This window comes from Bactrocera oleae, chromosome 2 (genome assembly GCF_042242935.1).
Source record: "Bactrocera oleae isolate idBacOlea1 chromosome 2, idBacOlea1, whole genome shotgun sequence".
Lineage (NCBI taxonomy): Eukaryota > Metazoa > Arthropoda > Insecta > Diptera > Tephritidae > Bactrocera > Bactrocera oleae.
This window is the reverse complement of record NC_091536.1, coordinates 47,545,003-47,617,091: the sequence shown is the minus strand read 5'-3', so window position 1 is coordinate 47,617,091 and position 72,089 is coordinate 47,545,003. Positions and strand designations below refer to the sequence as shown.

At 34.9% G+C, this 72,089-nt stretch overlaps 2 long non-coding RNA genes and 1 pseudogene across 2 annotated transcripts; 2 read left to right on the top strand and 1 right to left on the bottom strand.

Moving 5' to 3' along the window:
- The first annotated feature begins 55,295 nt into the window (after positions 1–55,295).
- On the top strand, positions 55,296–56,416 carry LOC138858992 (uncharacterized; annotated as a pseudogene).
- Positions 56,417–57,466: 1,050 nt separating this feature from the next.
- Positions 57,467–59,696, bottom strand: LOC118681268 (uncharacterized). The gene is made up of 2 exons (XR_004976933.2): positions 58,691–59,696; positions 57,467–58,628 (listed from the first exon to the last, which is right to left on the bottom strand). It is a non-coding gene; the product is annotated as an uncharacterized lncRNA (long non-coding RNA).
- Positions 59,697–69,244: 9,548 nt separating this feature from the next.
- LOC118681267 (uncharacterized) lies at positions 69,245–71,506 on the top strand. Its single transcript, XR_004976932.2, has 2 exons — positions 69,245–69,589; positions 69,653–71,506. It is a non-coding gene; the product is annotated as an uncharacterized lncRNA (long non-coding RNA).
- Positions 71,507–72,089: the final 583 nt, after the last annotated feature.

The window sequence follows — 72,089 nt, the reverse complement described above, 5'->3', positions numbered from 1 at the left end:
AGATCTGAACATATTCTTCAGAGAATATATTGTTGCCTTAAGCAATAAATTGTTCCTAATTTTGTGAAAATACCTCGTCAAATGAAAGAGTTTTCCATAGAATCGCTTGATTACGATCGTTCAGTTTGTATGGCAGCTATATGATATAGTAATCAGATCTGAACAATATCTTAGTAGAAGACATTGTTGCCTTAAGCAATTAATCATATCTAATTTCGTAGAGATATCTCTTGAAATGACAGAGTTTTCCACACAAGCACTTGCTTGCGATCGTTCAGTTTGTATGGTGGCTATATGCTATAGTGATCTGATCTGAACATATTCTTAGGAGAATACATTGGTGCCTTAAGCAATTAATCATATCTAATTTCGTAGAGATATCTCTTGAAATGACAGAGTTTTCCACACAAGCACTTGTTTTCGATCGTTCAGTTGGTATGGCAGCTATATGATGTAGTTAACTGATCTGAAACATTTCATAGGAGAATACATTGTTGCCTTAAGCAATAAATCGCGCCTAATTAAAATATCTCCTCAAATATAAGAGTTTTTCATACAAGCACTTGTTTCCGATCGTTCAGTTTGTATGACAGCTATATGATATAGTAATCTGATCTGAACAATTTCTTAGGAGAATACATTGTTGCCGTACGCAATAAATCGCGCCTAATTAAAATATCTCCTCAAATGAAAGAGTTTTATATAGAAACACTTGCTTCCGATCGTTCAGTTTGTATGGCAGCTATATGATATAGTAATCTGATCTGAACATATTCTTCAGAGAATATATTGTTGCCTTAAGCAATAAATTGTTCCTAACTTTGTGAAGATACCTCGTCAAATGAAAGAGTTTTCCATACAATCGCTCGAATACGATCGTTCAGATTGTATGGCAGCTATATGATATAGTAATCTGATCTGAACAATTTCTTAGGAGAAGACATTGTTGTATTAAGCAATTAATCATATCTTATTTCGTAGAGATATCTCTTTAAATGAAAGAGTTTTCCACACAAGCACTTGACTGCGATCGTTCAGTTTGTATGATGGCTATATGATATAGTGATCTGATCTGAACATATTCTTAGGAGAATACATTTTTGCCTTAAGCAATAAATCGCGCCTAATTAAAATATCTCCTCAAATGAAAGAGTTTTTCATAGAAGCACTTGCTTCCGATCCGATATATGATATAGTAATCTGATCTGAACAATTTCTTAGGAGAAGACATTGTAGCCTTAAGCAATTAATCATATCTAATTTCGTCGAGATATTTCTTTAAATGAAAGAGTTTTCCACACAAGCACTTGATTGCGATCGTTCAGTTTGTTTGGTGGCTATATGATATAGTGATCAGATCTGCACATATTCTTATTAGAATATATTGTTGCCTCAAGCAATAAATCGCTCCTAATTAAAATATCTCCTCAAATGAAAGAGTTTTTTGTACAAGCACTTGTTTTCGATCGTTCAGTTGGTATGGCAGCTATATGATATAATAATCTGATCTGAAACATTTCATAGGAGAATACATTGTTGCCTTAAGCAATAAATCGCTCTTAATTAAAATATCTCCTCAAATGAAAGAGTTTTTCATACAAGCACTTGTTTCCGATCGTTCAATTTGTATGGCAGCTATATGATATAGTAATCTGATCTAAACAATTTCTCAGGAGAATACATTGTTGCCTTAAGCAATAAACCGCGCCTATTTAAAATATCTCCTCAAATTAAGGAGTTTTTTATAGAAGCACTTGCTTCCGATCGTTCAATTTGTATGGCAGCTATATGATATAGTAATCTGATCTGAACAATTTCTTAGGAGAATACATTGTTGCCGTACGCAATTAATCGCGCCTAATTAAAATATCTCCTCAAATGAAAGAGTTTTATATAGAAACACTTGCTTCCGATCGTTCAGTTTGTATGGCAGCTATATGATATAGTAATCTGATCTGAACTTATTCTTCAGAGAATATATTGTTGCCTTAAGCAATAAATTGTTCCTAACTTTGTGAAGATACCTCGTCAAATGAAAGAGTTTTCCATACAATCGCTCGACTACGATCGTTAAGATTGTATGGCAGCTATATGATATAGTAATCTGATCTGAACAATTTCTTAGGAGAAGACATTGTTGCCTTAAGCAATTAATCATATCTTATTTCGTAGAGATATCTCTTTAAATAAAAGAGTTTTCCACACAAGCACTTGACTGCGATCGTTCAGTTTGTATGATGGCTATATGATATAGTGATCTGATCTGAACATAATCTTAGGAGAATACATTTTTGCCTTAAGCAATAAATCGCGCCTAATTAAAATATCTCCTCAAATTAAAGAGTTTTTCATAGAAACACTTGCTTCCGATCCGATATATGATATAGTAATCTGATCTGAACAATTTCTTAGGAGAAGACATTGTAGCCTTAAGCAATTATTCATATCTAATTTTGTCGAGATATTTCTTTAAATGAAAGAGTTTTCCACACAAGCACTTGATTGCGATCGTTCAGTTTGTTTAGTGGCTATATGATATAGTGATCAGATCTGAACATATTCTTCAGAGAATATATTGTTGCCTTAAGCAATAAATTGTTCCTAATTTTGTGAAAATACCTCGTCAAATGAAAGAGTTTTCCATAGAATCGCTTGATTACGATCGTTCAGTTTGTATGGCAGCTATATGATATAGTAATCAGATCTGAACAATATCTTAGTAGAAGACATTGTTGCCTTAAGCAATTAATCATATCTAATTTCGTAGAGATATCTCTTGAAATGACAGAGTTTTCCACACAAGCACTTGCTTGCGATCGTTCAGTTTGTATGGTGGCTATATGCTATAGTGATCTGATCTGAACATATTCTTAGGAGAATACATTGGTGCCTTAAGCAATTAATCATATCTAATTTCGTAGAGATATCTCTTGAAATGACAGAGTTTTCCACACAAGCACTTGTTTTCGATCGTTCAGTTGGTATGGCAGCTATATGATATAGTTAACTGATCTGAAACATTTCATAGGAGAATACATTGTTGCCTTAAGCAATAAATCGCGCCTAATTAAAATATCTCCTCAAATATAAGAGTTTTTCATACAAGCACTTGTTTCCGATCGTTCAGTTTGTATGACAGCTATATGATATAGTAATCTGATCTGAACATATTCTTCAGAGAGTATATTGTTGCCTTAAGCAATAAATCGTGCCTAATCAAATATCTCGTCAATTGAAAGAGTTTTTTATAGAAACACTTGCTTCCGATCGTTCAGTTTGTATGGCAGCTATATGATATAGTAAACTGATCTGAACATATTCTTTAGAGAATATATTGTTGCCTTAAGCAAGAAATTCTTCCTAAATTTGTGAAGATACCTCGTCAAATGAGAGAGTTTTCCATACAATCGCCTGATTACGATCGTTCAGTTTGTATGGCAGCTATATGATATAGTAATCAGATCTGAACAATATCTTAGGAGAAGACATTGTTGCCTTAAGCAATTAATCATATCTAATTTCGTAGAGATATCTCTTGAAATGACAGAGTTTTCCACACAAGCACTTGCTTGCGATCGTTCAGTTTGTATGGTGGCTATATGATATAGTGATCTGATCTGAACATATTCTTAGGAGAATACATTGTTGCCTTAAGCAATAAATCGCGCCTATTTAAAATATCTCCTCAAATTAAAGAGTTTTTTATAGAAGCACTTGCTTCCGATCGTTCAGTTTGTATGGCAGCTATATGATATAGTAATCTGATCTGAACATATTCTTCAGAGAATATATTGTTGCCTTAAGCAATAAATTGTTCCTAACTTTGTGAAGATACCTCGTCAAATGAAAGAGTTTTCCATACAATCGCTCGACTACGATCGTTAAGATTGTATGGCAGCTATATGATATAGTAATCTGATCTGAACAATTTCTTAGGAGAATACATTGTTGCCGTACGCAATTAATCGCGCCTAATTAAAATATCTCCTCAAATGAAAGAGTTTTATATAGAAACACTTGCTTCCGATCGTTCAGTTTGTATGGCAGCTATATGATATAGTAATCTGATCTGAACATATTCTTCAGAGAATATATTGTTGCCTTAAGCAATAAATTGTTCCTAACTTTGTGAAGATACCTCGTCAAATGAAAGAGTTTTCCATACAATCGCTCGACTACGATCGTTAAGATTGTATGGCAGCTATATGATATAGTAATCTGATCTGAACAATTTCTTAGGAGAAGACATTGTTGCCTTAAGCAATTAATCATATCTTATTTCGTAGAGATATCTCTTTAAATGAAAGAGTTTTCCACACCAGCACTTGACTGCGATCGTTCAGTTTGTAGGATGGCTATATGATATAGTGATCTGATCTGAACATATTCTTAGGAGAATACATTTTTGCCTTAAGCAATAAATCGCGCCTAATTAAAATATCTCCTCAAATGAAAGAGTTTTTTATACAAGCACTTGTTTCCGATCGTTCAGTTTGTATGGCAGCTATATGATATAGTAATCTGATCTGAACATATTCTTAGGAGAATACATTTTTGCCTTAAGCAATAAATCGCGCCTAATTAAAATATCACCTCAAATGAAAGAGTTTTATATAGAAACACTTGCTTCCGATCATTCAGTTTGTATGGCAGCTATATGATATAGTAATCTGATCTGAACATATTCTTAGGAGAATACATTTTTGCCTTAAGCAATAAATCGCGCCTAATTAAAATATCTCCTCAAATTAAAGAGTTTTTCATAGAAGCACTTGCTTCCGATCCGATATATGATATAGTAATCTGATCTGAACAATTTCTTAGGAGAAGACATTGTAGCCTTAAGCAATTATTCATATCTAATTTTGTCGAGATATTTCTTTAAATGAAAGAGTTTTCCACACAAGCACTTGATTGCGATCGTTCAGTTTGTTTGGTGGCTATATGATATAGTGATCAGATCTGCACATATTCTTATTAGAATATATTGTTGCCTCAAGCAATAAATCGCTCCTAATTAAAATATCTCCTCAAATGAAAGAGTTTTTCATACAAGCACTTGTTTTCGATCGTTCAGTTGGTATGGCAGCTATATGATATAATAATCTGATCTGAAACATTTCATAGGAGAATAAATTGTTGCCTTAAGCAATAAATCGCTCCTAATTAAAATATCTCCTCAAATGAAAGAGTTTTTCATACAAGCACTTGTTTCCGATCGTTCAATTTGTATGGCAGCTATATGATATAGTAATCTGATCTGAACAATTTCTCAGGAGAATACATTGTTGCCTTAAGCAATAAATCGCGCCTAATTAAAATATCTTCTCAAATTAAAGAGTTTTTTAAAGAAGCACTTGCTTCCGATCGTTCTGTTTGTATGGAAGCTATATTATATAGTAATTTGATCTGATCAATTTCTCAGGGGAATACATTGTTGCCTTAAGCAATAAATCGCTCCTAATTAAAATATCTCCTCAAATGAAAGAGTTTTTTATACAAGCACTTGTTTCCGATCGTTCAGTTTGTATGGCAGCTATATGATATAGTAATCTGATTTGAACAATTTCTTAGGAGAATACATTGTTGCCTTAAGCAATAAATCGCGCCTAATTAAAATATCTCCTCAAATGAAAGAGTTTTTTATACAAGCACTTGTTTCCGATCGTTTAGTTTGTATGACAGCTATATGATATAGTAATCTGATCTGAACAATTTCTTAGGAGAATACATTGTTGCCTTAAGCAATAAATCGCGCCTAATTAAAATAACTCCTCTAATGAAAGAGTTTTTCATACAAGCACTTGTTTCCGATCGTTCAGTTTGTATGACAGCTATATGATATAGTAATCTGATCTGAGCATATTCTTCAGAGAATATGTTGTTACCCTAAGCAATAAATCGTGCCTTATCAAATATCTCGTCAAATGAAAGAGTTTTCCACACAAGCACTTGATTGCGATCGTTCAGTTTGTATGGCAGCTATATGATATAGTAATCTGATCTGAATATATTCTTCAGAGAATATATTGTTGCCTTAAGCAATCAATTGTTCCTAATTTTGTGAAAATACCTCGTCAAATGAAAGAGTTTTCCATAGAATCGCTTGATTACGATCGTTCAGTTTGTATGGCAGCTATATGATATAGTAATCAGATCTGAACAATATCTTAGTAGAAGACATTGTTGCCTTAAGCAATTAATCATATCTAATTTCGTAGAGATATCTCTTGAAATGACAGAGTTTTCCACACAAGCACTTGCTTGCGATCATTCAGTTTGTATTGTGGCTATATGATATAGTGATCTGATCTGAACATATTCTTAGGAGAATACATTGTTGCCTTAAGCAATAAATCGCGCCTAATTAAAATATCTCCTCAAATGAAAGAGTTTTATATAGAAACACTTGCTTCCGATCATTCAGTTTGTATGGCAGCTATATGATATAGTAATCTGATCTGAACATATTCTTAGGAGAATACATTTTTGCCTTAAGCAATAAATCGCGCCTAATTAAAATATCTCCTCAAATATAAGAGTTTTTCATACAAGCACTTGTTTCCGATCGTTCAGTTTGTATGACAGCTATATGATATAGTAATCTGATCTGAACATATTCTTCAGAGAGTATATTGTTGCCTTAAGCAATAAATCGTGCCTAATCAAATATCTCGTCAATTGAAAGAGTTTTTTATAGAAACACTTGCTTCCGATCGTTCAGTTTGTATGGCAGCTATATGATATAGTTAACTGATCTGAACATATTCCTTAGAGAATATATTGTTGCCTTAAGCAATAAATCGCGCCTAATTAAAATATCTCCTCAAATGAAAGAGTTTTTCATACAAGCACTTGTTTCCGATCGTTCAGTTTGTATGACAGCTATATGATATAGTAATCTGATCTGAACATATTCTTAGGAGAATACATTTTTGCCTTAAGCAATAAATCGCGCCTAATTAAAATATCTCCTCAAATGAAAAGTTTTTTATAGAAACACTTGCTTCCGATCGTTCAGTTTGTATGGCAGCTATATGATATAGTAATCTGATCTGAACATATTCTTAGGAGAATACATTTTTGCCTTAAGCAATAAATCGCGCCTAATTAAAATATCTCCTCAAATATAAGAGTTTTTCATACAAGCACTTGTTTCCGATCGTTCAGTTTGTATGACAGCTATATGATATAGTAATCTGATCTGAACATATTCTTCAGAGAGTATATTGTTGCCTTAAGCAATAAGTCGTGCCTAATCAAATATCTCGTCAATTGAAAGAGTTTCTTATAGAAACACTTGCTTCCGATCGTTCAGTTTGTATTGTGGCTATATGATATAGTGATCTGATCTGAACATATTCTTAGGAGAATACATTGTTGCCTTAAGCAATAAATCGCGCCTAATTAAAATATCTCCTCAAATGAAAGAGTTTTATATAGAAACACTTGCTTCCGATCATTCAGTTTGTATGGCAGCTATATGATATAGTAATCAGATCTGAACAATATCTTAGGAGAAGACATTGTTGCCTTAAGCAATTAATCATATCTTATTTCGTAGAGATATCTCTTTAAATGAAAGAGTTTTCCACACCAGCACTTGACTGCGATCGTTCAGTTTGTATGATGGCTATATGATATAGTGATCTGATCTGAACATATTCTTAGGAGAATACATTTTTGCCTTAAGCAATAAATCGCGCCTAATTAAAATATCTCCTCAAATGAAAGAGTTTTTTATACAAGCACTTGTTTCCGATCGTTCAGTTTGTATGGCAGCTATATGATATAGTAATCTGATTTGAACAATTTCTTAGGAGAATACATTTTTGCCTTAAGCAATAAATCGCGCCTAATTAAAATATCACCTCAAATGAAAGAGTTTTATATAGAAACACTTGCTTCCGATCATTCAGTTTGTATGTCAGCTATATGATATAGTAATCTGATCTGAACATATTCTTAGGAGAATACATTTTTGCCTTAAGTAATAAATCGCGCCTAATTAAAATATCTCCTCAAATTAAAGAGTTTTTCATAGAAGCACTTGCTTCCGATCCGATATATGATATAGTAATCTGATCTGAACAATTTCTTAGGAGAAGACATTGTAGCCTTAAGCAATTATTCATATCTAATTTCGTAGAGATATCTCTTGAAATGACAGAGTTTTCCACACAAGCACTTGCTTGCGATCATTCAGTTTGTATTGTGGCTATATGATATAGTGATCTGATCTGAACATATTCTTAGGAGAATACATTGTTGCCTTAAGCAATAAATCGCTCCTAATTAAAATATCTCCTCAAATGAAAGAGTTTTTCATACAAGCACTCTTTTTCGATCGTTCAGTTGGTATGGCAGCTATATGATATAGTAATCTGATCTGAAACATTTCATAGGAGAATACATTGTTGCCTTAAGCAATTAAGCGCGCCTAATTAAAATATCACCTCAAATGAAAGAGTTTTATATAGAAACACTTGCTTCCGATCATTCAGTTTGTATGTCAGCTATATGATATAGTAATCTGATCTGAACATATTCTTAGGAGAATACATTTTTGCCTTAAGCAATAAATCGCGCCTAATTAAAATATCACCTCAAATGAAAGAGTTTTATATAGAAACACTTGCTTCCGATCATTCAGTTTGTATGTCAGCTATATGATATAGTAATCTGATCTGAACATATTCTTAGGAGAATACATTTTTGCCTTAAGCAATAAATCGCGCCTAATTAAAATATCTCCTCAAATGAAAGAGTTTTTTATACAAGCACTTGTTTCCGATCGTTCAGTTTGTATGGCAGCTATATGATATAGTAATCTGATTTGAACAATTTCTTAGGAGAATACATTTTTGCCTTAAGCAATAAATCGCGCCTAATTAAAATATCACCTCAAATGAAAGAGTTTTATATAGAAACACTTGCTTCCGATCATTCAGTTTGTATGTCAGCTATATGATATAGTAATCTGATCTGAATATATTCTTCAGAGAATATATTGTTGCCTTAAGCAATCAATTGTTCCTAATTTTGTGAAAATACCTCGTCAAATGAAAGAGTTTTCCATAGAATCGCTCGATTACGATCGTTCAGTTTGTATGGCAGCTATATGATATAGTAATCAGATCTGAACAATATCTTAGTAGAAGACATTGTTGCCTTAAGCAATTAATCATATCTAATTTCGTAGAGATATCTCTTGAAATGACAGAGTTTTCCACACAAGCACTTGCTTGCGATCATTCAGTTTGTATTGTGGCTACATGATATAGTGATCTGATCTGAACATATTCTTAGGAGAATACATTGTTGCCTTAAGCAATAAATCGCTCCTAATTAAAATATCTCCTCAAATGAAAGAGTTTTTCATACAAGCACTTGTTTTCGATAGTTCAGTTGGTATGGCAGCTATATGATATAGTAATCTGATCTGAAACATTTCATAGGAGAATACATTGTTGCCTTAAGCAATTAAGCGCGCCTAATTAAAATATCTCCTCAAATGAAAGAGTTTTTCATACAAGCACTTGTTTCCGATCGTTCAATTTGTATGGCAGCTATATGATATAATAATCTGATCTGAAACATTTCATAGGAGAATAAATTGTTGCCTTAAGCAATAAATCGCTCCTAATTAAAATATCTCCTCAAATGAAAGAGTTTTTCATACAAGCACTTGTTTCCGATCGTTCAATTTGTATGGCAGCTATATGATATAGTAATCTGATCTGAACAATTTCTCAGGAGAATACATTGTTGCCTTAAGCAATAAATCGTGCCTTATCAAATATCTCGTCAAATGAAAGAGTTTTCCACACAAGCACTTGCTTCCGATCGTTCTGTTTGTATGGAAGCTATATTATATAGTAATTTGATCTGATCAATTTCTCAGGGGAATACATTGTTGCCTTAAGCAATAAATCGCTCCTAATTAAAATATCTCCTCAAATGAAAGAGTTTTTTATACAAGCACTTGTTTCCGATCGTTCAGTTTGTATGGCAGCTATATGATATAGTAATCTGATTTGAACAATTTCTTAGGAGAATACATTGTTGCCTTAAGCAATAAATCGCGCCTAATTAAAATATCTCCTCAAATGAAAGAGTTTTTTATACAAGCACTTGTTTCCGATCGTTTAGTTTGTATGACAGCTATATGATATAGTAATCTGATCTGAACAATTTCTTAGGAGAATACATTGTTGCCTTAAGCAATAAATCGTGCCTTATCAAATATCTCGTCAAATGAAAGAGTTTTCCACACAAGCACTTGATTGCGATCGTTCAGTTTGTATGGCAGCTATATGATATAGTAATCTGATCTGAATATATTCTTCAGAGAATATATTGTTGCCTTAAGCAATCAATTGTTCCTAATTTTGTGAAAATACCTCGTCAAATGAAAGAGTTTTCCATAGAATCGCTCGATTACGATCGTTCAGTTTGTATGGCAGCTATATGATATAGTAATCAGATCTGAACAATATCTTAGTAGAAGACATTGTTGCCTTAAGCAATTAATCATATCTAATTTCGTAGAGATATCTCTTGAAATGACAGAGTTTTCCACACAAGCACTTGCTTGCGATCATTCAGTTTGTATTGTGGCTATATGATATAGTGATCTGATCTGAACATATTCTTAGGAGAATACATTGTTGCCTTAAGCAATAAATCGCTCCTAATTAAAATATCTCCTCAAATGAAAGAGTTTTTCATACAAGCACTTGTTTTCGATCGTTCAGTTGGTATGGCAGCTATATGATATAGTAATCTGATCTGAAACATTTCATAGGAGAATACATTGTTGCCTTAAGAAATAAATCGCGCCTAATTAAAATATCTCCTCAAATATAAGAGTTTTTCATACAAGCACTTGTTTCCGATCGTTCAGTTTGTATGACAGCTATATGATATAGTAATCTGATCTGAACATATTCTTCAGAGAGTACATTGTTGCCTTAAGCAATAAATCGTGCCTAATCAAATATCTCGTCAATTGCAAGAGTTTTTTATAGAAACACTTGCTTCCGATCGTTCAGTTTGTATGGCAGCTATATGATATAGTTAACTGATCTGAACATATTCCTTAGAGAATATATTGTTGCCTTAAGCAAGAAATTGTTCCTAAATTTGTGAAGATACCTCGTCAAATGAGAGAGTTTTCCATACAATCGCCTGATTACGACCGTTCAGTTTGTATGGCAGCTATATGATATAGTAATCAGATCTGAACAATATCTTAGGAGAAGACATTGTTGCCTTAAGCAATTAATCATATCTAATTTCGTAGCGATATCTCTTGAAATGACAGAGTTTTCCACACAAGCACTTGCTTGCGATCGTTCAGTTTGTATGGTGGCTATATGATATAGTGATCTGATCTGAACATATTCTTAGGAGAATACATTGTTGCCTTAAGCAATAAATCGCGCCTAATTAAAATATCTCCTCAAATGAAAGAGTTTTTTATACAAGCACTTGCTTCCGATCGTTCAATTTGTATGGCAGCTATATGATATAGTAATCTGATCTGAACAATTTCTTAGAAGAATACATTGTTGCCGTACGCAATTAATCGCGCCTATTTAAAATATCTCCTCAAATGAAAGAGTTTTTTATAGAAGCACTTGCTTCCGATCGTTCAATTTGTATGGCAGCTATATGATATAGTAATCTGATCTGAACAATTTCTTAGGAGAATACATTGTTGCCGTACGCAATTAATCGCGCCTAATTAAAATATCTCCTCAAATGAAAGAGTTTTTTATAGAAGCACTTGCTTCCGATCGTTCAATTTGTATGGCAGCTATATGATATAGTAATCTGATCTGAACAATTTCTTAGGAGAATACATTGTTGCCGTACGCAATAAATCGCTCCTAATTAAAATATCTCCTCAAATGAAAGAGTTTTTAATACAAGCACTTGTTTCCGATCGTTCAATTTGTATGGCAGCTATATGCTATAGTAATCTGATCTGAACATATTCTTCAGAGAGTATATTGTTGCCTTAAGCAATAAATCGTGCCTAATCAAATATCTCGTCAATTGAAAGAGTTTTTTATAGAAACACTTGCTTCCGATCGTTTAGTTTGTATGGCAGCTATATGATATAGTTAACTGATCTGAACATATTCCTTAGAGAATATATTGTTGCCTTAGGCAAGAAATTGTTCCTAAATTTGTGAAGATAACTCGTCAAATGAGAGAGTTTTCCATACAATCGCCTGATTACGACCGTTCAGTTTGTATGGCAGCTATATGATATAGTAATCAGATCTGAACAATATCTTAGGAGAAGACATTGTTGCCTTAAGCAATTAATCATATCTAATTTCGTAGAGATATCTCTTGAAATGACAGAGTTTTCCACACAAGCACTTGCTTGCGATCGTTCAGTTTGTATGGTGGCTATATGATATAGTGATCTGATCTGAACATATTCTTAGGAGAATACATTGTTGCCGTACGCAATTAATCGCGCCTAATTAAAATATCTCCTCAAATGAAAGAGTTTTATATAGAAACACTCGCTTCCGATCGTTCAGTTTGTATGGCAGCTATATGATATAGTAATCTGATTTGAACAATTTCTTAGGAGAATACATTGTTGCCTTAAGCAATAAATCGCGCCTAATTAAAATATCTCCTCAAATGAAAGAGTTTTTTATACAAGCACTTGCTTCCGATCGTTCAATTTGTATGGCAGCTATATGATATAGTAATCTGATCTGAACAATTTCTTAGGAGAATACATTGTTGCCGTACGCAATTAATCGCGCCTAATTAAAATATCTCCTCAAATGAAAGAGTTTTTTATAGAAGCACTTGCTTCCGATCGTTCAATTTGTATGGCAGCTATATGATATAGTAATCTGATCTGAACAATTTCTTAGGAGAATACATTGTTGCCGTACGCAATAAATCGCTCCTAATTAAAATATCTCCTCAAATGAAAGAGTTTTTAATACAAGAACTTGTTTCCGATCGTTCAATTTGTATGGCAGCTATATGATATAGTAATCTGATCTGAACAATTTCTTAGGAGAATACATTGTTGCCGTACGCAATAAATCGCTCCTAATTAAAATATCTCCTCAAATGAAAGAGTTTTTAATACAAGCACTTGTTTCCGATCGTTCAGTTTGTATGGCAGCTATATGATATAGTAATCTGAACTAAACAATTTCTTAGGAGAATACATTGTTGCCGTACGCAATTAATCGCGCCTAATTAAAATATCTCCTCAAATGAAAGAGTTTTTTATAGAAGCACTTGCTTCCGATCGTTCAATTTGTATGGCAGCTATATGATATAGTAATCTGATCTGAACAATTTCTTAGGAGAATACATTGTTGCCGTACGCAATAAATCGCTCCTAATTAAAATATCTCCTCAAATGAAAGAGTTTTTAATACAAGCACTTGTTTCCGATCGTTCAGTTTGTATGGCAGCTATATGATATAGTAATCTGATTTGAACAATTTCTTAGGAGAATACATTGTTGCCTTAAGCAATAAATCGCGCCTAATTAAAATATCTCCTCAAATGAAAGAGTTTTTTATACAAGCACTTGTTTCCGATCGTTTAGTTTGTATGACAGCTATATGATATAGTAATCTGATCTGAACAATTTCTTAGGAGAATACATTGTTGCCTTAAGCAATAAATCGCGCCTAATTAAAATATCTCCTCTAGTGAAAGAGTTTTTCATACAAGCACTTGTTTCCGATCGTTCAGTTTGTATGACAGCTATATGATATAGTAATCTGATCTGAACATATTCTTCAGAGAATATGTTGTTACCTTAAGCAATAACTCGTGCCTTATCAAATATCTCGTCAAATGAAAGAGTTTTCCATAGAATCGCTTGATTACGATCGTTCAATTTGTATGGCAGCTATATGATATAGTAATCAGATCTGAACAATATCTTAGTAGAAGACATTGTTGCCTTAAGCAATTAATCATATCTAATTTCGTAGAGATATCTCTTGAAATGACAGAGTTTTCCACACAAGCACTTGCTTGCGATCGTTCAGTTTGTATGGTGGCTATATGATATAGTGATCTGATCTGAACATATTCTTAGGAGAATACATTGTTGCCTTAAGCAATAAATCGCTCCTAATTAAAATATCTCCTCAAATAAAAGAGTTTTTCATACAAGCAATTGTTTTCGATCGTTCAGTTGGTATGGCAGCTATATGATATAGTAATCTGATCTGAAACATTTCATAGGAGAATACATTGTTGCCTTAAGCAATAAATCGCGCCTAATTAAAATATCTCCTCAAATATAAGATTTTTCATACAAGCACTTGTTTCCGATCGTTTAGTTTGTATGACAGCTATATGATATAGTAATCTGATCTGAACATATGCTTCAGAGAGTATATTGTTGCCTTAAGCAATAAATCGTGCCTAATCAAATATCTCGTCAATTGAAAGAGTTTTTTATAGAAACACTTGCTTCCGATCGTTCAGTTTGTATGGCAGCTATATGATATAGTTAACTGATCTGAACATATGCTTCAGAGAGTATATTGTTGCCTTAAGCAATAAATCGTGCCTAATCAAATATCTCGTCAATTGAAAGAGTTTTTTATAGAAACACTTGTTTCCGATCGTTCAGTTTGTATGACAGCTATATGATATAGTAATCTGATCTGAACATATGCTTCAGAGAGTATATTGTTGCCTTAAGCAATAAATCGTGCCTAATCAAATATCTCGTCAATTGAAAGAGTTTTTTATAGAAACACTTGCTTCCGATCGTTCAGTTTGTATGGCAGCTATATGATATAGTTAACTGATCTGAACATATGCTTCAGAGAGTATATTGTTGCCTTAAGCAATAAATCGTGCCTAATCAAATATCTCGTCAATTGAAAGAGTTTTTTATAGAAACACTTGCTTCCGATCGTTCAGTTTGTATGGCAGCTATATGATATAGTTAACTGATCTGAACATATGCTTCAGAGAGTATATTGTTGCCTTAAGCAATAAATCGCTCCTAATTAAAATATCTCCTCAAATGAAAGAGTTTTTCATACAAGCATTTGTTTTCGATCGTTCAGTTGGTATGGCAGCTATATGATATAGTAATCTGATCTGAAACATTTCATAGGAGAATACATTGTTGCCTTAAGCAATAAATCGCGCCTAATTAAAATATCTCCTCAAATATAAGAGTTTTTCATACAAGCACTTGTTTCCGATCGTTCAGTTTGTATGACAGCTATATGATATAGTAATCTGATCTGAACATATGCTTCAGAGAGTATATTGTTGCCTTAAGCAATAAATCGCGCCTAATTAAAATATCTCCTCAAATGAAAGAGTTTTTCATAGAAGCACTTGCTTCCGATCCGATATATGATATAGTAATCTGATCTGAACAATTTCTTAGGAGAAGACATTGTAGCCTTAAGAAATTAATCATATCTAATTTCGTCGAGGTATTTCTTTAAATGAAAGAGTTTTCCACACAAGCACTTGATTGCGATCGTTCAGTTTGTTTGGTGGCTATATGATATAGTGATCTGATCTGAACATATTCTTAGGAAAATACATTGTTGCCTTAAGCAATAAATCGCTCCTAATTAAAATATCTCCTCAAATGAAAGAGTTTTTCATACAAGCACTTGTTTCCGATCGTTCAATTTGTATGGCAGCTATATGATATAGTAATCTGATCTGAACAATTTTTCAGGAGAATACATTGTTGCCTTAAGCAATAAATCGCGCCTAATTAAAATATCTTCTCAAATTAAAGAGTTTTTATAGAAGCACTTGCTTCCGATCGTTCTGTTTGTATGGAAGCTATATTATATAGTAATTTGATCTGATCAATTTCTCAGGAGAATACATTGTTGCCTTAAGCAATAAATCGCTCCTAATTAAAATATCTCCTCAAATGAAAGAGTTTTTAATACAAGCACTTGTTTCCGATCGTTCAGTTTGTATGGCAGCTATATGATATACTAATCTGATTTGAACAATTTCTTAGGAGAATACATTGTTGCCTTAAGCAATAAATCGCGCCTAATTAAAATATCTCCTCAAATGAAAGAGTTTTTTATACAAGCACTTGTTTCCGATCGTTTAGTTTGTATGACAGCTATATGATATAGTAATCTGATCTGAACAATTTCTTAGGAGAATACATTGTTGCCTTAAGCAATAAATCGCGCCTAATTAAAATATCTCCTCTAGTGAAAGAGTTTTTCATACAAGCACTTGTTTCCGATCGTTCAGTTTGTATGACAGCTATATGATATAGTAATCTGATCTGAACATATTCTTCAGAGAATATGTTGTTACCTTAAGCAATAACTCGTGCCTTATCAAATATCTCGTCAAATGAAAGAGTTTTCCACACAAGCACTTGATTGCGATCGTTCAGTTTGTATGGCAGCTATATGATATAGTAATCTGATCTGAACATATTCTTCAGAGAATATATTGTTGTCTTAAGCAATAAATTGTTCCTAATTTTGTGAAAATACCTCGTCAAATGAAAGAGTTTTCCATAGAATCGCTTGATTACGATCGTTCAGTTTGTATGGCAGCTATATGATATAGTAATCAGATCTGAACAAGATCTTAGTAGAAGACATTGTTGCCTTAAGCAATTAATCATATCTAATTTTGTAGAGATATCTCTTGAAATGACAGAGTTTTCCACACAAGCACTTGCTTGCGATCGTTCAGTTTGTATGGTGGCTATATGATATAGTGATCTGATCTGAACATATTCTTAGGAGAATACATTGTTGCCTTAAGCAATAAATCGCTCCTAATTAAAATATCTCCTAAAATGAAAGAGTTTTTCATACAAGCACTTGTTTTCGATCGTTCAGTTGGTATGGCAGCTATATGATATAGTAATCTGATCTGAAATATTTCATAGGAGAATACATTGTTGCCTTAATCAATAAATCGCGCCTAATTAAAATATCTCCTCAAATATAAGAGTTTTTCATACAAGCACTTGTTTCCGATCGTTCAGTTTGTATGACAGCTATATGATATAGTAATCTGATCTGAACATATTCTTCAGAGAGTATATTGTTGCCTTAAGCAATAAATCGTGCCTAATCAAATATCTCGTCAATTGAAAGAGTTTTTTATAGAAACACTTGCTTCCGATCGTTCAGTTTGTATGGCAGCTATATGATATAGTAAACTGATCTGAACATATTCTTTAGAGAATATATTGTTGCCTTAAGCAAGAAATTGTTCCTAAATTTGTGAAGATACCTCGTCAAATAAGAGAGTTTTCCATACAATCGCCTGATTACGATCGTTCAGTTTGTATGGCAGCTATATGATATAGTAATCAGATCTGAACATATTCTTAGGAGAATACATTGTTGCCTTAAGCAATAAATCGCGCCTATTTAAAATATCTCCTCAAATTAAAGAGTTTTTTATAGAAGCACTTGCTTCCGATCGTTCAATTTGTATGGCAGCTATATGATATAGTAATCTGATCTGAACAATTTCTTGGGAGAATACATTGTTGCCGTACGCAATTAATCGCGCCTAATTAAAATATCTCCTCAAATGAAAGAGTTTTATATAGAAACACTTGCTTCCGATCGTTCAGTTTGTATGGCAGCTATATGATATAGTAATCTGATCTAAACATATTCTTCAGAGAATATATTGTTGCCTTAAGCAATAAATTGTTCCTAACTTTGTAAAGATACCTCGTCAAATGAAAGAGTTTTCCATACAATCGCTCGGCTACGATCGTTAAGATTGTATGGCAGCTATATGATATAGTAATCTGATCTGAACAATTTCTTAGGAGAAGACATTGTTGCCTTAAGCAATTAATCATATCTTATTTCGTAGAGATATCTCTTTAAATGAAAGAGTTTTCCACACAAGCACTTGACTGCGATCGTTCAGTTTGTATGATGGCTATATGATATAGTGATCTGATCTGAACATATTCTTAGGAGAATACATTTTTGCTTTAAGCAATAAATCGCGCCTAATTAAAATATCTCCTCAAATGAAAGAGTTTTTCATAGAAGCACTTGCTTCCGATCCGATATATGATATAGTAATCTGATCTGAACAATTTCTTAGGAGAAGACATTGTAGCCTTAAGCAATTAATCATATCTAATTTCGTCGAGGTATTTCTTTAAATGAAAGAGTTTTCCACACAAGCACTTGATTGCGATCGTTCAGTTTGTTTGGTGGCTATATGATATAGTGATCAGATCTGCACATATTCTTATTAGAATATATTGTTGCCTCAAGCAATAAATCGCTCCTAATTAAAATATCTCCTCAACTGAAAGAATTTTTCATACAAGCACTTGTTTTCGATCGTTCAGTTGGTATGGCAGCTATATGATATAGTAATCTGATCTGAAACATTTCATAGGAGAATACGTTGTTGCCTTAAGCAATAAATCGCTCCTAATTAAAATATCTCCTCAAATGAAAGAGTTTTTCATACAAGCACTTGTTTCCGATCGTTCAATTTGTATGGCAGCTATATGATATAGTAATCTGATCTGAACATATTCTTAGGAGAATACATTGTTGCCTTAAGCAATAAATCGCTCCTAATTAAAATATCTCCTCAAATGAAAGAGTTTTTCATACAAGCACTTGTTTTCGATCGTTCAGTTGGTATGGCAGCTATATGATATAGTAATCTGATCTGAAACATTTCATAGGAGAATACATTGTTGCCTTAAGCAATAAATCGCGCCTAATTAAAATATCTCCTCAAATATAAGAGTTTTTCATACAAGCACTTGTTTCCGATCGTTCAGTTTGTATGGCAGCTATATGATATAGTAATCTGATCTGAACATATTCTTCAGAGAGTATATTGTTGCCTTAAGCAATAAACCGTGCCTAATCAAATATCTCGTCAATTGAAAGAGTTTTTTATAGAAGCACTTGCTTCCGATCGTTCAGTTTGTATGGCAGCTATATGATATACTAATCTGATTTGAACAATTTCTTAGGAGAATACATTGTTGCCTTAAGCAATAAATCGCGCCTAATTAAAATATCTTCTCAAATTAAAGAGTTTTTATAGAAGCACTTGCTTCCGATCGTTCTGTTTGTATGGAAGCTATATTATATAGTAATTTGATCTGATCAATTTCTCAGGAGAATACATTGTTGCCTTAAGCAATAAATCGCTCCTAATTAAAATATCTCCTCAAATGAAAGAGTTTTTAATACAAGCACTTGTTTCCGATCGTTCAGTTTGTATGGCAGCTATATGATATACTAATCTGATTTGAACAATTTCTTAGGAGAATACATTGTTGCCTTAAGCAATAAATCGCGCCTAATTAAAATATCTCCTCAAATGAAAGAGTTTTTTATACAAGCACTTGTTTCCGATCGTTTAGTTTGTATGACAGCTATATGATATAGTAATCTGATCTGAACAATTTCTTAGGAGAATACATTGTTGCCTTAAGCAATAAATCGCGCCTAATTAAAATATCTCCTCTAGTGAAAGAGTTTTTCATACAAGCACTTGTTTCCGATCGTTCAGTTTGTATGACAGCTATATGATATAGTAATCTGATCTGAACATATTCTTCAGAGAATATGTTGTTACCTTAAGCAATAACTCGTGCCTTATCAAATATCTCGTCAAATGAAAGAGTTTTCCACACAAGCACTTGATTGCGATCGTTCAGTTTGTATGGCAGCTATATGATATAGTAATCTGATCTGAACATATTCTTCAGAGAATATATTGTTGTCTTAAGCAATAAATTGTTCCTAATTTTGTGAAAATACCTCGTCAAATGAAAGAGTTTTCCATAGAATCGCTTGATTACGATCGTTCAGTTTGTATGGCAGCTATATGATATAGTAATCAGATCTGAACAAGATCTTAGTAGAAGACATTGTTGCCTTAAGCAATTAATCATATCTAATTTTGTAGAGATATCTCTTGAAATGACAGAGTTTTCCACACAAGCACTTGCTTGCGATCGTTCAGTTTGTATGGTGGCTATATGATATAGTGATCTGATCTGAACATATTCTTAGGAGAATACATTGTTGCCTTAAGCAATAAATCGCTCCTAATTAAAATATCTCCTAAAATGAAAGAGTTTTTCATACAAGCACTTGTTTTCGATCGTTCAGTTGGTATGGCAGCTATATGATATAGTAATCTGATCTGAAATATTTCATAGGAGAATACATTGTTGCCTTAATCAATAAATCGCGCCTAATTAAAATATCTCCTCAAATATAAGAGTTTTTCATACAAGCACTTGTTTCCGATCGTTCAGTTTGTATGACAGCTATATGATATAGTAATCTGATCTGAACATATTCTTCAGAGAGTATATTGTTGCCTTAAGCAATAAATCGTGCCTAATCAAATATCTCGTCAATTGAAAGAGTTTTTTATAGAAACACTTGCTTCCGATCGTTCAGTTTGTATGGCAGCTATATGATATAGTAAACTGATCTGAACATATTCTTTAGAGAATATATTGTTGCCTTAAGCAAGAAATTGTTCCTAAATTTGTGAAGATACCTCGTCAAATAAGAGAGTTTTCCATACAATCGCCTGATTACGATCGTTCAGTTTGTATGGCAGCTATATGATATAGTAATCAGATCTGAACATATTCTTAGGAGAATACATTGTTGCCTTAAGCAATAAATCGCGCCTATTTAAAATATCTCCTCAAATTAAAGAGTTTTTTATAGAAGCACTTGCTTCCGATCGTTCAATTTGTATGGCAGCTATATGATATAGTAATCTGATCTGAACAATTTCTTGGGAGAATACATTGTTGCCGTACGCAATTAATCGCGCCTAATTAAAATATCTCCTCAAATGAAAGAGTTTTATATAGAAACACTTGCTTCCGATCGTTCAGTTTGTATGGCAGCTATATGATATAGTAATCTGATCTAAACATATTCTTCAGAGAATATATTGTTGCCTTAAGCAATAAATTGTTCCTAACTTTGTAAAGATACCTCGTCAAATGAAAGAGTTTTCCATACAATCGCTCGGCTACGATCGTTAAGATTGTATGGCAGCTATATGATATAGTAATCTGATCTGAACAATTTCTTAGGAGAAGACATTGTTGCCTTAAGCAATTAATCATATCTTATTTCGTAGAGATATCTCTTTAAATGAAAGAGTTTTCCACACAAGCACTTGACTGCGATCGTTCAGTTTGTATGATGGCTATATGATATAGTGATCTGATCTGAACATATTCTTAGGAGAATACATTTTTGCTTTAAGCAATAAATCGCGCCTAATTAAAATATCTCCTCAAATGAAAGAGTTTTTCATAGAAGCACTTGCTTCCGATCCGATATATGATATAGTAATCTGATCTGAACAATTTCTTAGGAGAAGACATTGTAGCCTTAAGCAATTAATCATATCTAATTTCGTCGAGGTATTTCTTTAAATGAAAGAGTTTTCCACACAAGCACTTGATTGCGATCGTTCAGTTTGTTTGGTGGCTATATGATATAGTGATCAGATCTGCACATATTCTTATTAGAATATATTGTTGCCTCAAGCAATAAATCGCTCCTAATTAAAATATCTCCTCAACTGAAAGAATTTTTCATACAAGCACTTGTTTTCGATCGTTCAGTTGGTATGGCAGCTATATGATATAGTAATCTGATCTGAAACATTTCATAGGAGAATACGTTGTTGCCTTAAGCAATAAATCGCTCCTAATTAAAATATCTCCTCAAATGAAAGAGTTTTTCATACAAGCACTTGTTTCCGATCGTTCAATTTGTATGGCAGCTATATGATATAGTAATCTGATCTGAACATATTCTTAGGAGAATACATTGTTGCCTTAAGCAATAAATCGCTCCTAATTAAAATATCTCCTCAAATGAAAGAGTTTTTCATACAAGCACTTGTTTTCGATCGTTCAGTTGGTATGGCAGCTATATGATATAGTAATCTGATCTGAAACATTTCATAGGAGAATACATTGTTGCCTTAAGCAATAAATCGCGCCTAATTAAAATATCTCCTCAAATATAAGAGTTTTTCATACAAGCACTTGTTTCCGATCGTTCAGTTTGTATGGCAGCTATATGATATAGTAATCTGATCTGAACATATTCTTCAGAGAGTATATTGTTGCCTTAAGCAATAAACCGTGCCTAATCAAATATCTCGTCAATTGAAAGAGTTTTTTATAGAAGCACTTGCTTCCGATCGTTCAGTTTGTATGGCAGCTATATGATATAGTAAACTGATCTGAACATATTCTTTAGAGAATATATTGTTGCCTTAAGCAAGAAATTGTTCCTAAATTTGTGAAGATACCTCGTAAAATGAGAGAGTTTTCCATACAATCGCCTGATTACGATCGTTCAGTTTGTATGGCAGCTATGTGATATAGTAATCAGATCTGAACAATATCTTAGGAGAAGAAATTGTTGCCTTAAGCAATTAATCATATCTAATTTCGTAGAGATATCTCTTAAAATGACAGAGTTTTCCACACAAGCACTTGCTTGCGATCGTTCAGTTTGTATGGTGGCAGCTATGTGATATAGTAATCAAATCTGAACAATATCTTAGGAGAAGACATTGTTGCCTTAAGCAATTAATCATATCTAATTTCGTAGAGATATCTCTTAAAATGACAGAGTTTTCCACACAAGCACTTGCTTGCGATCGTTCAGTTTGTATGGTGGCTATATGATATAGTGATCTGATCTGAACATATTCTTAGGAGAATACATTGTTGCCTTAAGCAATAAATCGCTCCTTATTAAAATATCTCCTCAAATGAAAGAGATTTTCATACAAGCACTTGTTTTCGATCGTTCAGTTGGTATGGCAGCTATATGATATAGTAATCTGATCTGAAACATTTCTTAGGAGAATACATTGTTGCCTTAAGCAATAAGTCGCTCCTAATTAAAATATCTCCTCAAATGAAAGAGTTTTTCATACAAGCACTTGTTTTCGATCGTTCAGTTGGTATGGCAGCTATATGATATAGTAATCTGATCTGAAACATTTCATAGGAGAATACATTGTTGCCTTAAGCAATAAATCGCTCCTTATTAAAATATCTCCTAAAATGAAAGAGTTTTTCATGCAAGCACTTGTTTCCGATCGTTCAATTTGTATGGCAGCTATATGATATAGTAATCTGATCTGAACAATTTCTCAGGAGAAGACATTGTCGTTTTAAGCAATTAATCATATCTTATTTCGTAGAGATATCTCTTTAAATGAAAGAGTTTTCCATACAAGCACTTGATATCGATCGTTCAGTTTGTTTGGTGGCTATATGATATAGTGATCTGATCTGAACATATTCTTATTAGAATATATTGTTGCCTCAAGCAATAAATCGCTCCTAATTAAAATATCTCCTCAAATGAAAGAGTTTTTCATACAAGCACTTGTTTTCGATCGTTCAGTTGGTATGGCAGCTATATGATATAGTAATCTGATCTGAAACATTTCATAGGAGAATACATTGTTGCCTTAAGCAATAAATCGCGCCTAATTAAAATATCTCCTCATATATAAGAGTTTTTCATACAAGCACTTGTCTCCGATCGTTCAGTTTGTATGACAGCTATATGATATAGTAATCTGATCTGAACATATTCTTTAGAGTACATATTGTTGCCTTAAGCAATAAATCGTGCTTAATCAAATATCTCGTCAAATGAAAGAGTTTTTTATAGAAGCACTTGCTTCCGATCGTTCAGTTTGTATGGCAGCTATATGATATAGTAATCTGACCTGAACATATTCTTCAGAGAATATATTGTTGCCTTAAGCAAGAAATTGTTCCTACATTTGTGAAGATACCTCGTCAAATGAGAGAGTTTTCCATACAATCGCCTGATTACCATCGTTCAGTTTATATGGCAGCTTTATGATATAGTAATCTCATCTGAACAATTTCTTTGGAGAATACATTGTTGCCTTAAGCAATTAATCATATCTAATTTCGTAGAGATATCTCTTTAAATGAAAGAGTTTTCCACACAAGCACTTGATTGCGATCGTTCAGTTTTTATGGCAGCTATATGATATAGTAATCTGATCTGAACAATTTCTTAGGAGAATACATTGTTGCCTTAAGCAACAAATCGCTCCTAATTAAAATATCTCCTCAAATGAAAGAGTTTTTTATAGAAGCACTTGTTTCCGATCGTTCAGTTTGTATGGCAGCTATATGATATAGTAATCTGGTCTGAACATATTCTTCAGAGAATATATTGTTGCCTTAAGCAATAAATTGTTCCTAATTTTGTGAAGATATCTCCTCAAATGAAAGACTTCCATACAAACTCTTGATTCCGATCGTTCTATTTGTATGACAGCTATATTATATAGTAATCTGATCTGAACAATTTCTTAGGAGAATACATTGTTGCCTTAAGCAATTAATCGCGCCTAATTAAAATATCTCCTCAAATGAAAGAGTTTTTCATACAAGCACTTGTTTCCGATCGTTCAGCTTGTATGACAGCTATATGATAGAGTAATCTGATCTGAACAATTTCTTAGGAGAATACATTGTTGCCTTAAGCAGTAAATCGCGCCCAATTAAAATATCTCCTCAAATGAAAGAGTTTTTTATATAAACACTTGCTTCCGATCGTTCAGTTTGTATGGCAGCTATATGATATAGTAATCTGATCTGAACAATTTCTTAGGAGAATATATTGTTGCCTTAAGCAATAAATTGTTCCTAATTTTTTGAAGATATCTCCTCAAATGAAAGACTTCCATACAAACTCTTGATTCCGATCGTTCGATTTGTATGACAGCTATATGATATAGTAATCTGATCTGAACAATTTCTTAGGAGAAGACATGGTTGCCTTAAGCAATTAATCATATCTAATTTCGTAGAGATATCACTTTAAATGAAAAAGTTTTCCACACAAGCACTTGATTGCGATCGTTCAGTTTTTATGGCAGCTATATGATATAGTAATCTGATCTGAACAATTTCTTAGGAGAATACATTGTTGCCTTAAGTAACAAATCGCTCCTAATTAAAATATCTCCTCAAATGAAAGAGTTTTTCATACAAGCACTTGTTTCCGATCGTTTAGTTTGTATGACAGCTATATGATATAGTAATCTGATCTGAACAATTTCTTAGGAGAATACATTGTTGCCTTAAGCAATTAATCGCGCCTAATTAAAATATCTCCTCAAATGAAAGAGTTTTTCATACAAGCACTTGTTTCCGATCGTTCAGTTTGTATGACAGCTATATGATATAGTAATCTGATCTGAACAATTTCTTCAGAGAATATATTGTTGCCTTAAGCAATAAATTGTTCCTAATTTTGTGAAGATATCTCCTCAAATGACAGACTTCCATACAAACTCTTGATTCCGATCGTTCGATTTGTATGACAGCTATATTATATAGTAATCTGATCTGAACAATTTCTTAGGAGAATACATTGTTGCCTTAAGCAATTAATCGCGCCTAATTAAAATATCTCCTCAAATGAAAGAGTTTTTTATATAAACACTTGCTTCCGATCGTTCAGTTTGTATGGCAGCTATATGATATAGTAATCTGATCTGAACAATTTCTTAGGAGAATATATTGTTGCCTTAAGCAATAAATTGTTCCTAATTTTTTGAAGATATCTCCTCAAATGAAAGACTTCCATACAAACTCTTGATTCCGATCGTTCGATTTGTATGACAGCTATATGATATAGTAATCTGATCTGAACAATTTCTTTGGAGAATACATTGTTGCCTTAAGCAATTAATCATATCTAATTTCGTAGAGATATCTCTTTAAATGAAAGAGTTTTCCACACAAGCACTTGATTGCGATCGTTCAGTTTTTATGGCAGCTATATGATATAGTAATCTGATCTGAACAATTTCTTAGGAGAATACATTGTTGCCTTAAGCAACAAATCGCTCCTAATTAAAATATCTCCTCAAATGAAAGAGTTTTTTATAGAAGCACTTGTTTCCGATCGTTCAGTTTGTATGGCAGCTATATGATATAGTAATCTGATCTGAACATATTCTTCAGAGAATATATTGTTGCCTTAAGCAATAAATTGTTCCTAATTTTGTGAAGATATCTCCTCAAATGAAAGACTTCCATACAAACTCTTGATTCCGATCGTTCGATTTGTATGACAGCTATATTATATAGTAATCTGATCTGAACAATTTCTTAGGAGAATACATTGTTGCCTTAAGCAATTAATCGCGGCTAATTAAAATATCTCCTCAAATGAAAGAGTTTTTCATACAAGCACTTGTTTCCGATCGTTCAGCTTGTATGACAGCTATATGATAGAGTAATCTGATCTGAACAATTTCTTAGGAGAATACATTGTTGCCTTAAGCAGTAAATCGCGCCTAATTAAAATATCTCCTCAAATGAAAGAGTTTTTTATATAAACACTTGCTTCCGATCGTTCAGTTTGTATGGCAGCTATATGATATAGTAATCTGATCTGAACAATTTCTTAGGAGAATATATTGTTGCCTTAAGCAATAAATTGTTCCTAATTTTTTGAAGATATCTCCTCAAATGAAAGACTTCCGTACAAACTCTTGATTCCGATCGTTCGATTTGTATGACAGCTATATGATATAGTAATCTGATCTGAACAATTTCTTAGGAGAAGACATGGTTGCCTTAAGCAATTAATCATATCTAATTTCGTAGAGATATCACTTTAAATGAAAAAGTTTTCCACACAAGCACTTGATTGCGATCGTTCAGTTTTTATGGCAGCTATATGATATAGTAATCTGATCTGAACAATTTCTTAGGAGAATATATTGTTGCCTTAAGCAATAAATTGTTCCTAATTTTGTGAAGATATCTCCTCAAATGAAAGACTTCCATACAAACTCTTGATTCCGATCGTTCGATTTGTATGACAGCTATATTATATAGTAATCTGATCTGAACAATTTCTTAGGAGAATACATTGTTGCCTTAAGCAATTAATCGCGGCTAATTAAAATATCTCCTCAAATGAAAGAGTTTTTCATACAAGCACTTGTTTCCGATCGTTCAGCTTGTATGACAGCTATATGATAGAGTAATCTGATCTGAACAATTTCTTAGGAGAATACATTGTTGCCTTAAGCAGTAAATCGCGCCTAATTAAAATATCTCCTCAAATGAAAGAGTTTTTTATATAAACACTTGCTTCCGATCGTTCAGTTTGTATGGCAGCTATATGATATAGTAATCTGATCTGAACAATTTCTTAGGAGAATATATTGTTGCCTTAAGCAATAAATTGTTCCTAATTTTTTGAAGATATCTCCTCAAATGAAAGACCTCCGTACAAACTCTTGATTCCGATCGTTCGATTTGTATGACAGCTATATGATATAGTAATCTGATCTGAACAATTTCTTAGGAGAAGACATGGTTGCCTTAAGCAATTAATCATATCTAATTTCGTAGAGATATCACTTTAAATGAAAAAGTTTTCCACACAAGCACTTGATTGCGATCGTTCAGTTTTTATGGCAGCTATATGATATAGTAATCTGATCTGAACAATTTCTTAGGAGAATACGTTGTTGCCTTAAGTAACAAATCGCTCCTAATTAAAATATCTCCTCAAATGAAAGAGTTTTTCATACAAGCACTTGTTTCCGGTCGTTCAGTTTGTATGACAGCTATATGATATAGTAATCTGATCTGAACAATTTCTTAGGAGAATACATTGTTGCCTTAAGCAATTAATCGCGCCTAATTAAAATATCTCCTCAAATGAAAGAGTTTTTCATACAAGCACTTGTTTCCGATCGTTCAGTTTGTATGACAGCTATATGATATAGTAATCTGATCTGAACAATTTCTTAGGAGAATATATTGTTGCCTTAAGCAATAAATTGTTCCTAATTTTGTGAAGATATCTCCTCAAATGAAAGACTTCCATACAAACTCTTGATTCCGATCGTTCGATTTGTATGACAGCTATATGATATAGTAATCTGATCTGAACAATTTCTTAGGAGAAGACATGGTTGCCTTAAGCAATTAATCATATCTAATTTCGTAGAGATATCACTTTAAATGAAAAAGTTTTCCATACAAGCACTTGTTTCCGATCGTTCAGCTTGTATGACAGCTATATGATATAGTAATCTGATCTGAACAATTTCTTAGGAGAATACATTGTTGCCTTAAGCAATTAATCGCGCCTAATTAAAATATCTCCTCAAATGAAAGAGTTTTTCATACAAGCACTTGTTTCCGATCGTTCAGTTTGTATGACAGCTATATGATATAGTAATCTGATCTGAACAATTTCTTCAGAGAATATATTGTTGCCTTAAGCAATAAATTGTTCCTAATTTTGTGAAGATATCTCCTCAAATGAAAGACTTCCATACAAACTCTTGATTCCGATCGTTCGATTTGTATGACAGCTATATTATATAGTAATCTGATCTGAACAATTTCTTAGGAGAATACATTGTTGCCTTAAGCAATTAATCGCGCCTAATTAAAATATCTCCTCAAATGAAAGAGTTTTTCATACAAGCACTTGTTTCCGATCGTTCAGTTTGTATGACAGCTATATGATATAGTAATCTGATCTGAACATTTTCTTAGGAGAAAATATTGTTGCCTTAAGCAATTAATCGCGCCTAATTAAAATATCTCCTCAAATGAAAGAGTTTTTCATACAAGCACTTGTTTCCGATCGTTCAGTTTGTATGACAGCTATATGATATAGTAATCTGATCTGAACAATTTCTTAGGAGAATACATTGTTGCCTTAAGCAACAAATCGCTCCTAATTAAAATATCTCCTCAAATGAAAGAGTTTTTCATACAAGCACTTGTTTCCGATCGTTCACTTTGTATGACAGCTATATGATATAGTAATCTGATCTGAACAATTTCTTAGGCGAATACATTGTTGCCTTAAGCAATTAATCGCGCCTAATTAAAATATCCCCTCAAATGAAAGAGTTTTTCATACAAGCACTTGTTTCCGATCGTTCAGTTTGTATGACAGCTATATGATATAGTAATCTGATCTGAACAATTTCCTAGGAGAATATATTGTTGCCTTAAGCAATTAATCGCGCCTAATTAAAATATCTCCTCAAATGAAAGAGTTTTTCATACAAGCACTTGTTTCCGATCGTCCAGTTTGTATGACAGCTATATGATATAGTAATCTGATCTGAAAAATTTCTTAGGAGAATACATTGTTGCCTTAAGCAATTAATCGCGCCTAATTAAAATATCTCCTCAAATGAAAGAGTTTTTCATACAAGCACTTGTTTCCGATCGTTCAGTTTGTATGACAGCTATATGATATAGTAATCTGATCTGAACAATTTCTTAGGAGAATATATTGTTGCCTTAAGCAATAAATCGTGCCTATTCAAATATCTCGTCAAATGAAAGAGTTTTTCATACAAGCACTTGTTTTCGATCGTTCAGTTGGTATGGCCGCTATATGATATAGTAATCTGATCTGAAACATTTCATAGGAGAATACATTGTTGCCTTAAGCAATAAATCGCGGCTAATTAAAATATCTCCTCAAATATAAGAGTTTTTCATACAAGCACTTGTTTCCGATCGTTCAGTTTGTATAACAGCTATATGATATAGTAATCTGATCTGAACATATTCTTCAGAGAATATATTGTTGCCTTAAGCAATAAATCGTGCCTAATCAAATATCTCGTCAAATGAAATAGTTTTTTATAGAAGCACTTGCTTGCGGTCGTTCAGTTTGTATGGCAGCTATATGATATACTAATCTGATCTGAACATATTCTTCAGAGAATATATTGTTGCCTTAAGCAAGAAATTGTTCCTAAATTTGTGAAGATACCTCGTCAAATTAGAGAGTTTTCCATACAATCGCCTGATTACGATCGTTCAGTTTGTATGGCAGCTTTATGATATAGTAATCTGATCTGAACAATTTCTTTGGAGAATACATTGTTGCCTTAAGCAATTAATCATATCTAATTTCGTAGAGATATCTCCTCAAATGAAAGAAATTTCCACACAAGCACTTGATTGCGATCGTTCAGTTTTAATGGCAGCTATATGATATAGTAATCTGATCTGAACAATTTCTTAGGAGAATACATTGTTGCCTTAAGCAATAAATTGTTCCTAATTTTGTGAAGATATCTCCTCAAATGAAAGACTTCCATACAAACTCTTGATTCCGATCGTTCGATTTGTATGACAGCTATATGATATAGTAATCTGATATGAACATATTCTTCAGAGAATATATTGTTGCCTTAAGCAATAAATCGTGCCTAATCAAATATCTCGTCAAATGAAATAGTTTTTTATAGAAGCACTTGCTTCCGGTCGTTCAGTTTGTATGGCAGCTATATGATATAGTAATCTGATCTGAACATATTCTTCAGAGAATATATTGTTGCCTTAAGCAATAAATTGTTCCTAATTTTGTGAAGATATCTCCTCAAATGAAAGACTTCCATACAAACTCTTGATTCCGATCGTTCGATTTGTATGACAGCTATATGATATAGTAATCTGATCTGAACATATTCTTCAGAGAATATATTGTTGCCTTAAGCAAGAAATTGTTCCTAAATTTGTGAAGATACCTCGTCAAATTAGAGAGTTTTCCATACAATCGCCTGATTACGATCGTTCAGTTTGTATGGCAGCTTTATGATATAGTAATCTGATCTGAACAATTTCTTTGGAGAATACATTGTTGCCTTAAGCAATAAATCGCGCCTAATTAAAATATCTCCTCAAATATAAGAGTTTTTCATACAAGCACTTGTTTCCGATCGTTCAGTTTGTATGACAGCTATATGACATAGTAATCTGATCTGAACATATTCTTCAGAGAGTATATTGTTGCCTTAAGCAATAAATCGTGCCTAATCAAATATCTCGTCAATTGAAAGAGTTTCTTATAGAAACACTTGCTTCCGATCGTTCAGTTTGTATTGTGGCTATATGATATAGTGATCTGATCTGAACATATTCTTAGGAGAATACATTGTTGCCTTAAGCAATAAATCGCGGCTAATTAAAATATCTCCTCAAATATAAGAGTTTTTCATACAAGCACTTGTTTCCGATCGTTCAGTTTGTATAACAGCTATATGATATAGTAATCTGATCTGAACATATTCTTCAGAGAATATATTGTTGCCTTAAGCAATAAATCGTGCCTAATCAAATATCTCGTCAAATGAAATAGTTTTTTATAGAAGCACTTGCTTGCGGTCGTTCAGTTTGTATGGCAGCTATATGATATAGTAATCTGATCTGAACATATTCTTCAGAGAATATATTGTTGCCTTAAGCAAGAAATTGTTCCTAAATTTGTGAAGATACCTCGTCAAATTAGAGAGTTTTCCATACAATCGCCTGATTACGATCGTTCAGTTTGTATGGCAGCTTTATGATATAGTAATCTGATCTGAACAATTTCTTTGGAGAATACATTGTTGCCTTAAGCAATTAATCATATCTAATTTCGTAGAGATATCTCCTCAAATGAAAGAAATTTCCACACAAGCACTTGATTGCGATCGTTCAGTTTTTATGGCAGCTATATGATATAGTAATCTGATCTGAACAATTTCTTAGGAGAATACATTGTTGTCTTAAGCAATAAATTGTTCCTAATTTTGTGAAGATATCTCCTCAAATGAAAGACTTCCATACAAACTCTTGATTCCGATCGTTCGATTTGTATGACAGCTATATGATATAGTAATCTGATATGAACATATTCTTCAGAGAATATATTGTTGCCTTAAGCAATAAATCGTGCCTAATCAAATATCTCGTCAAATGAAATAGTTTTTTATAGAAGCACTTGCTTCCGGTCGTTCAGTTTGTATGGCAGCTATATGATATAGTAATCTGATCTGAACATATTCTTCAGAGAATATATTGTTGCCTTAAGCAATAAATTGTTCCTAATTTTGTGAAGATATCTCCTCAAATGAAAGACTTCCATACAAACTCTTGATTCCGATCGTTCGATTTGTATGACAGCTATATGATATAGTAATCTGATCTGAACATATTCTTCAGAGAATATATTGTTGCCTTAAGCAAGAAATTGTTCCTAAATTTGTGAAGATACCTCGTCAAATTAGAGAGTTTTCCATACAATCGCCTGATTACGATCTTATTATTAGGAGAATGCATTGTTGCCTTCAGCAATAAATCGCGACTAATTAAAATATCTCCTCAAATGAAAGAGTTTTTCATAGAAGCACTTGCTTCCGATCCGATATCTGATATAGTAATCTGATCTGAACAATTTCTTAGGAGAAGACATTGTCGCCTTAAGCAATTAATCATATCTAATTTCGTAGAGATATCTCTTTAAATGAAAGAGTTTTCCACACAAGCACTTGATTGCGATCGTTGAGTTTTTTTGGTGGCTATATGATATAGTAATCTGATCTGAACATATTCTTATTAGAATATATTGTTGCCTCAAGCAATAAATCGCTCCTAATTAAAATATCTCCTCAAATGAAAGAGTTTTTCATACAAGCACTTGTTTTCGATCGTTCAGTTGGTATGGCAGCTATATGATATAGTAATCTGATCTGAAACATTTCATAGGAGAATACATTGTTGCCTTAAGCAATAAATCGCGCCTAATTAAAATATCTCCGCAAATATAAGAGTTTTTCATACAAGCACTTGTTTCCGATCGTTCAGTTTGTATGACAGCTATATGATACAGTAATCTGATCTGAACATATTCTTCAGAGAATATATTGTTGCCTTAAGCAAGAAATTGTTCCTAAATTTGTGAAGATACCTCGTCAAATCAGAGAGTTTCAATACAATCGCCTGATTACGATCGTTCAGTTTGTATGGCAGCTTTATGATATAGTAATCTGATCTGAACAATTTCTTAGGAGAAGACATTGTTGCCTTAAGTAATTAATCATATCTAATTTCGTAGAGATATCTCTTTAAATGAAAGAGTTTTCCACACAAGCACTTGATTGCGATCGTTCAGTTTGTATGGCGGCTATAAGATATAGTAATATGATCTAAACAATTTCTTAGGAGAAGACATTGTTGCCTTAAGTAATTAATCATATCTAATTTCGCAGAGATATCTCTTTAAATGAAAGAGTTTTCCACACAAGCAGTTGATTGCGATCGTTTAGTTTGTTTGGTGGCTATATGATATAGTGATCTGATCTGAACATAGTCTTATTAGAATATATTGTTGCCTCAAGCAATAAATCGCTCCTAAGTAAAATATCTCCTCAAATGAAAGAGTTTTCCATGCAAGAACTTTTTTCTGGTCGTTCAGTTTGTATGGCAGGTATATGCTTTAGTCATCTGATCTATACAATTTCTTCGGAGATTGCATTTTTAAATGAGAATCCATGTAAAATTTGGTGAAGAAATCTCGTCAGATGAAAAAGTTTCCCATACAAGCACGTGATTCCGATCGTTCAGTATGTGTTGCGGCTTTACTTATTTTAAGCAAAAAGTCAGCCATAGGCCCCCATTTGTGGTATTTTGGGGCTTGAATAGTTTAGTAGAAGTCATTATATGTTCAAAGTTTTACCTTAATATATTCATTGTGGTTTAATTTGTGTACTGGAAAGAGAAGGAAACATCATTTGTATGGGGTGCGGGCGTGGTTATTATCCGATATCATCTATTTTCACACTGTCGAAAGTGCTGTCAAAATGATTTGTCCATTGCTAAGTTAGGTGATATAGCTTGAATGAGTTGGGAGATACATACATTTAACGTATTAGGAGGCGAGAAAAAGCCCACTTTTTAAATAACTTCAAACCACAGGTGGCCGTTGTTATCGCGATTTGTTGTACTTGTAATTATAGTTTTGTAACTTAATTTGCGGCTTAGTTATGGAAATGTATGGTATAATGGCGTTTTGTTGGCGTGGCAGTAGTCCGATTACGCCCATCTACGAATTTGATCCTCCCGATTCGACCAAGGAACACGTGTACAAAGTTATATGTCGATATCTCAATTTTTACTCAAGTTACAGCTTTCACGGATGGCCGGACAGACGGACATCCGGATTTTATCTTGTCTCGTTATCCTGATCATTAATACATATTCGATATAAAAATATATCTATCTCGATTAGTTTTAGGTGATACAAACAACCGTTAGATGAACAAAACTATATACCAATACAATATATTGTTAAAAGAAAAAGTTGATATCTGAGTTTCATTAAGGTGTGAGGTACCATCACCAATACATGCGGTATAAAGTCTATTGTACTAAAAGATCATATTATTCTAAAAGTATGATGGTATTTATACGGCGACTGGGGCAAGTTTTCTTCCGATTTTATCCATTTTATGCACATAGATATAACATCATTAGAAAAAAACACTCCTTCAATTTCATTAAGATAAGTCAAATATTGATCAATGTTTGCCTTATAAAGTCAGCCCAATGTTCGAAAATCTTTATATTAGGTATATGGGAACTATGGGAATTATTGATCCGATTCAACCCATTTTTGATACACAGGTATACTATTGTCAGAAACGGATTCTCTCAGAATTTTTATAATATATCTCACAGAGTGAGCGACATTTTCGATAAAACAAGCTAGAAAACTTAAAAGGCAGTATTTTTGCAAAGTCTCATCCCGATACATCCATTTTTGCCTGATATGTATAATGGAAAGTGAAAGAATCAGATGGAATTTAGAATTGAGGTATATGAGAAGTACGAATAGTTATGATCCGATTTTCATTCTGCAACATACGAATATTATAATAATGCTACCTACCGAGTTTGGTTGAAATCGGTCGAGCAGGCCTCGAGATATGGGATTTCATCTGAATGTGAGCGGTCGCGTACCCATTTTGATAGTGGCTCCTATAGAGACCTTTCGCATCATCTCAGGTTGAAACTTTATGTTTCTGCCTCAATTATTTATTGATTTATTGCACTTTTAGTCGTTTTTAGCGAAACCGTAATATGTGGAGCATGCGGGGTTATAATCCGAATTCATTAATTTTAAAACTTTCGGTTAGTACCCCTAAAACAATTTGTCGTGAGCAAATTTATTAATATAATTTTAGCAGTTTAGGAGATATGTACATTAAATGTAGTAAGCGTGACTACTCCTAATGCGATTCTAATACCAAATAACAGCTTTGTGTCTAATTTTGGAGCTTAGTTATGGATATTTATTGGTTTTCGATTAAGGTTTTCGATTACGCCCATCTGCAAGGTTCCTTGGGGGCCTAGGAACATGGGTACCAAGTTTCATCAATATATCTATATTTTTACTCAATTTATCGCTTGCACGGATGGATGGACGGACAGACAGATAGTCACTCGAAATTCTACTCGTCTCGTTATCCTGATCATTTATAAATATCTCCATATCTGTCTCGATTAGTTTTAGGTGATACAAACAACCAATAGTTGAACAAAACTATTACACTATTTATAGAAATAAATTATTATATATATTTATAGAAATAAATTGAGGTTTGCATCGTGACCTAAGGTCAATTGTGCCCTTTGAATCATAATTGAGAAAGAAAAATTTATTTTGCTGCTTCGCACACAAAATATCTCTTTTATTGGATTGAAAAAAAATTCGGATGTTAGTAGGTTGAATGTTTATATTTTATTCATTTGTCGAACATCATATGAAAACGAAAAAAGTTAACTGTTATTCCGTAACTATGATAACGTTTTCACACAGCTGAGAACAGTTGATGTACATCTATGTATGTCCGAGTTATCGTGATGCATGCCAACTTGCTCAAGAACTACTCCAATTTAATATTATGCCCAAAATTCCCTTCTATCTTTATCGCCAAATGAAATTCAAACATTGTTTATAAATGTAATATCATCATGTTTCCCCTCGAAACTGGAAGATTTTTGGATGAAATATAGGGATGACGTAAATGTCTCAATCTTGTTTTGTTCTTAGAGCTGACGCTTCGCTGACAGCATTCAATTTAACAGGGGACTCGCACGCTTTAAAACAGAGGGTAATGAAAGTGTACATGTTAGAGGGTTCTATACACTCTGTACACGTCGGACAGTACGGACTAAAGTCATGACGAAATTTGTAAAGGTAGCTGGTAAAGCACCCATGGCCACTGAGTATTTGGCCCATGTTGTCTATCTGTACACGAATGGATATCTGGTTAGTCTGTGGGTCTCCGAAACTTTGGTTGAGGTTACTGACACATTGTGACGCTTTTGGTTCTCTCCTCTCTTTTTGCTGCTGCAGACGCCGATAGCTTGTACATTCGCGCGAGCTCGTCTCCCTGGATGTCGATGGGCGCCATACTGACTAATATTTCAGCAGCTTCGTTTGATATGGTTCGGAAAGCACTTATCACGCGCTTGAAGAAAGCCTATGCACAGCGTTAATTGGTCTAACATATGATTTCATGTCTAGCGCCTGGATCCATATTGGGGCCGCATACAGTATAACTGATTTCATTACCTTAACTATTAAATATCGTCAGCTGGAACGCACACAGCCTCTAATTCCCATCATTCTAGATAATATATTATATAATATTTACTTTACATGTCGTGTTTTCCAAGTGAACCTTAATTTTAGTCTTGGGTCCGATATTACACTAAGGTACTGCAGTTGTCACATTCTTATATTTTTTTAAAGTCTCCTGGAGCTTATGAGCAAGACTTCTGCTTTTGCTCAGCCAACTCTAAACTCATGGTAGCAAACCATCGGCGTAGACCATTTATGCAATCTGTACATTTGATCCAAAGTTTATTTAGATGTTTCGCCACTGCTACCACTATGAGGTCATCTGCGTAGGCGATTTGTTTCACGGCTTGATGTATTCCCAGCACCCCGTCGTACATCAGGTTCCATAGAAGGGGACTTAAAACCAAACCTTGCGGTACTCTACTCGATATAGAGTAGCTGTGGTCATCCGTGTCGAATAGCAATCTTTTGTTATCAAAATAGTTCATAATAATATTTATGAGGTATTGGGGAGCACGTTTACAGAGCGATATTTGCTCATTTCGCAGAGTTGAACGCATTCTTTACATACAGGGTATTTAGATCGCAATATTTTTTGTTCCACCTTTCAATCTTTTGCCATTTATTGCACTTTTCGTAGATCGACGACTTCTCTTAGTGCGTCAATAGTGAACTTCTTTTTTATAAAGTCGTATAGCCTCTCTGATAATCCGCTAACGCGGTAATAAGCGTAAACTTTTCGTACACTTTACCAATTGTGTCGAGCATGCACAGAGGTCGATATGATGAAGGATATTCAGGTGGCTTTTTGGGTTTTGGGAGTAGAATAAAACGCTTTACTTTCCACGGTTCAGGAAATACCTATAATATACAAACATTGTACATTTTAACGAACAAACTGGGTCTTAGAGTAATGGCTTCCTTAAAGGCTATTGTTGATATACCCTCTATTCCAGGCGTTTTCTGGTTTTTGATTTTTTTCACACTAGTCAATAGTTCTTCCTCAGTGACGAACAGGGGTGGTTCGGTGTCTTCCTTTCGCTTAGCATAGGAAATGGAATCATGTGTCGGACATAATGCTTCTAAGACTTTCCTCATAAATGACGCGTTCTTCGGTTAATGCGATTTATTCTTGAATTTTGGCATATGTATATATTCTGTACGCAGTTGCCCAGGAGTCTATGCTTACTTCTTCACAAAACTTTTCAAAATGGAAATTTTGCTACGAGTAATGGCTGACTTCAAGAGCCTTTTTCGGCGTTTAAATGCTTCTCTGAGACGGTTTTCGTTCTCACCTCCTAAGTCCCTTCCGCACCGCGGATACCAAGTAGGCAGCGTCTTCGCCTGGTGCCTTTGCCGCACTCCAGACGCTCTCGAAAACATCCGTGTCGAAGTCATTTTGTTGCCAACTTCGTTTTCGAGATCTGTTGACAGGATGTGTTACATCGTGTGCGTTGTCAAACATTCACTACTACACTACAAATAACAGCTGAAATTTACTTTGATAGCAAATAAAGTATTGTCGTGTTTGGGCCAGAGAGCTCCCATTTGTTCTATACAAGATGCTTTTAACCTTGAGTTACAACAAAAACAACAGTACGATACTGAAATATTGACCGGAACAGTTGGCACAACGGTTCCACAATTGAATGAACAACAAAGGATTGGGTACGCTAGTTTTATACAAGCTGTGAATAGTAAGTCTGGAGAAGTATACTTTCTTGATGCGCCCGGGGGTACTGGGAAAGCGGTCTTAATTTTATTGCAATTAGAAAAGATCCAATCGCAAAATAAGGTAGCCGTTGTCTTCATACCTGCAATTTTGTTGGAACGCGAACAAATTGCACATTCGGCCTTGAAATGATCACTAAACACACAAATCAACAGAACAACAGTTTGCAACATCGCCCAAAAAAGCGCTATGACGAATATTCTTCAGATATGAAAAAAATTGATAATTTGGGACGAATGTTGCTGACGAACTAAACGCATGCCTACAATCATCTAATTTGTGACCGCATCAAAGAAACTGCAATGAACAATTAACATGCGGGTATTTTTGCAACAAGATCAAACTGCGATTGTGTTTTCGAAGCAGTTGTTAGATATTGGAAAAGGTAACATCGTAGTTGACACCTCGACCGGATACATTACATTTCCCACAGTTTTCGGTCACTTCACAGACGCGGAAAAGGAGCATATTCAGCATAAATTTCCGGACATAAAAACCAATATAACATAATCAACGGAGTGCACGAGCAATATTGGCGGCAGAAAACCAAGGTTGAGCTCACTGTGACATTTCAGAATTTTATTCCAACGAGAGAGTTGCTTACTTACAATTCAGTTGTCACAGCTACAAACCAGGATGACGTAGGCAACTATTCCACAGAATTTTTGAATTTATTGGAATTGCCAATGAATAACGTCATTTAATTAAAACGTTAATTTTAAAATGTTTTGCAATTAATATTTGTTTTAGAATATTTTTTTTTTAATTTTAAAGAATTAAGGGTTTGGAGAATGTAATTATAATTGACAGCTAATCTATCAAAGCAATTGAACGTACAATACAAACAAAATGGCTGCATATTGAAATATTGATCTTCATTGCGAATATTAATCTAATTTGAAGTTGAGAGCTTTTGAATTCAATTAAATTTTGATGACTATTCTTGTGCGATTGCAAAGCCGTAGTGGGTTCAAATTATGAAGAAAAAAAAACGAATGAATTTATAACCCTGACAACCACTGTTGTATTATTGAATTTAATCCACTGGCGTCCACATTTTTTGCTGCCAAAATCGCACTTTTTGCCAGCCATTATAACGGGAGATCCAAGTAGAGGCACTTATTTCAGTAGCCTTTTTTTGACAGATTTTGCGCGAGTTATGTGTACACTATCATCCCAACCAGACACCACACAACAAAATATTGTAAATTGGACAAAATAAAAGATTAAAGAAAAACAATTAAACATTACAAAAAATAAGATAACAAGTAGAGATAAAGAATGTAATGCAAATGCATACAAACATGTTTTGGTCCTTATGTTTGACTGTAATGATAATCCAGACATTATCGGGTAAACTACACACTCATTTGTTTGCATTCAATAGAAAATAAGATTACATTTAACAAATATTGTATATCATAAGAAAATAGAAAAACAAAGAAATAGATTAAGAAAATTGTAATCACTTTAGTAGTTATATAAGCAGAACATAATTTGAAAAGAAACAGAATAAAATCTAGTGTCACAGAAGTAACATCGTCGGCATTTTTATTTTTCCTCCGCTCGAACAACCAAAACTGGCGTAGTCGGTAAAAACAATCTGCAAAGTTAAGCGATACTAAAAACTGAAGTTTTTTAAGTTTCGTAAGCTTTAGCAACGGGAAGCAAATCCTAAGATTAGCTCCCATTTTAATGATCTCTTATATATATATAAATATATAAGTCGGTCGGCACAGATAGCCAAGTTTAAGAAACTTAAGTTTCTACACAAGTTATCTGGAACGTCGGAGAGCGACTCCGAGGATTACAATTTGTGAAGGCGAAGAATAGCTTCATTCCGCCCATCAACATTACCAGGAAAAGTGGGATTAAAGATTAATGCCCCACACACAGAAGACGCAGAGAGAGCGAAGTGCACCATACAAGCAACAACAACAAGTTCAGTTGTATCAAAAGAGGATACATCAGCAATGAATCCAGGCGAGCAGCAACCACTTCAGATGACAGGATCGCAAATTTTGAAGGAAGCTTCAAGAATCATGGACTTTGACGGCAGAGATTTATCATCGTTCATCAGGAAAGTTGACATGATCCTTCCTTTATTCAACCCCAATCCATCAATGTTGGAATTTGTAACGCAGCGACACGTCAAAACAAAAATTAAAGGAAAAGCAGCAAGTGTCATCCGGCCTTTGGGACCTACACCAACATGGCAGCAAATGAGAGAAGAACTCATAAAGAAGTTTGGAGTAAAGGAGTCTTACCACACCCTTTACAATCAGGCGATTGTACTACGAAACTATAACGTAAGTCAATATTTTCAAAATTTAAAAGATATTTTAGATAAACTAAATATAAAACATGAATTCGATAGAATAAAGCCTATAGAATTTTCTCCAATTAACAACGAAAGTTTAATTCTAAAAACATTTTTAAATGGGATACACCCCAACTTAAGCAGTGTAGTGATTAGTAGAAATATAAGCACCATTAGAGAGGCTTTTAGCGTTCTTCAAGAGACAGGTTTGCTAATACAATTTGATAAAAGACAAAACAATTATCAAAGAAATAATTATAGAAATTTTTCAAATAGAAATTCTTTGGCTCACAATTTTGGCAATTTCAATAATAAACACTATATGCAAAATTCCAATAATTTTCAATTTGGACAAAATCAGCAGAGAGAATTTCGTAACAATTCTAACCAAAATAACGATTATCAACAATTTAACTTTGGACAAAGTAGACAAAATAGTTCTGAGCAATTTAGCTTTGGACAAAATAGGCAAAATAATTCTCAACAATCTAGAAGATATAATTCAGTCCAAAGGAGACAAAACCCCCCCCCCGAACCGATGGAAATAGATCACGTTCAAGAACCAGTTGCCAGCCCAAAACAATCGTTACCGATAATAGAAGTGACCATAAAAAATTCAAAAATTAAATGTCTTATTGACACAGGGTCTACAACATCATTATTGAAATATAATGTGTTAAAAGATTATGAATGCATTGAGCTTGATAAACCAATACACTTTAGCACCATTAAGGAAAATTTTTCCTAAATAAAGAGTTCGTCATCCCAACCCCAAACGAATTCAAAGAAAAAAGTTATATACTTTGGAAACTAACCAACATAAAAATAATAACTTTGATGCTATAATAGGACAGAATATTTTAAAACCTATCAAAGCAATAATTAATTTAGAAAAGGAGTATGTAGAAATAAACGGCAACAAAATTAAATTCATAAACTCATGCCCTTACAATTACGAAGATATTAATATACTTACAGAATATAAAGAGAATTCGCTAGATATTTTATCAAATAGTGACATGAATGAAGAAGAAAAGCAAAAATTAGAATACAATCTAAAAGCAAATAGCGATTTGTTTTTCCAAGAAGGTAAAAACCTTTCTCATACCCATGAAATTCAGCATGAAATTGTTACAAAAACAAGTAGACCAACTTATAATAAAATGTATAGATATCCCCAAATTCATGAAGAAGAAATTATTATTAATTCAATGAAGAAAAAATGGAGAATAGTTATTGACTACAGGAAGCTAAACGAAGTCACTATAGATGACAAATTTCCAATACCCCATATAGAAACAATACTCAGCAAACTTGGAAGAGCTCAGTATTTTACAACATTAGATCTTGCAAAAGGCTTTCATCAAGTATTAATAAAAGAAGAAGATAGACCAAAAACAGCTTTCTCTACACCCCAAGGACACTTTGAATTTATAAGAATGCCTTTCGGACTAAAGAATGCACCAGCAACTTTCCAACGTTTAATGAATTCAGTTCTTAGGGAATATATCAACAAGATATGTGTAGTTTATTTAGACGACATCATAATTTTTAGTTCAAGTATTGAAGAACATACCCAAAATATCAACAAAATATTTTCAGCATTAAGAAAACATAATTTAAAGATTCAGGTAGATAAATGCAAATTTTTCGCGAAAACAACTGAATTTCTAGGTCACACTTTAACAACAGAAGGGACACAACCAAATTTAAGAAAAATCGAAAACATACAAAAACTAAAGTTGCCTACTACATCAAAGCAAATTAAATCATTCCTAGGTATAACAGGTTATTATAGAAAATTTGTAAGAGATTACGCTAAAGTAGCACATGGTTTAACAAAATATTTAAAAAGGATAAATAAACACTCGCGATCCTCAGTACATATCATCCTTTGAAAAACTTAAAAATCTATTAGTAAGCCCACCAATATTGAAATATCCAGACTTTAACAAAAAATTTGGCATTTCAACTGATGCAAGTGACTTTGCGATTGGTGCAGTATTAACCCAGGAGAGTCATCCTATAAGCTATGCTAGTCGAACTACAGAAAAAGAACTACTAGCTATTGTCTGGGCAGTGACATATAATATTATAGACCATATATTTACGGCAGAGCATTTGATCTCTTAACCGATCACCAACCACTTAAGTGGCTCCAAATAAAAAACAAGGGAAAAGACATTAACCCAAGATTGCAAAGATGGTTAATTAAACTAGGTGAATACAATATTAATATAAATTACGTGAAAGGAAAGGAAAATTACGTAGCCGATTTTCTAAGTAGAATAGACACAGGCGAGATTCATTCATTGGAAGAAGACAACATAAGCACAAATGCTACAATCCACTCTCAAGAGGAAGAACTAAATGATCATTTTCCAATTTTACATACTATTGTAAATCACTTCAATACACAAATCATTTTAACAAAAAAGAAAATTATGGAATCTGAAGAACTAGACAACACGAAGAAAATTTTTATTAGCGCAGAAGATATAAAAAAATAATAATTTCATAGATCTTTGTCGTAGGCACATAAATAATGAAAAAGTAGATATTTTTTCTTATTTAACCGATAATCAGTACAATATAGTCATTATCAAATATTTAATAGACAGGTAAAGTTTTTTAGATATTAATTCCACGCTAAAGATATGAAAAATGAAGAACAAGTTTATAAACAAATTGCTCAATGTCATAAAAATTAAACAGGCCATGCAGGTAATAATGAAAATTATGAAAAATTGAAAAAACTAATATACTGGAAAAAGTTGAAAGTTTTGATTATAAACAATTGCGATGAAAATATATAAACAATTGCGATGTTTGCAATAGAGCAAAATATGATAAAAAAAACATTTAAAACCAAAATTTCAATTAACGAAAACACCATCAGATATAAATGAAATAGTTCACGCAGATATATACATAAATAAAAAATGTTACTTCCTTACTTTTATTTTAACTTCCTTACTTTTATTTAAATTTGCGAAATTTGCTATGGCATTTCAGCTAGAAGATAGAAACAGTATAACTATTATAGAAAAGCTTAGATTATTCTTTTCTATCAAAGGAAGACCCAGGAAGTTAATATTAGATAATGAATTCAACTCAATTAACGTAAAAGATTTTTTAGGAAAGAAGAAATAGAAGTTCATTTTACAAAACCAAACAGTCATACTGGGAATTCAGATATCGAAAGATTTCATAATACTCTCTCCGAAAGAATTAGAGTCCTAGAAATTGAAAAACCAAGCCTTTCGACAGCGGAAAAAGTATTTCAAAGCATAGAATGGTATAACAAATCTTATCATTCTACAATTAAAAACCACACCTCTTGAGGTTATAAATGGAAAAACTGATAAAAATTTGATTAAAGACACTATTCAGAAGACTAAAGAAAAATGCATAGGAAAACTAAATAGAAATAGAGAAGAGTTTTATAACACTCAAAAAGAAGGTTACGTAAAAAATTATAAAGCGGTTCGGCACAAATTCGAACCAAGGTATAGAAAATTGCCATTAGATAATATTCACCCGACAAATATTAAACGTCCAAACAAATTTTTTAGGTCAAATACATCTTCAAAATAACATTGATGATAGCAATTGTAATAATTAGTAATGCAGCCAAACTGGAAGTACATCAAATACATACCGACAATGGATACGCAGAAATTATCGCCAACACTAAACAGATTGTTATATCATCTGACCTCGTAATTCACATAACTGACCCTCGTGAAATTCTTTACATACTAAATAATATAACAAAAATCTCGCAAACATATTCACATCTACATTACTACACCCTATCTAATGAAATTGAAATCTTGAGAGGTAAAATCAAAACATTAATTATGAGAAATCGTTCTTGTGCTTTTTGTATACGCTTATAATTGATTTTATATAGAATGCATTACAACTGTATTGAGAAGTAGGAAAAGAAATCGTTTTTGAATGAATGAATAACATTTTTTATTTATTATATCGATATTATTATACATGTTTAGCTTAAAAATAATAAATATTAACAACTTTAAAAATGATATAATATTAATATATTAATTTGTATATAATATTTACAATATTAAACATAAATTTTTGTAGAGATTCTTATACATATATCCAAATTATATTTCTTTTTTCCTTATACTATTTAATTTCTATCATATATTTATACAATAATGTCATATATAATAACAAATTATATATATAATTTAAATTTTCTTAATTAGATTATTTGCATATTTTTCTTTAAATTGTCTTAAAAACTACTGTCAAAATTCCTATACCATTCCAATTCGATTATATTTGGAAAAAAAAATGAAGAACTATTGCACTAAGTCTGAAAACTTTAGTTCGAAATAGAGACACAAATACTGTCATGATAGCTGTGTACTGTCTCAAAAGTAATTGCATTTACACGGGAAGGATCCATGTTTGAAAATGCCCAATCAATTTGTGTACCGGCAGGTGAAGTTGAATATTCTGCACCAAGCAGGAAACTAAAGTTTTTTTCTTGGAGCAGATTTCTTATTGCAGTCCCTGTAGACATTGAACAAATGTTAAAATCTCCAACAATTAGCACATTTTGATTGCCTAACTCAGAAGTAAGGACTTCCTGAAGTTCTACAATTAATTGTCTGACAGAGAAAGCTGAATTTCTATATAGAACCCGAATATTAATATTTAAACATTTAAACAAAACCGCTTCTAAAACTTTCTATAGAGCAAGCAATACTATGCTTTGCATATTTTATAATGCCCCGTTTATTTCTGTTGGTTGTTTATGTGCTATCTATCCTCAGCTCGTTAATTGGAGTAAATCCTGGTATATCAAAACTTTCGCAAGGATAACTCCAAGTTTCTACAAAACATAAAATATCTGAAGATAGCATCAAACAGTCGCTTTTTATACCACTAATGTGAGCGTGAAGACTCTGAACATTATGAAATAAAATTTGATGTCCTGATGTTCGGGAAATCATAAAATTGAAACTTGTTGTCAAAGCTTTATTTGTGTTCAATTCCCTCAGTTCCCTAAATACGGGATCCGATTCAGAAAATTTGTTAGGAGTAATAAAATTTCCTATGATGAATAGACCTTCTGCAGAAGTAGCTCGACTACAGGCGACATATATTGAAGCTCTAGGCATTCTGGGTCGAGTATGAACTACAACTTTATTATATGTGGCACTCTGACTTTTATGAATAGTTATTCCCTCAGCCGGAACAACTGGAAACTGATTTCTTTCAATTGAAATTTGTTCATTTCTTTTATATTGAAAAGATTTTAGAACTTTTTCAATTGGTGTCCAAAAACTTTCTAGAGGATGAGGCTTTTTTGATCGTGCTATCAAACCAACAGAAGGTTCCAAAAGTTTAATCTACAGAATTGTTGGAAAAGAACAATGGAAATCAATTTGCATAAGTTGTCCAGCTGCCCCATTAACCAAGCCATCAAACGTGTTTATGTTCACTGTAATCATATATTTGGCGGAGCGTTTCTGCGTTTCAGAAGTTTTGAAAAGTTTAACTCTTTCCAAAATATTATCATTTTCATTTATACCAATTCCCTTAACTGAGTCTTTTGCAGTTGAAAGGAAAGCTTCTGTTGGGATTCGACTAAGCTTAAGGGCATTGAAATTATTTATCTCTTCATTGGACCAAAATAAATATATGGCATCATCGGGAACTTCTTCGAAATTAACTACTCGAGTTTCAATGAGTGATATGTCCTCATTTGTCATAGTACCAGATGCCATATGATTTAATGCAATTGCAAAGGCCTGATCCTCCCGTTGTCTAATTATCTCTGTTAATTCAAAGTATTTAAATAACTCCCACAAAGGGAAACCAACTAAAGTGCTGTATGCATCATTGGGATTAGGAGAGAATATCCACCTATCTCCAACAGGTGAGAGTTGCTTCAAATCACCAAACACTATGATCGGTATACCACCGAAGGGGCTGTCTGCTTTGAAAATTTGTTTTAATTTCGCATCAACAGAGCTAAACATACGAGCACCTACCATCGATATTTCATCAATTATGATTAATTTTAAATCGATAAGTCTGGAATACAATGATTTCACTGTGTCATTGCTAAGTGGCCTCAACTCTCTATTCAACCGATTAACAGGTAAAGAGAATATTCAATGAAGGGTCATTCCACCTATTCCGAATGCTGCTTTACCCGTAGGTGCGCAAAGAAGAACTTTTAAGGAACTTGGATTGGACCCAGGTGTAGAATTGTAACGATGGTTAAGAGCTTGATATATTGCAGATATCAAACGACTCTTTCCTACACCTGCACCGCCGCCAATGAACTCATAAAATGGGAGATTTGTTTTTAGGTGGTGCATCAAATGTGTCAAATAGGTTCTTTGTTTAGTATTTAGACTTTGAACTAAAGAAAATAATTCCTCAATTGGAATTAAGGGGGGTAGTTTAATAAGTCTAATATTGCAATCAGATTCAGTGCCATTATCTGTTGAATCTTCGCCATGCAAGTCCAGCAAATTTATATTTGGGTTTATTTCTGGAAGTGTCAACACTCTGAACTCATTTTCCACGATAGGTAGTTGATTTTGAGCACCTTCGTCCAAGTCTATTTCATTATAAAGACTTTCTAGAACATTTTCAAGTTCTCTTTGCTCAAAAACATCATATTTTCTTTGATTTTCCTCAATTATAATACGATGTGTTATGCAAGTCTGCTCATTATCGTTTTCAATGAGATCTTGCTGTTCATTCCGCCAAGGATAGTAAAGCATTAACATTTCGCGGAAATACTCAACTCTGGCCAAATCTGGGTTAAACCTTATATACCGAATAATACAAGGTTTGGTACGTTTTTTCACAAAACCGCTACCATCTTTAAGAGGCATGACAACCCCGCTTTCTGGTAAATTATCGTCTTCCCTCTCTTCTTCTTCATGATCACTATATTGTGCTCTTCTACTAGATTTGAAATATTTATACCTAGATGCAAAATCAGCTAAACAAAGAGTTTCTAACTGATCGGATCTTTGAACATAACGGTCTAAAATACCGGCTACGAATATTTCAGTCGAACCTGAAGGAAGGTTCTGAAGTTCCGCTCTAGGTTTTACCATTCGAACACGTTCCTCAGGTCGAGAGGTATTTATAAATATTTCTGCATTACTTGCTTCCGAAAGATGGAGCCCAATGCAGCAATATACTGCTTCTTGTGCAGATATTTCTGTGGCTGATATAAATTTGTGACCTATATGTTTAAGTTTTTGCTTACTAGTATAATTTCCAGCATTTACCTCTGATATAGCTTCACTTAAGAGCCTAGAAATTCCCCTGTTAGACTTGTTAATATAATTAATTATATATGAACAGCAAGCATATGCATCCAGTATATATTGGATATCCATATTTGCTCTATGGAGTCCCAAAATCAGAGGATTATAAGCGGTTATAAAACGATCTTGTAATTTTCTTTTTAGAAAAATGTTGGGCTTTGTTAAACTTGACCTAAGGGCTAACAAATAGTCATCAAAAGACATATTTATTCTACTATTAGACAGGAAGTGTTCAAAATCGTTTAAATTAGAAATGTCTTCTGTAGTCATATTTGAATTTAAAACGTTTTGAATTTTGAAAAAGTTTTCCTTGTGTCTTTCTGAATTTTGACTTGTTTCTGTAAGAGGTAACAGTATTTGCGTTGAAGGCATTGGTGGATATGGTATACCAAAACGACAAAACTGTTGTCCTCTTATTTCCCTAATACAAGACCAACTGTGGTTATGCTTTTGATAACCCAAATAATTTTCTAAGTGTCTGATCGAACCATCGGTAGAAATATAATTGTCAATAAAACTAATGACATCAGGTAATGTCTGAGGCTCTTGAAGGTTGATCCTGGGAGCATTGTTAAGCCAATACATGCCATGTACATGCGGGGAACCTCCCTGTTGAAACTCCACTCTCCAGTAGAAATTTGTAACAAAATGCTCTCCAAAAATGCCGGCGTTATCTTTAAAAAGCTTAAGAATTTGTCGATAGCGGTAGTCAAAATATCTAGCACAAGTAACCGCGTCTGACCGAATTAAGCGATATCTATCTTGGGTTGTTAAACTGTTGGCTTCCTCTTCCGAAATATCTTTAGAATCAACAGTTTTAGAGAGGATGACCAAAAGCTCAACCCACTGAGATTCTGCAGCCGATAAAGTGATAAAGAAGGTTGGAAGCCCAAATTGGCGAATCATAGCGATTGCATTTTTCATCTCAGCTTCCCAGTGCGCAGGTGAGAATCTAACGCCTTTCAAAACCTTATAACCATCATCGTGTTGAATCAAGTTTTGAACAAAGTTTTCGTTTAATAGATTTTGGGTCGTAACTCGGTTGCGACCTGAAAACTTTCTAAGGCAAATGGATGTACTACTCTTAATTTGTAGAAGTTCTAATTTTTTGTAATCATTGAACAACTTTGGAATGGTACACGCTCTTCTGTCAAAACGGCGAATTTCAGAACGTATTACCTTGCTATACGTTTCAGAGCATGTACGCTTCTGCCCAATAATGAATATTGTCCAAAAGAGTTTCTTAACCGTATGGACTTAGCTCTGAAGGTAAAAGACCCGTGGGAATATTATTACCTGAGTGAGTATCATGAGAAGTTTGTGCCGCATGAAAAGATTGAACCAATCGGGAATCCTCTGCAGATGCAACAAACGGAACTTCCTCTTGGTTATTAAATTCTGAAATCCAGTTTTCATTAATATGTATATTGTGCTCACGATACAGAGGGGTATTCACTAAGAACTGCAAAGCTTCCATAATCTTTGCGGGGCGTATGGTATCGATCATGTAATCATAATTGTAATCCAAACGCCTTCTTAAGTGAATTTGTATAAATGAGCCTCATCAAAGGACCTTGGTAGAGATGTCACAATATTGTTAACAGAACTTGGTATATTAACAGCAGCACCTTTCAGCAAACTCTGACCTTGATATCCTAACGGACGGATTGTCATAAAAGGCAATCTAGGCATTATGAGACGTTCTTCAATTGGGGTTAAACCTTTCAAACTATCCGGTATTTCAGGAAAGTCTAGACCGTTAGCTAAACATATTTTTGGAACGTTCTTTTTAACAATCGCATTTTTGCAAGTAGCACAAAAATTCTAATTTCCATCTTCTGAAGGAAATTTTTGCATTAAAAAGAAGGCGGATGTAGCATTCGGGTGACCTTGCGCAATAGTTTCGAAATTTAATTTGCGAACTTGGTGTGAAAACCATAAGCCGCCGTAGCAAATACATATTTCAGTAGGGCCCTTATTTATATTTGGGAAATAAATGTTTTTGAAATCTGTTTAATTGAAACTATTATCAGTTTCTATAACATTATTTTCTCTCGTTAATCGGATTCGTTGGGACTGCCTTTGGTTTTCAATTTGTCTATTGAGTGGGTTATCTCTACGAAGGCGAACTTGACCTTGTCTAAGACGTCTCTGATTCAAAATTTCTTTCCTCATACCCTCCTACTAATCTGTCGACGTTGTGTTTCTCTATCACGCTTCTCTCTCCTTATTTCAGGATTTCTTCTTGCAAGTTCCCTTTGCATTTGATCACGAATGCGCTCTAAATTCCTATACTCAGGATTTCTTGCGCGAAGTTCTCTATGATCCCTAGTGTTCCTACTTTGTTTATCATAACGTACCTCAGGATTTTCTCGACGAGATCTATGACCTCGAGTATTTCTTATTTGCTCTTCAGAGCGAATTTGTGGATCTTGCCGCCTTGTTCTATGTTGAACAGAATTTGCAACTTGCTCAACAGGTCGAACCTTAGGGTCTTCACGCCGAGACCTATGACCTCGAGTATCTCTTATTTGCTCTTCAGAGCGAATTTGGGAATCTTGCCGCCTTGTTCTATGTTGAACAGTATTTGCAATTTGCTCAACAGATCGAACCTCGGGGTCTTCACGCCGAGACCTATGACTTCGAGTATCTCTTATTTGCTCTTCAGAGCGAATTTGCGGATTTTTCCGCCTGGTTCTATGTTGATTTGTATTGATAATTTGTTCGGACAGACGTACATCGGAATCTAATTTACGGTTAGCGTGACTTACAGTATTTTGTGACTGCTCACTTTCTCTATATAAAGAGTTTGCACGAAGAACTCTCATACGTTTTCTATAATACTTATATAATTCAGTCCGTCCGGGTGTTAAAAGTTGAATCCTAGGTGCTGCTCTCTTTCACTGTTTCCTTGTAAGTCCTTGCTATGCTATTGCTCGTCACTGTACACTGTACTGTGTAATACACTAAAATTAGTTTGAATAAAGCACTTTGCTTGTAAAGACATCTAGTGAAACTGAAACTACAAACACAGTGTACTGATATTTATTATACTCTTGCAACATGTTGGTACAGCTTACGTACTTTTATATACCTATATATTACTAAGCTATTCACTAACATAATAATACATGATATTTAGTTATATTTATATTTTAGAAATTAGTAGTTTATTTCATTGTATTGAAATTAAGTTCTCGGAAAATCTCTCCGTAAGGTACTTTTGTTAAACGCTTTCTAAAACAGGGGGATCTATGGTACCTATTTTGAAGGGTCTACCCATGAAGGCTAAATTAACAATAACTTACATAGAATTAAGTATGGTATACACATATGTAGATGCAGGTATGTAGATTTTCTTCTTTCTATCTTAATATCTAAACCTTTCATAAGCTGCCAACGACGAGAGGTAAAAATGTAACCGATTGTCGCAGTTTATCTATAACCACATAAAAAGGGTCTTTAGCTCTTTTGATACTACATTACTAATATTTATTTCATGCAATTTTTTCTACAAAGATTTTTTTGCTCTATACAAAGTCCAGCACTCTAAGAAACTTTTTTAGCATTGTTGTCTGGTATATTTTATAATAAGTTCAACATGATGGCTGAGAAAATATACCTAACCACTGATTATCACCAAATATTAGAAGAGATATATGTATATAGAAATTTATATCTATCACTTTAGGTGATGCAAACAACTCTTTGGTGAACAAATCTATACTCTGTTGCAACATGTTGCGAAAGTATAAAAATGTTGCGAAAGAATTCAACATTCATTACTCGATTATTATTTGGTATCTTATTAACTTATGTTATTGATCATAGATTTATTTTGTGTCAATACAATTTTTTTTCCGAAATGTTAACTTTTATAAAAAGAAGCTATTTAACTCAAACATGGTATATCTGGTATATACTGAACCAAAGGGGTTAGATTTAATATGTGGGGTATATGAGGTTACTGTTGTAGCAGAGGAGCGGAAATCAGTATATTAGGGTTATAAGGTTTAAACAAAGTCTAGACCAATTTCATTCATATGCAGCGATATACATTATTTTTAAGAACAACTGTCCTTTTAATTGCATTAAATTATCAAATTGACGAAAAAAATTATACCATAAGTAGTACATGTGAGCTGGGAAAATCAAAGACCAGAAAATTCCTCCAAACCGTATATTAAAAAATGTTGAATTAAACATCCATTATTAAATGATATCGTGATTAAATTACAATCAAATTTGGTATCTTCTTGACTTATATTAAAGGCCATAAACTTAGTCTCAGTTTTATTGCTTGAAATGAGATATATATAAGTATGAATGTGATATTCACTCCACCAAAGTGGCTAAATTTTATATTATAAGCTTAGGTGGCAAGCGTCAACCAGAGAATCGGAATTCATTATATGAAGATGTGAGGTTTAGACTTAGTATATACTAATTTCATTCTAATTCAGCGTCAAACCATATAATTTTTAAGAAATCTTTTCCACTTAATTTCGTTAAAATATCACGTTGATCAACCGGAACGGTGTAAAGTCAGGTGGAAAGACGGAAATCATATATATAAGGTATATCTCCTTTCCGCTTTTTTGCTCTTCATTCAATGCTTTAAAATATGCGCCGTTATATTCGATGATCTGTTTCCATCTAGACGGCAACTTCATAATACCTTCCTCGTAGAAGCCCCCCTCCTTATTTGCGAAGAATTCGGACAGCCACTTTTCACAAGCCTGTGGTGTCTGGCGTTGTCCTGGTGGAACACTACACCCTTCCTGTTGGCCAATTCTGGACGCTTCTGGTCGATCGCCTGCTTCAAGCGGTCCAGTTGTTCGCAGTAGATGGTAGAATTAAGCGTCTGGCCATATGGGAGCAGCTCATAGTGGATGATTCCCTTCCAATCCCACCAAACACACAGCAAAACCTTCCCGGCCGTCAATCCCGGCTTGGCCACTGTTTGGGCCTTCGACCACGACCGTTTTCGCTTGATATTGTCGTATGTGACCATTTTTCGTCGCCAGTCACCATCCGCTTCAAGAATGGGACGAGTTCGTTCCGTTTCAGCAGCATATCGCAGGCGTTGATTCGGTCCAGAAGGTTTTTTTGCGTCAAATTATGCGGCACCCAAACATCAAACTTTTTTTTGTATCCAGCCTTCTGCAGATGGTTCAAAATGGTTTGGTGACTAACTTCCACCTCCTGGGCGATGTCACGAGATTCCATATGCCGGTCTAACTCGATGTATTCCATGATTTGATCGGTATTTGTCGTCACAGGTCTTCCGCCGGCTGGCTTATCCATGGTGTCGTATTCACCGGCTCTGAATCGTCGAAACCATTCCTCCGCGGTTCGAAGTGATAGAGTACCATCCCCCAAAACACCATTAATCTCACGGAACGTTTCTCTAGCGGATTTGCCTTAAACGAAGGAAAACTTTAAAATAGCGCGAATTTCGGCGTTAGTGAACTCCATGTTTACACGTCTATAACTGTTGAACGCAATATCCAAACTAATCATGCATAGCGTTGTTTTGTAGGTTATGTCGAGACCTCTCAAATTATGTATAGTGTTGCCAGATACGAGCTCTGTAGCGCTTTGTACATAGCCGCGAAATTCAAAAGACAAAAAAGCGGAAGGGAGATATTTGACAACCTTATATATTGGGGATAGAGAAATATATTAATTTTGACATTGCTCAGCTATACTCGAGAACATATTTTGAAGCAATTTTATATTATATATAAAAAAAATATTAGTACTCACTGACCGACATATTCGGCGTAAAACTGGTTAGAATAACGAAAATCATTATAAGTAGTATATGGAATTTGAGGGCCGTATTAACCCGATTTTATTAATTTTTTCCAATACCACATACTACTAACATGCCACAGACTAATAAAATGCTCCCACTGTTTCATTAAGGTACCTCACATACCATCACCAATCAAATGGAGTAAAGTCAGACGAATGTTCGAAAATCCTGATATTAGTTACATGGGGGCTAAGGAAAATTTTCACCCGATTTGATCTTGTTATGAGTAAAACACGCTCTCTCATTTTCATTGAGATAACTCACATATGCGGTATAAAGTCACGCGGAACTTCAAAAATATTTATATAAGATATATAAGGGCTACAAGAACTATTGATCCGATTCAACCCATTTTTGAAACAAAGACATACTATTATCGATAATTTTATTTATTTATTCTATTATATGAATTTCCGTTATATATCTTACACAATGGCCGATATTTACGGTAAAATGTGAACTATAGGTACTGGGGTTCACATATTCAGTACCTAGGGGCTTGAACAGTTTTGGTTCAATTTAGAGAATTTTTGGTCAAAAGGGGGCATACTTTAAAAGTATTATTCACGCAAAGTTTTACGCCGATATAATCATTGTTGCTTGATTTGCATAGTGGAAAGTGAAAGAATCAAGTGGAATTTAAAATGGTAACATATGGAAAATAGGCGTGGTTGTAATCCGATTTCACCCATTTTCGCACCATAACATAGAAACATAAAAAGAATGTTATGTATCAAATTTGGTTGAAATCGGTTAAAAAGATCCCAAGATATGGGTTTTCACCTAAAAGTGGGCGGTGTCACGCCCACTGTCTAATTTTGAACTTGGTTCCTATAAAGCCATCTCATACCATCCTTGAGATAAAATTTTATGTCTCTGGCATGTTTAGTGCTTGATTTATCGCGCTTTTAGTAGTTTTTAACAGTACCGTTACATGGGGAGTGGGCGGGGTTGTCACCCGATTTCACCCATTTTCACACCGTAGGTAGAAATGCTAAAATTATTTGCTTCCAGTGAGTCTTGTTATTATAGCTGTAGTAGTTTAGGAGATATGCACATTAAAGCTATTAAGGGCGGAACCACGCCCACTTAAAAAAAAAATTTAACTGCAGATGGCCCTCCCTAATGTGATCTCGTGTACCAAATAAGAGTCTTGGTATCTTATTGCGTAGCTTAGTTATGACAATTTATATGTTTTTGATCAATGGCGTTTTGTGGGCGTGGCAGTGGTCCGATTACGCCCATCTGCAATACCAACCGTTTTACTGTACCAAGAAACACGTGTACCAAGTTTTATAAAGATATCTCAATTTTTACTCAAGTTACAGCTTGCACTGGTGGACGGACAGACAGTCAGGCGGATTTCAACTCGTCTCTTCATCCAGATTATTTATATATGTATATATAACACTATATCTAACTCGATTAGTTTTAAGTGATACAAGCAACCGTTAGGTGAACAAAACTATTATACTATGTAGCAACATGTTGCGAGAGTATAAAAAGAGAGGTTTAATTAACGGTTAAGGTTCTGTACATAAATTTCTATTTAGAACGATGGATGATGGAGATAGAATAGATATTGAAAATTACCTTAAGAAAGTAGATGAAAATTTACATAATTCAATTACAGCTCTCAACCACCAAATAAAAATTAATAATTTCTTTTCGAACACGTTCACAAAATTAAAACAAATTATTGAAGACGAAAGAAAGAATTCTTTAATGTATCAAGAGAGAACAGACAAAATATTTTTTCTTCATGAACAAACAATAAAGATAAACATTCTCAAAGACGAAGTAAACCAAATTCAGGAAAACATTATTTCAGCAAAAAGTGGTATTTTTCACCCAAGCATTTTAACAAATGAAGAAATTTATAATTACAACATAGACCTCAAGAAACTTCAATATATAAAATGATGCGCCTTGGAATATAAAGTAAATTTGTTAATGTTCGTGGTCAAAATCCCAAAAGAATTTCAATCGGTACAATTAAAAACTATTATTCCTATACCAAATACAGCAGGCAAAGAAATAACAGCAGAAATTGAAAATGTTTTTGAATACAAAAATGTCACTTATAAATTCGAAGAAGCTAAAACACTCAATGAACTACAAATTTCTAAACAATGGATCTACTTATTAAATTGTGAACTTATCAAAATTAGCATTACAGAAATTTTTCAAATTGATGAAGAGATTTAATAAAAAATGTAATGGCATAGAACTAAACCAGAACTGCGACAACAGAAAAATTAAGTTGAAAAACACTATATTGATTCATTATAATAACTGCACAATTAAGATCCTATACCAAACATTCTCAAATACTAAAATATCAATCAATTAAAGATTTTATTATCCAAACTATGATACTCACAATTTCACTAACAAAATTACAATTAACGACCTTGTATTTAAAAACTAAGAAAATTTAAAAGAAATTAATGAATTAAAATATCACAAAAATAACTCTCATATTGGAATATCAATTTTAAGTTTTATTGTGATTATAATAATAATTTTAATATCTTGTAAAATTAAAAAAAAAGTAAAACAATACTATTCAAGCTCAGGAGAGTTTTCAATTAAGGGAGGGAGGAGTTATGTGTACACTCATCCCAACCAGACACCACACAACAAAATATTGTAAATTGGACAAAATAAAAGATTAAAGAGAAACAAGTAAACATTACAAAAAATAAGATAACAAGTAGAGATAAAGAACATAATGCAAATGCATACAAACATGTGTTGGTCCTTATGTTTGACTGTAATGATAACCCAGACATTATCGGGTAAACCACACAATCATGTTTGTTTGCATTCAATAGAAAATAAGATTACATTTAACAAATATTGTTATTCATAATAAAATAGAAAAACAAAGAAATAGATTAAGAAAATTGTAAGTGTGCTTTTACATTGGGATTCAAAAGAGTCTGATGTTTTTCAAATTTTCTTTTGGTGTCGCTCTGGGCATTCACACAGTCAAAGAGAGTCCAGCAACTCGAGTCTAGTTTTTCTGCATTCCTTTTCACAAAATTTTCGTAAATATTTGTGCGGTTCGACTGCGCAACACTGCGTGCTGCGTATTTCATTTGTATGTTGAGATGATGGTCACACATTTTGCTTGCAATGAATTACCAATATGGTAGAACAATATGCATAATACAAGTACCTACCCGCTAATAGTTTCAAAGAAATACTAAAGACGGGAATTCCCTAATCCACAAGAATGTATTGAATATCCGCTACAAATATTTTCAAGGCCAAATTTATAATAGGAATTTACTAATCTTTAAGTATTAAAAACTCATAATTTCTTTACTCCATAATCTATTTCTTAATTTTTTTCTTATTTACAATTTGTCATAATATTTCTATTATTCTATGCATACTTATTTGCATATTACATACAAAAATAGATAACAGAACTCAAATTTGCGATCGAATTCATTTGAAACCGAGCGCTCTTGCAACCATTCAAAGAATTTGAAAGTGAAAAGGAATGCTGAAAAGGGTAGCAGCGAACTCTTACGAACAAGAACACAAAGCGTGCCACCCGAACACGAGTGGCACGGTCCCTTCGTCTTTCCTCGTCGTCCCCTCGCCCACAATAAACTGGTATGAGACTCTTTTGAGTCCCAATGTGAAACGGCACTAATCACTTTAGTAGTTATATAAGCAGAAGATAATTTGAAAAAAAAAACAGAATAAAATATAATGTCACAGAAGTAACATCGTCGGCATTTTTATTTTTGTTCAGTATTGTTTGGCATTTCATCACGGAAAGACTTACACCTGAACAACGTTTACAAATCGTTCAACTTTATTACAAATATTACCGTTCTGTAGAGAATGTGTCTCGCGCGCTTTGCTCAACTTATGATCAACACCATCACCCATCTTGAAACTCAGCATTCATTATTGAATAATATTCGGCCGAATAGACCACGTCCTACACACAGTGAAGAAAATATAGCGGCCGTAGCTGAGAGTGTACCCGAAGACCGTGGATAGTCGATTTGGCGCCGTTCGCAGCCACTCGTTCTGACGTATGGAAGATTTGGTGCATTTTACCTCGAGATATTTCCATATTTCTTCAAAGATGATGATGGTGAGAACGTAACCGTCAATGGCGACCGTTATCGCGTCATGATAACCGACTATTTGATGACTAAAATTGAAGCTCGTGATCTCGGCGACATTTAGTTTCAACAAGACGGCGCCACTTCCTACACATCGCATCAATCTATGGATTTATTGAGAGAACAAATCGGTGAGCAAATAATTTCACGTTTTGGGCCAGTCGATTAGCCACCAAGATCATGTGATATCATACCGTTAGACTTTTTCCTGTGAAGATATGTAAAGTCTTAAGTCTATGCGAACAGTCCCGCTTCGATTCAGGTATTGGAGCAAAACGCCTCGAAATGCTTGAACGAGTCATCGAAAATGGGACTCATCGGATGTACGATCTGAGACGTAGCCGCGGCCAACATTTAAAAAGAGAATATTAAAAAAATAAATGTCATAGAATGTTCTTTCAACTGATAATAAACATTCCCATTTGATTTAAATTTTTGTGTATTTTTATTCTTTAAAAAGGCAGGGAAACTCGAAATGAATCAGCCTATATATAATATATTGTTGATGAAAGTATTTTGTGAGTTAATGATTGTGCAGCAATCAGTCGGCAATTTTAGTTATCCGGTATATTCATGTAAAGCTACCTTTCTATTGCCAATAACAGTTGTTATACATATAAACGCGCATGGTTACTGTCAGTTGTACTTTTTCAACATAACACTACATTCGCGTTGATTTCAAGCCAGTGTTGATATCATTAGCGTACGTTGAAAATGTTTAAAATCACCTGAAAGGAACAACAGAGTACCGTCAAATAGTTTGGTGTATTTTTTCTGTGTCTATATATACTCGTATTCAATATTCTATCCAATGCCCCAAGCGAATGTTTGTGTGCTATAGTGTCATTTTGGATGTAAATTTATATGATATTTTATACTGCTCCAGCAGTATACAGTCGTTGCAATACCGAATGACACAACGGCTACAGCGGTGATAGTTTTGATCGTATACTCAGCAAGAAATATCATAACAAAGAATTTTTTTCCAGTTCCACCTAGTGCGCATTATGCAGTCTTAAGTTAAATTTTTTTCATCATTTAGTAGTGGAACATTGCGTATAACAGTCGCTGCCAATTGGCCCGTATCACACTGCGCTTCACCATTTATATCTGTGTTTTTAAATCATATGCACTCCGATTGGTGAACTCATACCGAAATAGCTGATTAGTAAATTCGCAATGACAATGCTCATTGTACATTACGTCATTAAATGATATCGTTAAATCGTTGCAAATTGTACGATCTCGATACAGTATGCCATCAGTTATCGAATCTTTATGATTATCATACAACATTTATGATCGGATAGGAAAACATATCTTTCTAGTGCATGCCATGCATCTTAATTCGTTGCATACTGTTGACCACTTTTTTACGAAATGGCAATGGTTCGGTAGCATTAACCGACAACAGTCACAGATAGCACCCCTATGACTTGGATTGACTGTACATATGTTATACAACACAATTATTGTAGCAAGATCTCGTTCGTAAAAAATATGCGTTGGCGGATTTCGAGATGCACAACTGAATGGATAACTGCTGGATCCTGTTTATGAATTTGGAAACCGAAGTTTCATTGGAGCTGATAAACCGTCAATTTGGAGCATTTTCAATTCTAAATTCACTTCTTTTATTCACATGCTTGTAAATGTGTTTGAAGATCAATGTCAATGTCTGCGATATCGATATTTTTAGCACTAAGAAATACTATTAAATCCCTTTAAATCACTATGAGAATAAAATTAACTTGAAAGTTGTAACGAAAATTAAAATGATACGTAGAATAGTCACTGCTACGATCGAGACGTAAATAAGACCAAAAAAATGGATGAACACTGTATAGACAGAAGGGACAATGGGAGACCTCTGGTGGAGATTAATGATTGCTTGATAGAACTATACACGAAAATTATAGTATACTACAATCAGAGAACGTAAAATATATATATAAAATATGATATACGTTCTCTGCTACAATTATTATACTTGATTTCCATCTTGCGAATCTGTGGATGGAACGGAATAACATAAAAGTTAAAAGATCAGGGGTTGATCGTATAAGGAGGAAAATTTAGAATGAATTTATTTTTCAATGAATCATGAAAATTCCAACAATAAAGGAAAAATCAATAATATTTTGGGCGTTCCACCCTTAACATTTAGGGGAATAAAAAAACAGATGTTAGCCGATTATCAGGCCTACCTGATAAGCACACCAAACTTCATCAAAAAGAGCCAGCCGTTTTGGAGGAGTTTGGTAACAAACAACGTGACAAGAGAATTTCTAATGTTAGATTTTTATAATTTGATTGTAATTTATTCGGTTTCTTGAATAATGCATGTTGAATTCTTATGCAACATTTTTATACTCTCGCAATATATTAATATAGAGTATAATAGCTTTGTTCACCCATTGCTAATGGCCGTAATCAAATCAATAACAAGCAAGGGCCCCTGCTCCCCGTGGTACCAGAATTAAGTCTCCGGTCAGATCTCGTAGCCGAAGCTACAACCAGTTGAGCCTCCATACTTCTCTAGACTGGTAATCAGGGGTTAGCCCCCTAACGAACATTACACGCACACACCTTTCACACAAAAAGCTAACCCTAATTCCAGTTAAACGCCTTCGCCTAACCAATTCACGCGCAAACGACCCTAACGGTTCGGCATTCCGACTAGTGGAGATCGCACAGCTAACATCTTAATGTCCATCAGTCCAGCTAATCCTCATAACCCCGAGATCCCTAAGGTCCGAATACATCGGGCACTTCGCGAGCAAGTGAACTCCATGCCCCGTAAACAAAAAACTCAGGCTCAGACAAAATCTGAAGTCTGGGTTACCCTCTCTAGCTAGAAGCCTCTTGCTCCCTAGATATCCCTCCCTCTCCACTTCATCATCGGAAATATAGTCATTCCGCAGCAATGACACACTCAAGTTCCTTCGTAACCTGAATGCGTCGTACTTTGCCTACGATTGCCTGCAGTCGTTTCTTTAGATTCTCTAAGTGTGGAGTGAAACACAACCTTTCACTCATGGTCAGCCCCAGGTATGTGACGCAAGTCAATCGTCGTCATCGATATGTCAACTCCCACACCTAAACCCCAACTATTTACTATTTCTAAGAATTGCCCTCCCGCCCGCTCTAATTCTAATAGCGATCGACGTTCAACGAGAAGGATAAGCTGCATACGCACAACGTTTACAGAGGGGCTCGAGCTGTCCAAGCAGAGGGTCCATCATAAGGTTCCAAATGTATGAACCGCAGATGGATCTCTGCGGGCAGCCACGGAACACTCCAATCTCCACACTCCCATTCATTCCGGCTAGAGAGGCTTTTCTGTCCGAAAATTAACTCCGACAAAGAGTAATTTCCGGACAGCCAAGCTCCTCCAGCCGTTGCAACACTCTATCCCAGCTCAGGTAGTCAAAAGCCCCCTTAAAGTCAACAAATATGCCAAGGACATATAATATTTGTTGACGTTCTCCCTAACAGCACCCTGAACGTAAAACCAAGCATCCTCTACACTGCGTCCTTTCCTGAACCCCTACTGCCTATCCGACCACATACCCCACGTTAGCTCCTGAAGCCGTTCCACCATAACACTTTCCAGCACTTTTTCAAGTACTGGAAAGAGACTGATGCCCGGATAAGAACGAGGATCGCTCCTGATCTTATCAGGGGACTTCAAGAGAGGAACAACCTTAGCAATTTTCCACTCGCGTGGTATCAATCCTACACGCACTTGTCATAAATGGCCTCCATGTATTCCGGAATGAACTTCCACAAGCTTTTACACATCTCTCCGTTCAAACCATCAAAACCTGGGGACCGTTTAGACCTGACTAAGCCACAGGCGTACCCTAACTTACCATCATCTAATGGATGGACAGGTACCTCTTGTGCTTGAGGTACCTGAACCTCCGCCCTAGGAAAGAACGCTCCTAACAAAGCCCCCGCACACTCTCTCCACGTTGATATATATAGACCTGACCGGGACACGCATCGGCCCTATTTTCCCGTACAAAATTTTTCCAGCATTTTTTTTTTTTTTAATTTGGATCAAGTTATAATCACTCAATCCCCACCCTCAATTAACCTACCATCTATCTACGAACGCCCTATCTGCTGCTTGATTCATAAGCGTCACGTCAATATCACTCACACCCCTAGGCCCATCAAACGTGTACCATTCACTCGACTGGTCTACCTTTGAATGCGCAGTTGCGTTAATAGGATGCATTGACGCAACAGGCAGCTCTGTGGCTTTCCTGGCTGCACCTCCGACAGACATCTGATTTGGCCCTACATTCAGCCGCTCTGTGATCAAAATCCATACACCGGAAGCAGCCAGCAACGAGGATATCTGGTCGCGCTCAGAAGGAGAACCACTTAGTGTAGCACCTACCTGCCTCCAAGAGGGCGGACATCATTTTGTCCGTACCCTCCAAGACGACATTGGTGCTACCGTCAGGGGCCACCTTCCAGGGTTGACTGACCATCCTTACGTCAGACCTCTGGGACGCCGGGTTGAAAACCTGCAGGTTCAGCCAGAGTAACTCTTCTATGAAGTCATCATGGGAGATCGTATGAATCCCCTGAACTACAACCCGAGGACCCAACTTCCGGTTGACATTCACGTCCAACCCCACCTCCCCGAATTTTGCTTTCGATGCCACTTTCTCCCTCTCCAAAACAGTGGGAGTGCGGATCATCGCCCCACCACCCTTAACCGGCCTAACCTCGTGGATCCTTACCCCCAGAGAAGGACCCACCTCCTTAACCACCTTTTTTATGACTTTCTTAGAGGAAGTTGCAGGCACCTCCAGTACAGGTGCTGGGGGCGAGAGCATCGGTGCCGATTGAGCCGGCATTGACCTGCTCGGCGGCAAGGAGTGTCTCCCACAGCCTCCTCTAAGGGCGTCAACATGACCGCGAAGATGGGCATTCTCGGTTACAACCGGCAAGCTCTATCAGCCACTTCACAGTCCCTATCGCGAAGTTCTCGGCCCCAAAAACTATTCCGCTCAGCTCCGCGGAAATTTGCTTAATAGCCGCGACATGGCTCACTGCGCCAACTCCGACAAAAGGGGGTGCCCCTTTAGCAGCGTCACCTCTGCCCGCACTACCCTTGCTCGCGCTCGACTTATTTGGGCCCGTCTTTGTCGTGCCTCACCACCTCGCACGAGATCCACTTTGCGGGGTGAACAGCCGCTTTTTCAGCGGTGTCACCATTACCGCAACCACTACCGCTCCCCCCTCTTCACCGCCCGCTTCTCCCGACGACCAAAACGCGCCTTCCGCCGTGGCGGGACCTTACCAATGGCCCCGCCGCCTCGTCTCCCGACGTATGGCCGCGAGTCGACCGATGTGGCGTTGAAGCGAAGCGATCCGTGGGTTAAACGCACACTACTACGACCGTTTGTCTGCACAGGATATACTATCTCCAACACTAGGACAGCCGCCGGTACCTGTTGAGCAATCCTGCTCAGGACTTGCTGACACTGACCAACTGGTCGCCAGATACCCAACACAGCACTCCAAATAAGCAGTCCAGTCGGCAGAAAGTACCAACAACACGGCACTAAGCTGGGACTGTGCAAAGAGTCTCCCAAAAACAAACAACGTGAACAACCACGTTCCGGTAGTACCTAAAGGTACAAAACACAATATTAAATATGTACTTACCGCTATTCAGCTAACCCTAGCCGAAAAAAAATTTACTTAAATTTCTTAAATAATAGTATACCTCTATTTCAAAAATAGGTTGAATCGAATCAATGTTTCTTTTAGCCGCCATATCTGTACATTCATATAACAAGTAAGAAAAGTCTAAGTTGGGGTTGGGGTTTTATACTCTTGCAACTAGCAAAGATCAAAGCCGGAAAATACCTTCAGGTGTGGACAAAACTTTATATTAACAATAGTAGCGAAAAGGTCCAAATTCATTGTAAAATGAAATCGGGAAAGGATTACAATCAAATTGGTTTCATATTAGCTTATTTTGAACGTTTAGTTTAATTACTATATTTTATTTCTCGTCAGTGAAAATTATATTAAAATCATCCTCAAATGAAATATATGTGATAGAATCTTAACCAAAAAGGCTAAATTTAATAAATATATTAGGTTGATGTGAAAAACCTCAACGCAAGGATTGGAATTCATTGTATTAAGAATATCTGAGGTTTAGAACAAGGTTTAGACCAATTCCATTCATCTTCAGTGGAAACCACATGATTTTTAAGAAAGAGTGTTCTTTTAATTTTCATCAAAATATCACACAATACTAGTATTCTTGAGGACTTATATGCAAGAAATTTAATAAATATATAAATATAAACATATATACGGAGTAAAGTTAACCGGATGTTTCAAAATTTTGCATATCAGTAATACTAAGGGGGCTAAGGTAAGTTTTGGTCCGATTTTATTCATTTTAGACACAAATATACACTACATTAGCTGCTATATGTGGTAAAAAGTTAACTTGTAGTTCGAAAATCTTTATATTAGTTAAGGAAATTATTGACACGATTTAACCCATTTTTGACACAAGGGTATACTATTATCATCTCACAGTTGGACCAATATTCTCGGTCTGCCATACGCAATGGGGTCCATATATTCAGTATATGGGGGCTTAAAAAGTTATGATCCAATTTTGCAAGTTTTAGTCTCGAGATAGCTCACCGCAAAGGCACTATTTGTGCAAAGCTTTATCCGAATATATTATATTTTTTGGTGTATGATTTGTTTACTGGAAAGTGAAAGAATCATATAGAATTTAAAATTGTGGTATATGGAAAATTGGCGTGGTTGTTTTTCATAAAGTAACATAGGATCGTCAGGATAATGTTATGTACCGAATTTGGTAGAAAGTGGTCGAGTAGGTTCGAAGATATGCGATTTCAACTAAATGTGGGCCCACGTTCAATTTTGCCAACGGATCCTATAGAGCCCCTTGTACCATCCCGGATGTAAAATTTAATGTTTCTGACGAATTCAGATATTGATTTATAGCACTTTTAGTCGTTTTTAACAAAACCGTTATATAAAAGTGGGCGGGGTTATCATCCGATTTCACCTATTTTCACATTGTCGTAAGAAGGGTTGAAAAGGTTTGCCATGTGCAAATTTGGGTCAAATAGCTCTAATTGCTTTTTTTTTTTTTTTTTTGCCGGTGAGGGGGTGGCAAATGCCTTCCGCATCATCAGTGCTGTCGTCACAACAACGGTATGTGCCACTTGCAGGTCACTAAAAACCCACCCTTCTAGGGAACCGTCGCCCACCCTGGAACCGCGTTTGCATTACTTCAGGGTTACGTTCCATTTTCCTGATTGAGAGATTTACATCTGCGCACCTGCGTCCAGGTCCCGCTCTTTGCTGCGTAACAAAGTTTCTGTGAATTTCTGAATAATAGCCCAGTTAGCTTCGCTCTCCACCATGACGCTGATTAAGTTGTACGCGTTTATTGGACCGACCAGGTCTTCTACGGTGGTGCGTTCTCTTTGCCATCGCTCACATTAAAACAATGTGTGTTCAGCGGCTTCTTCAGTTGCATCGTTGTATAGGCATGACGGCTCTTCGACTTTCCCCATTCTGTAGAGGTACTTTTTGAAGTATCCATGACCGGATAGTAGATGTGTTATGTAGAAGTCGACTTCTCCGAATTTACGACTTGTCCATAAGTGCAGGTCTCTTATAAGTCTGATCTCGTCCATCTGCCGCGACTCTCATTTTCCCATTTTCGTTGCCATGCTGATATCGTATCTGTCTTTATTTGGTCTAATGCGCTCTTTTTGTATTCAGAGGTCAGCTCCCACAGCTTTTTCCTTTCATATGCCAGAAGATCAGTTGGGGTATTACCGCTTATAACTAATATTGCATCACCTGACACTGTTTGGTAAGCTGATGCAACTCTGAGGGTAGTGGTGCGGTATACTCTTGCCAATACCTTACGCCGGTTTTCCTTTTTTAACACATCTGCCCAAATCTCTGCTCCCACAGCTTTTTCCTTTCATATGCCAGAAGGTCAGTTGGGGTATTACCGCTTATAACTAATATTGCATCACCTGACACTGTTCGGTAAGCTGATGCAACTCTGAGGGTAGCGGTGCGGTATACTCTTGCCAACACCTTACGCCGGTTTTCCTTTTTTAACACATCTGCCCAAATCTCTGCTCCGTATAATAGGACGCTGATGGTCGTTGACATTAAAAGCTTTCTCTTTATATGTCGTGATCCCTCTCTAGTTTGGTATAGCAGTTTTCTACTGCTAAGGTAGCTCCGCACCACGGCTCTGAGGTAGTTGGGGATTCTAAAACTTTTTTCGAGAGTGTCGATCATGTCCGCCCATCTAGCGCTGTTAAAGTTGACCTGCCGGGTTATCTAGGGGAGAGTTCTCCGGCTTCGTTGATGGCCGCTTCGAGTCTGGGTTTAAGTAGCCTTTCATAAAGCTTTCCCGCTGTGTCGAGCATACATAGTGAACGGTATGCCGATGGTAAGTTGGGATCACCGTTTTCCTTACTGATTAGCATCAGTCGTTGTTTTTTCCAAGGTTCAGGGAATATTCCGGCTTCGAGGCAGGCACACGTTCAAAAGTACTGCCGATCGCTCTACAGCGATTTTTTAAGGACTTCTGCTGGGATCCCGTCCGGGCCGGGTGATTTATTAGTTTTGAGCTTGCCAGTGGCCAGTTGCACCTCTTCGAGGGTGAACTGGGGGATATGTGGAAGTCTTGTTGTCTGTTCTGGATCACTAATCCTGTTTTCGTGTGTGGGGAAGAGAGCGCTTACGATGTGATCCATTTTGGCAGGGGTTAAGTCAGGTGGCTTTGCTCGATCTCCGAGTTTCTTCATTACTGTTTTGTACCCAAGCCCCCAGGGGTTTTTGTTGGCGTCCTCGCGTAGTTCCTCCCATTTTCTCTTTTTGTTATCGTGCGATGCTCGGCTCCTCTACGCCTGGATCTCGTATACGATCTACGAAGGCGAAGGCATGTGCGTCTGAGTTGGGCGATATTTTCTGTCCACCAGTAAACTGCTGCTTTATGTTTGCTGCAGGAAGCCTTGGGCATCGATTTGTAACATGCTCTTATTATATAATATTAAGCATTGTGTGCTCCACAACTTTTCTTGCAGTTTTGGGGGAGCTGCTAGATGGGTTATGGTCGTCTATTGCGGCGATTAATTTCGAAGTGTTTAGTTTCGAGACATTCCATTAACGGGTTCCAGTATTTTTCATGTACTGGTTGGCGTTTGTTCCGGTGTCCACCGTAAAAGAGATATACTGATGATCGCTGCAAATATATTCTTCTAGGACTCTCCATTTCTTTATTACGCCTACCATGCGTTCTGATGATAAAGTGATGTCTGCTGTGGTTTCCTCGCGTTCCGGTCTTCTAAACGTCAGGTCAAGTGTCCTGGTCCAAAGCAGTGGTGGCACTTTTTAGCGTTTTCTTTCAGTCGCAGCCTGTAGTTAACCCAGCCAATTTTAATGCGTATCTTTCGCATCAGTGTGTCAACTTTATCTTGATGGGGCGTTATATACGCCCTTACCCGCTCTTTGTGTTAGGTGCCGTTATGTTTATCGTTAAGTCTTCGATCGGCTTCTGTACCACGTCTTTTACGGCCTCTGCGACTTCATTTCTTGTTGTAAGTGAATCGAGGTCTCTAATCTCTATGGTAGTCTTTGGTTTAAGGTCGGCCACAGTTGCGGATTTTTGTACGGTGTGCTTGTGTGGCTCACAGAAGTTTGCTTTTGCAGTCTGTCCCTTCTCGAGCTCTAATAGTAGCGCCCCGGCTATATACATTAAACCTATTAGGGGGCGGGGCCACATTTTAAAGACTTCCAAACTACAAATGCTCCTCTTTATTGTGATTCGTTGTACCAAATTACAATTTTATATTTTGATTTTCTGCTTAGTTATGGCAATTTATAGGATTTTTATTAATGGCGTTTTGTGGACGTGGCAGTGGTCCAATTACGAACATCAACAATACCAAACATTTTGTGGTCCCAAGGAATATGGGAACCAAGTTTCATAAAGAATCTTAATTTTTTTTCAAGTCAACAGCTTGCACGGACGGACCGACAGACAGTCTCCCGGATTTCAACTCGTCTCGTTAGCCTGATCATTTATTTATATATGTATAACCTATTTCAATAAGTTTTAGTGAAAGTTAAGTAAAAAAAACTATTATACTTTGTAGCAACATTTTACAAGAGTATAAAAATGTTACGAAAGAATTCAATACTTATTATTCGACGAAATCGTGATTGGATAACAATCCAAATTTGGTATCTTATTAACGTATATTGAAGGTCCTATACTTATTTAGCTTTATCAATGTTTTTAAGTCGCTTTAACGAAAATTATATTAAAACTTTCCTTAAATGATAAAAGAGATATCTTCTTTTAATATATAAAGTTCTAGTGTCACGGTGTTTGTTGCCAAACTTCTGCAAAACGGCTGCACCGATTTTGTTAAAATTTAGTGTGCTGGTCGGGTAGAACTGAGAATCGGCCAACATCTAATTTTTATACCCCTAAATGTTGGAGTGGACACCCTCTCCAATTATTATTAAAAAAATAAATTCAATCCCAAATTTTCACTCTTTTGCGATCCACACCAGATTTTCAATCGCTATTTTTATATTATTCCGTTCCATCCACGGATCCACAAGATGGCAATTGAATATATTATAATAATTGCAGTATGCTATAAGTTTCATGTACGAGTATAGTTTTATTAATAAATCAGTTATCCCAACCAGATGTCTCCCGTTTTCACTTCTAAACCAGTAAACATTGCGGCCTATACAGTTTTCGTCCATTTTAATTTTTTCTTATTTGTGTCTCGATCGTAGCGGGTTTGTTTCATTTTAATTTTTCAGTGCAACTCTCAATTTAATTTTATTCTCATTGTGAATTTAATATTGTAACGGATTTCTCGATAAATCGTCTACCTGTAACTCACTCTTGAGTTCGATCACTGGATTGTTAAATAAAAGTCCCAATTTATTGGCTACACACTTATCTTTATTTCTAATTCCAACAACTTAAACGAGCATTGAGCCTCTTCCTTTTCTTCTATCTTTGTTGTCTCTTCTTCTAATAATTATCTCCTTGGGAATTTATTTGTCAATCACCACTTCTGACACCAATTGTAACGGATTTCTCGATAAATCGTCTACCTGTAACTCACTCTTGAGTTCGATCACTGGATTGTTAAATAAAAGTCCCAATTTAATGGCTACACACTTATCTTTATTTCTAATTCCAACAACTTAACACTTATTGCTCGTTATTCGAGCTTACAACTTTTTGCTTATAGCTTGATTGCTCTTATCACGACTACACTCTAACTAGAACTGTGTTTGCTGCACAATCCGGCAGCCCTTATATAGTAAATCTGTAACAGAACATTGCTTCTAGAACATTCTGGCAACTACGAATTCGCTAACTAGTTGCTTCTGGCAATTTATCGTTGATTCGATTTTGTTCTATCATCCGTGTTCGTCACAATATTATTTCTTTATGCTAAAAATATCGATATCACAGATATTGACATTGACAATCGTTCGGTGGTACCATATTCATTTCTGCTGAGTAAAACATTCAATACTTCTACGATATTAATGTTGAGTTCTGGAGCTCGATGAAGACCATCAAATATATTTGCAAGTATGTGAATAATTCCTTGGAATTGAAAATATTATTGTAAATAGTTCTCTATTAAAATAAAAGGATGAAATAACGAATTACCAAATTGGTCGGATCAGCTGCAATGAAGTTCCCTGACGCATATTCGGTTTTCGAATTCATGAACAGGATCCAGTAGTTATCCATTTATAATAATTGGGTCGTGGAAACACAGTCAATCCAAGGTAGACTGAGCATTTTTATCTGTGGCTGTTGTTGGTTAATATCAACGGACTATAGTGATTTAAAGATATACGTAAAGATATGGACAACAGTATCACCAGTAAAGTAGAAAAAGTACAACCGACCGTGACCATGCGCATTCATATGCTTCAGTTCCTTCTGTCGGAACTTTCTCAAAGTGACCAGAGACATAAAACTTCCCTCATTTTCGGAGTCTACTTGAAGAGTGCTTTGGCTAGTTCGTCTGCTTCGCATTTACCAGGGATATCCCTATGCCCTGGAACCCATTGCAGATTTATCGAGATCCTCTAATAGATCAAGACATTCTTACACTATTTTTGAGGAAACCCTAGGAGACTTCAGTGATTTCAAAGTCGCTTGGCTATCCGCACAAGCGTTGTAAGCACACTTTTTGTCAGAACAACAAGGCTTTCTTTGATTGCTGTGATCTCCACTTAGAAAACACTGCAGTGGACTGGTCAACGGAAGGCGGTGTTGGTATCTAAATTGCTGAAAAGACACCACTTCTCACTAGATTATCTAGTTTGGACCCATCTGACTATCCCTGCATTCCTGTCCACCTCGTCCCTCTTTTCTAAGTTTAGTTTCAATTTTATTGGAGTGGGAAAATTCGTGGCAGTGGGTAGATACGGGAACTTACTAAGTATCTTAGAATGCCACTTACGGCTGGCGACTAATTGGGGGGATTCTCTCAATAGACCAATGATCTACCCGAGGCGTTAGCCCTTATTTGGGCCCACCCTCCTTTTGAGGGGGTAGAGTGCTGTAGTTGCTCTCTTCCCCCTAGCATCTACAAGGTGCTTTCCAAAGTAAACAGGACTTAAAAAAAAACAGAACAAATGGTTTTATCGGCTTCTGCTTTAATACAGCTTTTTGCACGGTCCAAAAGCATGTTGTACGAGTGTTTTAGCTCGTTGCCCGGTATGGCCGCCAGTATGCCGGTGCAAGCCTTTTGAATGGCCTCCACGTCAGCATATCGCTTTCCTTTCATCGGCAAATGCATTTTTTCGAAAAGGTAGAAGTCGCACGGTGCCATATCAGGTAAGTACGGGAAGTGGTTGATTGTTAAAATACGATTTTTGGTCAAATAATCGGCCACAAGCGTCGATCGATGAGACAGGGTGTTATCGTGCAACAAACGCCAACTTCCATCTTCGCGATATTCGGGCCGAATACGGCACACCAAACGCATCAAAACTCCAAGGTAGAATACCGCGTTAACGTTTTGGACGGGTGGAACAAATTATTTTTGGACAATAATATTTTAATCATATAAACAAATCAGCATTGTCTTCACTTTTGACTTCTCCAGGCGCGATTTTTTGGGTTTCGACTTTGAAAACGTTGAAACCACTCGTGCACTCTGCTACGGGATAGGCAATCATCGTCATAAACTTGTTTCATCATTTGAAACGTTTCGGTAAAAGTTTTACCAATTTTAAAACAAAATTTAATGTTGGCTCTTGGTTCGAAGCTCATTTTCGCACCGATGACAAAAACATACTGACACTTAAAACTCAATAACGTCACTTCCAATAGATGAAATATCATGAAATTTCTATGTTTGGTCTTAAGATCTTTTAATTTAAAATACTTGATTCTATTTTTGTTTTGCAATGCATTACATTATATTCATACCATTTTATACTTTGCATATGTTTAGTGATAATATATATTTTAGCACATAAGCCTGAAGTTTATTATATTTATTTTGTCATATACATATATGAATAAAGCGATACTACCACTGATGTAATATGTGGAACATGTACCTATACTCGTGTACCTGAAATATGTACTACATTAAAAATGGGAATGTTCTCAAGTGAAATAAAAAATTAAAAAATGTAGCATAAAAAAATTAAAATTGAATAATATATTTTATGTTTTTTTTAGACTACTCACCGAACAACATTTCCCATTAGGTTTGATCCAATTTGGTAAACTTTTGGGTCCAACGGCAATGGTGTCAATGAGTCAAAAGTCCAAACGTTGTATGTTTGTGGCTTAGATTTGGGTATACCACGCTTTTCCCGCGGGCAACTTTATGTGGCATGTTTTTGCTTGGTCAAACCATTCAGTTTGTTTGTATTCGATAAAGACGTACTGAACACAAATATTTCACATTCTATTGCGTTGAGAGATTAATCTTTTTTTATTTTTAGTTGCCAAAATTAGTATTAAAAAATTTAACTATTTTCGATCTATAGATAGCTATCAATAATTGAAATTCAATAAAAATTTGTTACTTTAATATATAATAATTTATTAACTTAGA